The sequence below is a fragment of the Pezoporus wallicus genome, unplaced genomic scaffold, assembly GCF_028554395.1.
Source record: "Pezoporus wallicus isolate ANWC-B61680 ecotype Strahan unplaced genomic scaffold, APGP_CSIRO_Pwel_v1 contig_6464, whole genome shotgun sequence".
Taxonomy (NCBI): Eukaryota; Metazoa; Chordata; class Aves; order Psittaciformes; family Psittacidae; genus Pezoporus; species Pezoporus wallicus.
In genome coordinates, this window is record NW_026642130.1 from 2478540 (window position 1) to 2543416 (window position 64877).

Sequence of the window (64877 nt, forward strand, 5' to 3'; positions counted from 1 at the left end):
TTTATTGAAAGAATAATGGTGAATAATGGCCAGTACAATGGTTCCCTGAGTCCAGCGGTGTAAAAAGCGATCGTCTCCATATCACTGGAGATCCTCTGCAAGTAGCCACACTACAACCTACACAAAGGAAAGAATATTTCAGGGTTTTCATGCTTGCGTCAATGGGGAAAATCAATCCACATTAATATGAATTAACTGAAAATTTAGGAAGTAATCTTTGCCCCAGTTAAATCCTAAACTCACCATCTACAGCAAGAATGTCCCAAACGACATACTCCCAGGTAAATGTTGCCCCGAGGGCATATCCCGGGGTAGCAGAAAGTCCCACGATATCCACATCGCATAAAAGGTCCTGTAGGTTTTGCAAAGCCTGTAAAAAGCAGGACACAGTTGTTTCTGTTGGGGTTTTGCATTTTTCTAATTCCCATGAGCTGACACCATGGCAAAATGGTGCCCAAAGTCATGGCAGTCCTAATGCAACCCTCGGAGGAGGAGGGTTGAAAACCACACAAATGCCATAATTCCTTCTTGAGATATAAGAACTGTGTTTCCAAGCCTAGGAACCCTTAGGAAGTCATATTTTAGGGACAGACACCAGAAACCTGATAGAAAACAGTAAGTAGACACTTAACCAGCTCTTAAAGTCTTACAAGTCACAGTTAAGGAGAGATGCACAAGCTCAGCTGAGAGACTGCCACTTCTAGGGCAAAAAGATGAGGATTTCTGTGCATCTGGATTTCCATAGATTTGTCCTATTTTCCTCCTTACAAATTTCACCCATGTCTCAAAACAGGTCCTGGTGTCTGGCAGTCTATATAGATGGCGCCAGTACATGGATAAGTTCAACAATGCATGTAGAATAACCACTTCCATGCCACTAAAGACAACATGACAGGTGTTGTCCTCTTGGTCTGAGGCTGAGCAGCATGGCATTGCTCTGTTCTACATGGCTAAATTTTCACCCTCTTTTAATTCCCCATTAAAATAGGATATCCACATTCAAAGCGCCTTTTAGGAATGGCCACGAGCCTGTGCTATTCCCAGAACAGGTTTTATCCATGAAAGTGCTAGTTGTCAGCAGTGAAAATTACCCGAGGGAGCTGCCTTCTAATTAGGCAGCATGTTGCCTGTTTGGTTGATTCATAAAGATGCAGCCTGGCTTGCTGATGCGTTCTGGATGCACCTGATTGACTGCACATGAACCAGTTAATTCCAGTTTCACAGCTCATGCATCCAACCCCAGTCCAGCACATCCAGGAAGTGCAGAGCTTGTTCCAGCAAAGAGACCCTGAATATTATGTATGTACATATGCATCCCTGGTGTGTTAGATTCACAGCACGTGAGTGGTGTGGTGCATACACACACAGCAGTACCCAGAAAATTCCAGGCAGGAATAAAGGAGTGCAGGGAAGGGTGAATAAAACTCTTCTGGTCCCAAACTGTCTGTCTGTGGGGCATTGAAGAGCACTCTCAGCTCTCAGAAACACTTTCTAACAGATACATTTCTTGCTGTAGTATACTCAGAAGGTAGGTCCTTCTGAAACAGCCCAAATGTTCCCTGTGTGTGTCTGTAGGTGAAATAAGGACATAAAACAGGCCAAGGGAACACTTTGCCCAGTGTCCTGCCTATGAGAACTTCAATAAGCAGAAGCCCAGGTAACAATAAGACCAGGCAAGCATATATGACATTTCTCCCACATTCTGGTCTGCAGTTCATCACAGTATCTTCCCATCCTTAATCCCCCAGAGGGCACTTTCCATCCTCTTCCCATAGACATCAACACCAAGCCTCCACTTGGCTGTGCATGCAGTGCCCTGCACTGTAGATATCCCATTTTAGGGATGGTGTTTAAACGCAGGCCCTTTTTCTGGACAATAAGGAGGGTTTTGTGTTCCAGACTTCTTAGCACCTCCCGAACAGGCACAGCCTCACACCACCAGTTACTGTTGCACAGGTTTCTCCTCCAAGAGAAAGCCACAAGTAGCATTTCAACCGTAACTCATGATCTTCTGCTTGCTCACCCCAAGTACAAGGTTCTGAAGCAAAGGCTGTTTGGAGAGCATGGGACCTACTCTTTTTCTGTGTGGCTTAAGAACAGCTGACTATAAGTGTTTGTTGTAAGGTGACCCAGAGACCAAGTGTAAGAGTCTGCAAGCTTCAATTGGGAAAACACTGGTGCTGAATGGTAATTTTAGGGGTATCCCTAGTGCTTTCAACTCAGACTGGATTTTCAGATATGTAGCAAAGGCACTGAATTGAAGTTGGGCGAAACACTGGTTGAAGTGTTTGCCTGCTAATTTCATCCATCATCTATAATCTGCCAACAAGTTTTGATGATCTGTGTGAAGATTCTCTGCAGAAGGCAGCTTGGCCACTTGCAGAGCTTTATAAGACACCAGTGCCTCCTTCTATATAGCCCCTCCTCTTCATTTAAACCTTACCTGCAGCTCCGTAAAACACCACCAAGAGGAGAGTGAAGAGGAAGGAAAGGATTTTCATGGCAGAGGGTGGACTGGGAGCTTCTGTAACTACAGACAAAGGAGACCAAGATGTTAGTAAGAGGGTTGTCTCTGCACAATCAGAGGGTTGAGAAATGACATACAGAAATGTTCCTCAAGATCAGACGTTATCTAGAAGTGGTATTACATACTTTCTTCATAATAATGTCTATTGTTCCAAGGGTTCCATAGGAATGGCACAGGAAGAAACTTCCTTATAGAGAAATAAAATTTTATATACCTTTTGAATTAACATATTAATTAACCAGGTATTTTTCCCTGATTGCTTGATACTTGGCAATGCATTGCAATAAGTTTTATTTGCCCTATGGAAGTTAAAGCAGTTAATTGATAAAGAAAAATTAAGACAATTTTTGCTATATTTATACAAAACAACATGATGTGTGTTCTGAAGCTTTTCTACTAAAAAGGCAAGAAAAGTTCCTTCACAATTAAGTGCCATTCTTGCATAGAGGCTGTTGCTTTTCCTTCACCTCAAGAATTACATGATTTCCAGGATACACTTCCAAGTTTGTGCATTTCCTCTCAGCTCTTCTCCTGCAGCCAACAGAAACCCTTCTCCATTACCGATCTTTGAATTCTCTAGAACTGACTCTTGATAGACCAGAGTCACTGCACAGTTAAGGCTATAACAGTGAAGCATAATTATACATGAATGATATAAAGTCTCCAGCCCATTTAAGAAGGAGAGAACTTTTAAGAAAGGCTCAATAATGAGATTTCAGTTGTTACCAGGTCAGAGGAAGCTCTAGGTAGAACAGCCCTTGGATCAGTGTCAGCCACACAGATGCATTAAGATGAAAGAGCAGAACTTGGCTTTATGCTGTTTCTGGAGGATGGTGAAGGATGCTTGATGTTCAGAGCCTTCTGGTGGCCAATCAGACAATCTCCACAGCTTCAGGGAGTATCGGGGAGGTCCAATGAAACCTCTCTGTTACTGTCCTGCTGTGAGGAACCGAAGTATTTCTTTCAAAACATTGCAGCATCGCCTCGGGAAATGCGTTGGGCTGCACATAAACTGCCTTGGGCCACCTCCATTTGTGCAATGTGCTTGGCCACAGCAGCTCCCTCAAGGTTTCTCTGCCATATAGAGCATATTGAGATGATCTCCTAGGCAGAAGTTCTTCCTTTTGAGGGTGGTGAGGCCCTGGCACAGGCTGCCCAGAGAAGCTGTGGCTGCCCCATCCCTGGCAGTGTTCAAGGCCAGGTTGAATGGGGCTTGGAGCAACCTGGTCTAGTGGAAGGTGTCCCTGACCGTGGCAGGGGGTTGGAACTGGATGAGCTTTAAGGTCCTTTCTAGCCCGAACCAGTCTGTGATTCTATAACATTATACTTATAACCTTTCTAAAAAGGAAAAAGGGAAAAGGTGGTTTTTTTTGGTGTCTGTTTTTTGGGTTTTTTTTCTTTTTAACTTTTGCAACACTTTCAGTACTAACTTCCTGCACCATATATAAGACAATTTAAAAAATATCTATTTATGAAAACAATTACTCAAACCACCCCAATGATAAGGTGTTTTAAATCTTTGCATTGGGTTTGTATGGCAAGGTCTCGGACATGAGCAGGAGTTTACATTTATTCTTCTGTAGCTTCTGCTGCCGTTCATCTACCTTCTGAAGGAGACGCTGGAGCAAGAGGTGCTATCTATCTTCCCTATTTCAAGGACTAGACAATAAGGGGTGTCATGTGCTTGGATGCTCCCAATTCCATATGCCTGGAAAGGACCGCAAGGCTATGCCAGCTTGCCTCAGTTAGTTTGAGGGGTCACATAATGCTGCTTAAGCAAATTGGTGCCACCAGGCTGAGACACACAGGGACAAAAGATAGAAAAGGCAGTTTTTAGGTGCCTCATGGGACCCCAAAGAAGTGTGTCTGGCACAGTGCTGCAAATGCACCTCTTCCATGTTCTGCGATGCCGGTAGGCAGAGCCTGACAACCAGTTCAGAGGCAGATACAGATGTTGTGCAATCCTTCATTAGAGGAGATGATAGATCTGTCCCTGCTGTCTTACAGCACAGCCTTCTGGACCAATGTGATATTGCCAGAGTCAAGGAGAAAGCAGTCTGTGCTGTAGTGGATCTGTGGCATGTTTTCTAGCACGCATCTCAGGTAGAAAAGAGAAGAAAGCCTCCTTCTGCCTGACATGTCTGGTGCCCAGCAGGATTAGACCCTGGGACCTTTTGGAAATGGGCTATCAAGAAGAGGAAGGCTGGAAGATCAGCTCTGTTTCCTCTTGCTGAGTCTTTCCATGCTCAGCCATGGATGGATTCTGATCTTCACAATGTCAGAAGTTGGTGCAATGATTTCAGCAGAGTTTCTTCTGATTTACACCTCTCAGCACAGCGAGGAGCAGAACAGAGTCTTAAATTGCAGAAGACATTGCCCTGGTTACATTTGCCATTTTAGCTTGAATACATTTGGTCATGATTTCTCTCTAAATGCAGAGGTATTTATAGACCTCTAGGCTGTGATTCTAACCTAGGCATGGTTAAAGCTTTCTTCAGTGTCTGTCCTGTGCTGCTGTAATTCCTACACCTCCAAGAGCATGAAGGTCTTGTAAGTGGTGACCCTGTCAACACTCAGGTGTTGCAGCTGGCAAAACAGGGGCTTATTGGGGTAATAGTTCTGCAAAGCAGAATTAGCATGTTGCTGCTGGCCTAGCTCCAGACACTGAGAACCCTCTGTTGCCTGTCTCTGTGTCATGGTTTAAACCCAGTCAGGCAACTTGTTCACTCACTCCCAGTGAGTGGTGCCGAGCTGACAACAATCGAGGGCTGCCCCCCCCACCGGGGCTCTCCCCTTCCCCGCTCCCAGAGGAATGGGGAGGAGGATCGAAAGCGTGCAACTCCTACGGGTTGAGACAAGAACAGTCCAGCAACCAATGTACAACACAAATCACCACCGCTACTATCAACTACAACAATGATAAGGGAAAATAACAAGGGAAGAGAATACGATACCACCGGCCAAGAAAACGAGTTCCACCCGGAAGCCCGTGTCCTTCCGGGTAACTCCCAGTCACCCCCCACCCCGGCCATGACGTGCTGTGGTATGGAATACCTCCCCGGCTAGCCCGGGTCAGGCCCCCATCTCTGCTTCCTCCCGGCTTCCCCTCCTCCCTGGCAGAGCATGAGCCTCACAAAGTCCTTGGTCAGGGTAAACATCACTTAGCAACAACCGAAAACATCGACTTCACCAACACTGTTCTCAGGCTGGAAGTCAAAACACAGCACTGTACCAGCTACCACAAAGGAAAAAAAAAACATGACTGCTACTGCTGAACCCAGGACATTATCCACCCCTTATTCCATACCATTCACGTCGTGCTCAGATCCCACATTTTCAATACACCATCGCTCTCCCATATATATACATCCATATACATACAGACCAAGAGGAAAAGATCATTTTCTTAGTGCATGGACCAATCCCTATTGCCGCCGGTGTACTGTTGTGATCGCAATTGGCACATGTTGTTCTTCAACTTTCAGCAACCCCACAGCAGAGGGATCTTCTGAGAGACCAGGCAAGGTGGACAGCTGCTCAATTTCCTCAGTCTCCAAAGCAGCAATACCAAAAGCCCACCGGTACCGTTTTGGGTCTTTGAAGTACCCTCTCTTGAGGTAGTCTATGCCGAGGATGCATGGAGCCTCTGGACCAGTCACAATAGCGTGCTTTTGCCATTCCCTCCCAGTCAGGCTGATTTCAGCCTCCAGCACGTTGCCATGATTTGTCCATCTCTGGTATGGCCAGAATGACCACACACCTCATTTAAGTGTTTTACTAATTCTTCTGGATTTTGCAGTTGTTCGGTAGTGAAATTCCAAAGTACTGGAGGGGCCCACTGACCTAAATACTTGCCCATACTATCCCACACACCCTGCCACTCATGGCTGTCCAGCCTCAGTGAAAATCTCTTGGTCCTCCTACATCGTCGTTTGACCCCAGACAAGACCCAAACCTGACTCTGCTTAACTCTTGAAATCAGTAGTGGGCAAAACACACTCTGTATGCGTGTTAGCATGGTGATTCCCATCACCATCAGTAAACAAGTCTCAACAGCATTAAAAGGCCATTCAAAAAATTCAAAACTCTCAAATGTAAATGGTCTGGGGGGACGACTGGGAGGGTAAAAGGATGTCTCCTTCACAGGTTGAGCACCTGAGAAGGAGAAAAAAGATGTGTAATTGCTAAGCACCTCCATCATATACCTCCCAAAGTATAAAGGTGGTGACCACACTGGGAACATAAGCCAGATCAGTTTCATGATCAATGATTCTATTGTATTACAAGTCATTACCATAAAGTACAATGAGACAAAAACCTTAGCCCAAGCCCCACACTTTAAAAACACTAATACAGCAAATACCGGATGGACGTAAGATACGATATACTGAAACTGTGAGATCAAGAGGAACAACCTTGAGAGCCAATAAATCAGCATTGTGACAAGTGACTATCAATCCAGTCAGATCTGTTCTTATCTCAACCCCTCGTGCCCCACGTTGGGCGCCAAAAGAACTGTCGTGGTTTAAACGCAGTCAGGTAACTTGTTCACTCTCCCAGTGAGTGGTGCCGAGCTGACAACAATCGAGGTCCGTGTCTGTCTCCCCCCGCACCGGGGCTCTCCCCTTCCCCACTGCCAGAGGAATGGGGAGGAGGATCGAAAGCGTGCAACTCCTACGGGTTGAGACAAGAACAGTCCAGCAACCAATGTACAACACAAATCACCACCGCTACCACCAATGACAACAATGATAAGAGAAAATAACAAGGGAAGAGAATACAATACCACCGGCCAAGAAAACGAGTCCCACCCAGAAGCCCGTGTCCTTCCGGGTAACTCCCAGTTACCCCCCCTGGGCATGACGTGCTGTGGTATGGAATACCTCCCTGGCTAGCCCGGGTCAGGCACCCCATCTCTGCTTCCTCCCGGCTTCTCCTCCTCCCGGGCAGGTGAGGGTAAACATCACTTAGCAACAACCGAAAACATCTGCTTCACCAACACTGTTCCCAGGCTGGAAGTCAAAACACAGCACTGCACCAGCTACCACAAAGGAAAAACATGACTGCTACTGCTGAACCCATGAACTCTGGATGCTGTTTTTCCTTCTTTGCAACCCCTTTCCATGCCTTCCTCTGCTTCTCTTTGCCTTCTCTTTCCGTGCTTTCCTTGCTGTTCAGGGAGGGCTTGTGAGCCTGGCTACTATCTATGGGCCAGGTGTCCCATTTTGCCCCAGCATCCATAATTGCAAAATCAGGGATGTTGCAGGGGAGGTCCTTGCCCGTCCTTTCAATTCCCATATAACAACCTGCTGTCCGTGACTTTGTCTAACCCCTTTTGGACCTGCTGGTGCCTACCTCCACAGCCTTCTGTGCCAGCAACATCCAGAAATGCTGAGCCCATGCTCAGCAACTGGATTTTTATTATAGCCTTCACTATTTCGCCATGGACAGAAGAGTGTACAGCATACTACCCCTACGTGTCCTACTCCTTTCTTACCAAGGACTTCCCCCACGGCTTCCTGCTTTCCATGCATTTACAGACATTCCTACTGTTGGTTCAGCTGCCTGTTGCAAAGGGATCTTCCCTTTTTAGCCCTCTTTCTTACTTGAATCCAACCTGCAGCATTTTATGGGAGCTGGTTTTATGGGAGTTGCCGTTCTCCTCTTCCAGCTGCTTGTTCATCCCTGAGCTCTTCCCTGCGAGAGCCTCCCTTGACTTGCCCTCCATGCCTTGCAGGGATTTTTCTTAGGACTCTTTGTTTTCTTTTCCAGTCAAAGCAAATATTTCACTGAGATTCCCAGCGCAGCTTTTTTAACAGCTCTCAGACTGCCTCAGGCTTCTCACTCCTCTGCGCTGCTGCTTTTTGGTTCACATGTTGAATGTATTTGGTCCCACAGCACGGTTAAGCCTAATAATATGGTGGTCACTTTTACAGGGCAGCTCTCACAGACAGCTTCTGAATTAGTTCCTTTGCCCCACCAGGACCAAAGCCAGGAAGGCAGCTCTTCTTGTGGGTGCCAGGAATAGTAGTTCTGAGAATCACCTTTTTACTGCAACAAAAGATTTGATCTCTGCCATCTCCTAATGCCATCCACAATCACCCCTCAGCATTGCTCTGCTACACAACCTCGAGCAGAGCTGCAGAAGATGTGACCCACTATCTGCTATTTGAGTCCATCAGGGTGGGACTATTGTTTAAATCATTCTCTAAGTTGTGAAGTATTTACAGCTATGGTGTGTATTAAAACACAGTTGAAACAAGTGCACACAGGTTGAAACAAGTCAACACACGAGGGCCAGCAGGGTCTGTGTGATGTCATTAGTAGGCAAACTAAGACCCACTTTGCCTTTACTACCTCCTGTCCTATTCACGGGGCAGTGCTTAAGGGTGCGCTGTTGTGCAGGTTGTTTTGAGGCTCCTCATTGTTCCTATCCACTGGATGAGTGAAGCATGGGTTATTCAGCTCCCCAGTCTTGCTGGGCATCACTAAGCCTCAGATTGTGAACCCCCATCAAATGAAGAAGGCATTTCCAATATATATGTATATGTGTGTGTGTGTATACACACATATATATATCATGAATATATATCATAAATATAAATACTGTCAGTATACCCCTGACTCTTACATTGTCCATCTTTCCTATGGACTGAATGTTCCTGGGATCTGTGAAGAAGAGATTTTTCAATGCCTGCCCCATGATAGCCATGACATAGCTATTCACATTTCTGGAATGTGGTGGTCAGCAGTCATGCTCTACACCAAAGGATCAACTGTCCCCCAGTTGCTGGTCACAATTAAGAATGATTTTGGATACTATTTTGCTAATGATGCCCGCATTTATTATCAAAGGGGATAAACAATTTAGGATGTCAGAGCACAACTCCCAAGACCTTTCTCTTTCTCCTGGCTGTGGGTAACCAGGAAGCAATGATCTTGCTGACACTTCCCCATTTGGCACCCAGTTTCTTCTGGGGTGCAATGATTATACAACCACCTAATTGCAATGATTATACAACCACCAAGGAGTCTGACTTATTAATCCTGAAAGCCAGCCCCATGACAGAGTCACTGCAACTTCTTGGCATACCATCAAACAGCTTTTTGCTGTTATTATTCCTTATTCCTGAACTGAAAGTGTTAAAATTAATCTTAGATGGAAGAACGTGGCTTAATTATAACAGCAGGTACCTTCTGTCTGCTTGGCTACCTCGGAGGGTGGTGCAAGCCTCAGTTCACGAGCACAAAGGACTTTCAAATCACTAGTTGGAAGGAGTGATTAAGGTTCAAATACACCTTTGGGCTTGGGGAGCTTGATGATTATTAATGATATATTTCTTTGGCAGTGGCAATGTGCCATGCAAAGTCAGCTGCAGTGCATTTGCAGGACTAGCTGTGCCTGCGGGAGCTGCTACACCAAAAGCAGCACAGATGTCTGATGAGATTCTTAATCCATGTTGCTGGGCCAAACAAGTCTGAGCTCCCTAACTGCAGGAGAGAGAAGGATGTTGTGAGGGACTGTGTCAAAGGCTTTACAGAAGTCCAGGTAGACAGTATCTGTAGCAATGTACTGGGAACCTATAGAAAAACTGAGCTTTCATATTTCAAACTGTCTCTGCTCCAGGACTCAGCTGAATGGGTGAGAAATGTCACTTCTGTCAAGCAGTGGAGTCCAGGCTTTGCTCCAAGGTTTGCAAAGAACTTGATAAACTTCCCACAAACCAACAGTAAATGTGTGGAAGCCACCAAGCACATGTACATCCCTACAGCCCGGCTGATGGACAAAGCTTTGGGAGAGTCCTGCACGATTTTGCAAAAGCAGTGACAAAACCTCACATGATATTGGGACCTAATTCAATGCTCAAGGCCAGGATGGATGGGGCTTGGAGCAACCTGGTCTAGTGGAAGGTGTCCCCGCCTATGGCAGGGCTTGGAACTGGATGAGCTTTAAGGTCCCTTCTAACCCAAACCATTCTGCTATTCCATGGTTCTAATTAAAAACCCCTTCAGGACCTTTCCTGGAGCGAATTGCTGTGGGTTTGCTTGCTAAAAGACATGGACTCTGCAATGCCAAAGGCGGGGGAAAAAAGCAGACAGGAGACCTCTCTGCACACGCAAGGGCAACTGCAGCCGCTCAAGTCGGGATCACACGTCACGAAGGTTTCATCTCTTGGCTGAAGGGGAAAATAACCAGCGGAATGAATTCACGGCTCCCTGCGCATCCCGTCCGATGCCGCCTGGTGCTCAGCCCGGCGGCGAGCGCCCATCACTCGGGCACGGAGGCACCGGGGCGGGCTTGTGCAAGCGCCCCGCAAGGCACAGCCACCGCGGAGCCCTGGGTCTGGCCGTAAGCCCCCACCCATCGCCCAGCGGGAGGTGCAGCGGGGCCGGGCCGGGCCGGGGCGGGCGGGAGGGGAGGGACCTGTCCCGGCGACTCCTTCCTCCTCCTCTGCCGCGGAAGGGGCGCGCGGAATGCGCGGGGCCTTCTCGGGGCTCTGCTTGGCGCAGCTGGCGGCGGCGCGCGTGAGTGAGCGCGCAGGATGCGCGGGGGGGGGGGGGGGGGGGGCGAAGGGCTGCGCGAGGCTGCGCACACGCGGATGGGGGTGCGCGGTTCTCCGCTGGGGTCTCTCGGGCTGCATCGCCCCGAGCGCAGGGTGTCTGCATCCGTGCAGACCCCAGCCATTGTCTGCTTTTAACTGGAAATAATTAGTGGGTTTATTATTATTATTTTAATTAATTAATTAGTCTCATGAGCCCGTCTCCAAGCGCTTTTCGTCAGAGCCCTCCCTTGGGCCGAGCCCCTCGGGGGTGATGCCTGTGCCGTAGCTGACAAGCCATCAGGAGCCAGCCGCCCCAGATAAGCAGTGACAAGGGCTGCGAACCCCTTCGCCGGCTGGGAGATGAGTTTGGGTCGGGTTATGGTTAGCACTGTGCAGTTGTGGGGCATGCGTGGCTGTGGCATCCCTCAGTGGTGCCGGTTGGATGTTATCCAGGGCTCTGTGCCGTCATCCACTACCTTGTCAGCGGGCAGCTGGGCTGGTTCGGTCTGACGATCGCCTGCGTGGTGCCCGGCTACGTGGCTCAGCTCCTCAGCATCCTCTGGTTCAGGGCGGATGGCTGCCCGCCCGGCTGCTGCCTCCTGGTGCTCCACCTCCTGCAGCTGGGCCTCTGGAAGCGGTGAGTGATGCTCCCCTTCAAGCCTCCCCTAACCCTGGTGCAGTCCCAAACCAGGGTGGACATCTCATCACAGGGACTCTTGCAGGTACTGGGATGTTCCGTGGATGGTGACAAAGACAGGCGGCAGTGCTGGTGCTGGGGAGGTGCTGATGCAGCACGGGGATGTGTGTGTGCTGCAGCTCCTGGAAGCCCTGCTGCAGACCCTGCCTCACCTCCTGCTGCAGGCATATACGTTGTTGTGGCAGTCGACCCAGCGGGCTTCATCCCTGGTGAGTGGGGAGTTTCCAGGAGGATGCTGTGAGTTACAGAGGGGAATTGCATTTGGGTAAGGGATGTGTGTGTCCACCTGGCATAGTGCAGGGCTCCATCCAGAGGAACACTGTGAAGGGACTGAGAGCCCCCAGTGGAAAGCAAGCTGGGACAAATGTGACTTAAAGATTGCTGCAACTGAACCCGGCCAGTACAGTCAGTCACCCTCACAGGGGGTCTCCATGGCATGACAGTGCATTGGCTGGGATTGAACCCAACACATGTCCCTGTTGGTGGTCCAGCCCTAATCACAGTGCAGTGCTGAGCATGTAGGGGTTTAGGGCTGCTCTATAGACAAGCTGAACTTTCAGGTGTGCAAAGGGAGAAGTCTGGGGAGTAGAGTCACAGTGTCCACAAAGATGGCGTCAGTCTCTGGTCCTATTGCCGTGACTGGAGATGGACATGCTGTGCTGCTGCAGGGCTCTGCCCGTGGGAGAGAGCGGTCAGAGGATTTAAGCAGGCAGATGCAAAGCATGCAAAGGAGACCAGATTCAGCAGGAACTGGTTGAAATCCCCCAATGGGCAGGACAGATGTGTGTCTGGCTTGTGTCAGGGTGCTACCAGCAGCTCCATAACATTGAGATACAGTCCTACAACACAGCTGGACACCCCTCAGGGCGCCTGACTGCCCCTGTCCCCATGCAGGTGTCAGCGCAGGGCTGTCCCTGCTCCCTCTCTCCTGGGCTTTGGTCTCCTACAGCCGTTTCACCTGCCTGCTCAAACCTGGTCACCTCTGCCCACCGGCCGCAGCCATCCTCTGCCTGCTGCTCTGGAGGACAGGGATGCTGGGGACCAGGGTCCTGGCCCTGGTGCTCTTTGCCAGGCTCTATTCCTTTGGGGTTTTTGATGTGGCCAGTAAGACCTGTGACCGTCTTCCCCATGCCCCATCCCGCTGTCAGCCACAGCGGTGCCCCTGGTCCCGGAGCACCTTGCAGCATCCCCCAGGAATGGCTTTTCCCTTTCCATCCTTTCCCCTCGCAGGTGTCCACTGATTGCTGGTGTCCATCTGGCTGGTGGCCCAGCAGACAGACATCGTGGCCCAGTCCTGCCGCCGGGGGTTGTTCAATTGCCTGGTGGGAGCCGTGTACATATTCTGCTACATTAATGTCCGGCCTGGCCCCTCCAAGCACAGGGTGGGTGTGTTTTATGCAGTAAGTACCCGGGATATTTGGTATTCCACATGGACATAGTTGCTGGGGAGAAGCAATAGCTTCAGACTCTCCTTTCTCATCTCCCACATCACCACTTGATAAAACCTCAGCATTTACTGGTACTTCCACCTTGACGACCACACAGAGCATGGTGGATGTACCTTCTGCTCTGGCTTTGTTTTCTTAGCAGCCACACAGTGTCTTACTAACACCTGAGTGGCTGTGCTGCTCTGCCAGAGTTACTTTTTGTGGTAAAAAAGAAGGTCCAGACCTCGCAGGAAGTTCAGTCCAGTAACCCTTATGCTTAAAGTGACAAGTTAGGTGCAAAATAAATCAGTAAAATCTAGAAACTGGGTGTTTTCTGTGGTCAGAAGCATGTCTAAAGCTGTCAAAAGGAATGAAATAACAGCTCTCTTCCCTCTGCAGGTAATGCTGATGGAAAACACCCTCCTGCTGCTGTTGACCACTCGATTCCTGCAGGCAGAGCTGAGGAACAGCCTGTGCGTGACTGGAGCTGTCATGTCAGGGTCTGTAATAGGTAAGATCTGGTGGGGTTTAGAGCCTGATTTCATGTTTCAAGAGTAGCTTGAGTAAATGAGCATCATGGGTTATTTTAGCTGTATCAGAGTATTTATTTCTTCCAGCTTAAGTGTCTGAACATACTTGATAATAAATCTACCCTGAGTTTAGTTCTAAAAGCCCATCCCTGAAAAGGGAAACTTGCAGAAAGGATTGAAATGTCACCAAATGGCCCAGGTACCACTTTCAAATACAGTATGTGCAATCTTGAAGCACATCGCTGCTTTCTGGGTTCTTGGTGCTTGGGGATCAGTGCAGGCAGTGGTACAACACTCGGGATTGCTATAGGGAAAGGTTCTCATTTGAGCATATACTGATGACTTATGAAGGTGGCTTGTGACTGACGAGCCATCAATCACTGGGTATGTTTTGGAAACACACTGATGTAGGGCCATGCAGAACAACAGCAGCTTTCTCCCACCCTCTTTCCTTTCAAAGACCGGGGCCACTTGTGTAAATGGAAATGTTTCTTGTGCTCATGGGGAGGACTTTTTGGTATGATGGAGGAGGTGCTCCATACCCTGCCCATACTCTGCCTTACTCCATGCTCTGCCCATAAAGCAGGCAGCAGCTGCGGCCAGCTGGCTCATTTAATTCCCTAGAGCTTTAATGCACAACTCAGCTGAAGGAGGGGAGAGGTTGTATGATGCTTGCAAACAACCCATCAGCACTCATGTTTTCCACTGGGATGGGAGAAGAGGGGTGCTGTAATACCTACAGGATGGGCTTTGTGCATCTCCCCAGACTGGCTATGTGCACACCAATGCTGTCCCAGAAAGGGCAACTTCAGGCTGGAAAAAGAGCAATTTCTTTGGCCTTGAGTGATTTTGGGATAGAAATAGGATAGTAATAAGAAAGTGTCTTAAAAACCTGCTGGTGTCTCATTTAATGCCTAGAGGATGGGGATGCTGTGAGATGGGAGGATTCCTGCACCACACATCTCCTCTCTGCCCTTTGCCCTGCCCACTGGTGCTCAGTGGCTACCTCACTGTGCACCCATTGGTCTGCAAATCAATCCAGATAAATTCAGTCTTGTATGAAACCGAGGAGAGACTGCAGTGAGAGCATGCTCAGCGCTCCCTTTCCGGAGAGCTGCTCCTGTGGGACACTTGCATCCCTATAAAAGCATGAAAGATGTGTGTTTGGACATCTGATGCCTGGCAGCGTCTCTGGAAAGGGATCTGGAGGTGGCACCCCAATGAAACGTTGCTGAAACTCCTCCCTTGACACCCTTCTTCTCTTTTCAGGTGCCGCAGCCCTGGTGGTGTATTACAGCCTGCTCCATCCCAAGTCCGCAGAGATCTGCCAGGGCTTCCTGGAGAAAACCTGCAGTGCTGCAGCTGCCAGTGATGAGGAGGTTGCTGGAGACAGCTCCCAGGATGGGCAGAGCTTGGGAATTTCTGGAGATGGAGAGTCCTTGGGAGAGACAAGGACCAGGGCAGATCCCCCGAATGGGAATGGCTCATCGCTCCTGCAAGTCAGAGGGTGTTTGGAGGGCAGCTGGACAAACCATCACCACTGGCTGCTGGTAAGGCTGGCCTTGAAGACAGGAGATACATCCATGATCAATACAGCTTTTGGAGATGGTGTCATGGGAGAGGTTTATCCTGGCACATGGATGATGGGGAAACCTGCCAGTGTTGAGCCTGAAGCAAACCTTTCCCTCCCCACAAGGGAAATCGGTCCTGCGGGTGTTGAATGGGATCTGAGTGATGGGAAATCACAGGCAGTGGGGAATGGAGGTGGCAGCAAACCCACCACCAGCACTGCGAGAACAGCACAGGAGGATGGAGTAGGGCAGGAGCCTGGTTTTCCCCCAGCCATATCCTTTCCCAGCAGCTTCTCCCTGCATCTGACCAAGGGCTCTTCTGTGTATTACAGTGCAAGTGCAGGAGGCATCACATCACCCAGTGAGGGGACAGTCCCAGCTACAAGCATGGCCCTGGTGCAAGGGGACAGCAAAGCCCAGCCTCCTCCAGGCTGCCTGGGAGAAGGAGGACATGGAGAGGATTTATCCCTTGAGATGGTGACCATCAGCCCAATACTGGGCACTTGTGCCCACAAGCATCTGCAGCACAGCTCTACCCTCAGCAGCACAGGTGGCTGTGGGGTGGTGGATCAGTCCCAAAGAGTGTCATTGCCTTTGGGGCACCCATTGTGGCACACGGGGGACTGTTGCGAAGAGCAAGCTGAGGCCACGCTTCACTTCCACCCCCAAGGCTGACCCTGGGTGCCCACAGTGAGGGCTGGAGGAGATGGGAGAGGGGATGAACCAGTCTGGGTTGCTGGATTTACCTTGTAAACTCCATGCATTGTCACCTTGGGTCAGCACTGGGGTGACTGCCTCCGTGATAGGGTACAGCAGGAGGCTGTGGTATGTTAATGCTGGCCATGAAGACTGTCCCCATGGTGCCCCTGGTGCTGCTGGGCAGATGGGGTGCTCCATCACTAGGACATCACCTTACCTCCTGGTGCATCTTCTACTTGCAGTTTTGGAGATTCAAAGGTCCTGAAAAACCTTAAAAGTCCAGGTTTAGGTATTTATTAAACTTACTTATGTACACTGCTAGGCAGCTAGAGCATGATGCCTTTGATATATTTGTAGCAGTGCCTTGAAGCATGTCCTTTAACAAGTGCCTATACAAGCTGCTGGCCTATCCCAGTGTGGAGATCTGGTTGCTGCCTCCAGAGCCTTCAATGCTGGCCAAAACAGGAGTCTTCTCAGGCCAAATAAGTGTCTAAAGCAGAAAAATTGACTTTTACTCTCAGATTCCATTTCTTAGGGGCAGAATAGGCCCTAAAGTAAGGCTCAGCAGTGCTTGATTTAATTTTCCCTCATCATGTTCACCTTGTGAGCTTTACCAACTCCATTTGCTGGAGCCAAATAGGATGGCAGACCCTCTTCATGCTACAGACCACAGCCTCAGGAGCCTGAACTGTAGACAAAAGCCATGTCCTGCTTTGCTCGCCTGCCACCACCCTGCTTCCTCAAGTGGCCTTTTTCTGCAGCTTCTTCCTTGCTGCAGATAATCCAGCTTTGTCTGGATGCTCCCTCTTAACTTTAGCCTCAAGCCAAATCTCAAAACACATCTATGTGCTCCTGCTCCTGTAAAATCCCCATTGCAGGCAGGGTTTATTTATATCAGGAACCAAAGTCTGATATATTCCTTATTTATATCAGGAACTAAAGACCTCAACTGGGGTCTCAGAAATAGCTCATGCTTCCAGCTGGGCTGGCTGGACAAGGGTTTGTGCCCAGGGCATGGCTTGACATGTTGTATAGGTCTGGTCAGCTGCTTCACCACCAAGCTCACGTGTACACATCTGGCTGCGTCTTCCAGCTGTTGTCCTGCTGTGGGCAGGACACTGGTGGTGCCCCAGGGCAGACGAGGCAGCAGGAAGGACAGGCATGCAAGGAATTATTAAAATGAGCTTCCATGTAACAGTCACAGCTCCAGACTGACCCAGCCTTCAAGCTCATCTGGGCACTTGCAACCCAGCTGGTGCCAGTTTCAGAGTGAAGCTGCTTTCCAACATGACAAAAGCTCCATGCCTCCACCTGGATCCCAGCACTGCCATGCTGTGGCTGTGCTTTGCTGGTCCAGAGTCCTCCTCACTATGCACATCACACACAAGGCAGCAGAGCTGCCATAGCATTATGGAGATTCTTATCTAGTTTAGTTTTTTACTTTAGATAATACATAATGATGCTTTAAAAACAAACCAGTTTTTGCTGTGTCTGTGTCTCATGTTGGGAGTGCACATAAGCATGGAGAGGTCCTCTGGACCTTGCTGTAGGGGACGTTCAACCTTGGTGTCCTGCTGCTTTGCACGCGAACCGCTGCACAGCTTCCTGGCTGGATGTGACATCCCCTCTCCTTTGCAACTCCATTTTCCTGCTTTCTTAGATTTTTTACCCATTCTAGTTCTACCCACCACAAGCTGTTTGATTGAGCAAGGGTCTTCCCTCTCTCCAGCTGAAAGTATGCAAAGAAAGAACCCAGACAGGCATGCACACAGCACTTCACATCCCTTCCTTTCTCTCTTCCCCACGCTTTTCTCCTGCAATCCCAAATTGTCAGGATTTTCAGCAGGAGGATGAAGAAGGGACCTGGGATCTCCCACATGGGAAGGCATTTCTCCCTATGGCTTCTTGCTCCTTAGCCACCAGAGGGAGATGCTGCTCAAGCCCACAAAAGCAGAAGCCTTGATCCTAGAGGCTGCTTGCCCATCCAGTGCTCAGAGGAGAGGGATGTGCAGGACTGATGCTGCTGTGGGGTATGAGCAAAATGGGGAGGGCTGGGATGCTGCCGGTATCCGAGGTGCACAGTGGGGAATGTGATGATGGCTGTGAGAGTCTCCTTTTACCACCCTAGGCACCATCAGGCTATGGGGAAAATTTGGAAACCTTAGCACTGGATGCAGCATGGGAACCTGCTGGTTTGGTAGGACTGGCTCTGGCTGTCACCACCACGGTGCTGAGTCCTGATGCTTGGCAGTGTACCCATGGAGCTCTGCACATATGCCCAAGTGGGTGACATGGTCACTGCCACGCTCTTTGTCTTCACATCAACCTGTGGGCACAGAGGTCCCACACACACTGCTCTTTGTGGAGCAAGGTGTCCTGGGCCAGTCGGAACCCAGGGTGTGAAGCTGCATAAGAAAAGGATTTGGTTCCTCCAGGTGTCCCAAATGCTTGAGCAGACACTGACAGTCCCTCTGCTCCTTCCGCAGCATTTCCCATGAAGCTCTCTTTGGATGGGGTGTGTCATCCTGAGATAGACCTTAAGATCTGCATAGCCTTTGGGGATGCAGCTCATCAGTAACATGGGGGCTTCAGCCACTCACATAAGGGAGGATATCACAGACTGGTTTGGGTTGGAAGGGACCTTAAAGCTCATCTGCTTCCAAGTCCCTGCCTCAGGCACAGACACCTTCCACTAGAGCAGGTTGCTTCAAGCCCTGTCCAACCTGCCCCCCAGGGATGGGGCAGTCACAGCTTCTCTGGGCAACCTGTGCCAGGGCCTCACAGGTTAGATCTCATCCCAATCTCCCCTCTGTCAGGTTAAAGCCATCCCCCTTGTCCTGTCCCTACAGGCCCTTGTCAAAAGCCCCTCTCCAGTTTTCTTGTCAGCCCCTTTAGGCACTGGAAGCTGCTCTAAGGTCTCCCTGGAGCCTTCCCTTCTCCAGGCTGAACAAGCCCAGCTCTCTCAGCCAGTCTCCATAGCAGAGCTACTCCAGCCCTTGGAGCAATTTCGTGACCTCCTCTGAACTCCCTCCAACAGCTCCACATCCTACTTATGCTGGGGCCCCAGAGATGGACACAGGACTGCAGGGGAGGACCTCACCAGAGCAGAGGGGGAGAATCCCCTCCCTCGACCTGCTGGTCACACTGCTGGTGATGCAGTCCAGGACACGGTTCGTTTCTGGGCTGCAGCCTCCACCCCACTGATTCTGCTGTGCTCCTGCCTGCTCTGGAATAGAAACTTTCTGCTCATTTGCCTCCTATGAACCTCTTCTGTTCACTTTGCTTTCCAAAGGAACGCTCTCCAGCACTTCAGAGAGGAGGAGCACCATGCCCCAGCCCAGGGGAGCTCAGCGCCACTGATGAGAGGACCTCTCATGGGCTGTGAAAGGGCAGCAAGGGAGCGGAGAGCAGGAATCAGTGGTGAATTCTGACAATGCAGGGAGTGACCCATGGGCTGCAGAGCAGAACTGGCTGTGCCACTCACTGGTGATCTGCAAACAGGAGCAAACAGGAAGGAACAGAGGCTACATCCCTCTTAAACAATACCCAGGCCAGCACCTGGGCTTGGGGATGTGGCTGTCCAGCCCATTGGCACTGTCCCCTATGCTTGTTGTGTTTAACGGGTCACTCTTGTCCCTCTTCCAAGATAACATAAAATAAAGTGGGTTGGAAAGGTACTTTCATGGGATCTTGCCTTCCAGCAGCGCATTCTGAGCCCTCAGGTGCCAGGTTTTGGGGTCGGTTTTGCTGACATTCTCTCTCCAAAATGATGCAACACCTCTGAACTAACCCAGGAAAGACTTACCAGGAAAAACATCTTTTCACTTCCAAAAGTACTGAAATGCAATCCTTGGATCTGACAGCAAATAGAAGTGTGTGCCCTGGGGTTGTTATTTGCTCGTTTTTTCCAAGCTGAAACTTTGGAAAGTTTTCCTCCTCATTAAGCAGTTTGGGTTTGATGCAAATCCCATTTTTGGTGTTTTTGTAATTCCTGGGCTTGGGCTACATCTCCATGCCCATCACTCTAAGGCAAAACAGTGCCAGGGAAGAGAAGGGTAAACTTGGCTGATCAGGATTTGCCTAAAACCAACCAATGCTTAATGAGAACCCAACGACTGTGGTTCCTGTGCCGGCCTTGGCTGGAGGAAAACACTTGTGCTCTCAGCACCAAGTTTGAGGTGGCTCAGCTCCCTCAAACACACTGGAGCAACATTCCTTACCTCCTGGTATCCTCCCCAAAGGCCATGGCATGGGATCCATGGGATCCAGGGATGCTGGAAGAGCCAGGCCAGATCCTGCAAGTGAAAAGATCTGGTGCTTGTTTTGCTTGAAGGGAGGTCTTTAAAAGAAAAGCCCTGTTTGTGCCTTGCTGTTTTCGAGCCAGTCCCCTTAATGTCCATCAGGCTCCCTGAGGAGATTTGGGGAGGCTTTCTTAAGGACCTGGCTTCAATGAACATGCCACTGCTCTGCCCTGTGACTTGCCTAGGTCATCAGTCTGTCCGCGCTGTGGAGTGCCTGGTGGTCACTGCAACTCAGCCCAGCTGGGATGTGGGTTTGGAAAGGGAGCGTGATGGGATGGCGAGGGTGCTCCATGCCTCTGTCCTCTCCCTGGTTAATGAGAAGGGTTTGGGGTGCTGTGGGCTTGGGGGTGTATGGAGGGTGTCACGATGGGCTCGGGGAGGTGGGTGCTGGGCCATAGCTGGTAACAAGTGCAGTTGTGGCTGGGTGTGCATGGAGAGTCAGGTACAGGTGTGGGTAGCTGTCCGGACGTGCACAGTAGGTGGGTGCAGACGTGTGGGGATACCCAGATGCGTACATTAGGTGGGTGCATATACAGATGGGCATCCAATGCATGGTAGATGGGTGTAGACACAGGTGAGCATCCAGATGTGCATGGTAGGTGGGTACAGCTGCGGGCGCATGTCTGGATGTACATGGTAGGTGGGTGCGGATGTGAGTGAGCACCCAGACATGGGTCACAGATGGGTGCAAACACGGATGGGCCTCCAGCCATGCCCAGTAGGTGGGTGTAGGCGTGGGTAGGCGCCCAGATGTGCACAATAGGTGGGTGCAGTCGCGGCTGAGCGCCGACGGGAGCCGGGGGCCGGGCCGGGCCGGGTGCGGGGCGGGCGGCGGGGAGGGCTCAGGCGGGGCGGGCGGCGCCTGCGCGGGGCCGTCGCGGCGCTCCGCGAAGTTGCGCGGGGCCCGGGGAAGTTTTACGGCGCTGCGCGGCGGCGGGCGCGGATCCCGCTGCGCTCCGCACCCCGGCTGCGCGGCCATGGCCTTCCGCCGGCGCGCCAAGAGCCACCCGCTCTTCAGCCAGGAGTTCCTCATCCACAACCACGCCGACATCGGCTTCTGCCTGGTGCTTAGCGTCCTCATCGCCCTCATGTTCGAGGTGAGACACCCCCCCCCCCCCCGGCCGCCTGCGCCTTTACCCCGCATCCCCCCCCCCCGGTTGACCCCTCGCGGGACCGGCCCTGTGTGTTCCCGCACCCATGGGTGCCCCTGGTGTGGACGGGGAGCGCGGTGTGCCCCCCGGGTGGCCCTGCACCCGTGGTGCTTTCACCCTCAGGGGGTGTCCAGGACACCTCACCCCGGCGACGTGACCCCATCCCGCTTGCGGAGGGGGCGCAGGGGTGCAGGATCCTTCCGTCTGGGGGTGCAGAGTGCCGCCCCATTCATTCCACATCTCTCTCCCACCATCAGAGAGGTGTGTGTCCCCCAAAATCTCTGCGGGGACACAACCTGGGGCTGGCTTTTGGGTGGTGGTGCATCCTTCTGCCGCCCCAGCCCAGCCTGGGGTCGCTGGCTGCAGAAGGGGATGGTGAACCCCCTTATCCCATCCTTATCCCATGAATCCACTGCTGCTGGGGATGGTCCCTGCCCTACACCTCTTCCCCTACACTGAGGGGTACATCGGCTGCCCGGCCACATGCCGGCAGAAGCCAAGCCCTCACTAGCGTTCCCAGCTATTGGAAATTGAGAGAGTATTTTCCCGCTTTTATTTCCATAACATCAGCCCTTTTCCAGGTGTTCTCCCTGCAGCCTGCTGACCCCACGCCTTGGGACAAGCACCAGGGGCTCCTGGGCCTCGGGCAGACTCCAGTGATTCCCCAGCCTTTCCCCGTCCCGGCCATGGGCCGTGAGAAGGCATCCCTGCCTCTTCTATAGGAAACCTTCTCCTGACCGGGGCGGCCGGAGCCCCCCGGGAAGGCCGTTGCCCCGCTGCCGCCTCAGCGCCGTGCGGAGCCATGCTGGGAATGCTGCTCTCCCCCTGCTAGTCTCCCTCCCTCCCAGCTAGCTTTTTCCTCTCCTCTTTCGGGGAGGAGACAGAGGAAGGCTGGAGGCCACCTCCGAGCAGCTTCGCTCTTCTCGGGGCACCCTGCGTGGAGGCACCTCGGGCGGCTGCGAGCCGCGGTCAGCAGCTCGGCCGCATCGGACCCCCCCGCTTCCCCCCGCACAAACCCTCCCCTTCAGCGCAGTGCCACGTTTCAAAGCAGATCCGGACGGGAAAGGGGTGGCCGGGGGGCCTGGCGGAGGAGGAAAGGCTCCTTCTGCAGCAAATCGCAGGAGGAGGAAATCCATTTCCTTAATACCCTCCCGGTGGCAGCCCCCTTCTTTCTGATCCCACCTCCCCCTTTTCTTTCTCTGCGAATGCATTGAATGAGCGAGTTGCTTCCAGCACACAAACGCCTTTCGATGTGCTTGTGCAGAGGGTCGGAGGGGTTTCACAACTAACGCAGAGGGCCAGCTGTATTCCAAACCCATATGCAAAGTTGGGCTGCAAGTTTCATAGTTGTACTTAAAAAAGCCCCAAAAGTCGCTGAGGTTGCATCTCTGTCAGGGTTTCTCCCTGCAGCTGGTTGTTTCGGGGTGGTGGTGCCTGTGGTTTCACACCAGGAACCCCGTCCCAGAGAGCTGGTACCCAGGCTTGCTGCTGCAAAGGCTTTGGGTTGATGTGATGCTCTGAGGATGGTGTTGAAGCACAGTGTGATGAACACTCCCATGGAGGTGTCAGCAGGGAGGATTTTGTGGTCTTTCTGGAGTTTAAAATGTCGTTTAATTAAATGTCTCCCAGTTGCTGAGAGGCAGCAGTTTCCTGCTGGTGCCTCTGCTCTCCCAGCAGACCTCGGAGACACGGGTAGCTTTTGGCATCCTCCTTCTGCACCGCCCGGCTGCATCCCTGCCCAGCAGCATCATCCCTCATCTTCCCCTTGGTGCGGGGTTTGGGACAACGCCTTTGGTCCTTGCAGGTTATTCTGTTTGATTCCTTTTACTTTTCTCCTGGAGGAGAAACTAGGCTCTGCTCTTCCCAACCCTCCAAACTATCGATGCCCATTTGTACCATCTCCTCAGTGAGTTTTGGTGGCAGCTTGGGTATTTCTGCCTTTCAGCGCCTTTTCAGTGCTCCTCTGTGATGATGGGGAGGACATGTCACTGTCCCTTCTCCTCCTCCTGTCCTGCTTCCCACCTCACAGCCAGGCTCCCGCCTTCCCTGATGCTGGTGGCCACAGCCAGGCTCAGGAGGCGGAAACAGCCAAATCCTGCTCACAATAGGCCGTTTCCTGCAGGGGAGGTTTCTCTGGGGAGGCTTTCAGTCTTTTCTCAGACAGCCACTGGGAGCTGAGGGCTTGCTTGCTCCAGCACCCTGCTCACGGTGATGCTCAAGGGCTGCTGTGGTCTCCTCCTCTCCAAGCACAGCCTGAGGTACCCCTTGAGCATCCTCCTGGGCACCCCATCCAAATGGATCAGCAGCTTCACCCGTGTAATCAAATCATAGAATCACTCCTCTGCACTGGGGAGTGGGTACCAGTTATGATGGAGATGCCTTTTGCATCTCACTTGATGTTTGGCTTCACTGCTGGCTGTGCCACTAGTGCCATCCCAGCTCCAGGGAGGTGATTTGGGGCCACAGAGTGTGGCAGGAGGCTGCTTGCTGGTGTTACAGGTGTGTTGGACTTTATCATTTGAGTATTGTGCACATTTTAGATGATCACAGCAGTGCTCATGGAGGAAGGCCCAGGGCCTGGAGGGGATCCTCCCCAAAAGAGTGGTCCTGAGCTGGGCACTGTGGAGTTTTCTGCTTTCCCAGCCAGCCCTTAGTCTCCAGGATATGAAAACATGCCTGGTGTACATTTGTATGGTGCCAGGGAGCGATTTTGTTGTACGTGTGTGACTGCTCCATCCATGAGTGAGCTGGTGCCCAGAAACTGGATATTAGGAAAAATGAGGCTTAGACTGGATATTAAGAAAAATTTCTTCACAGAGAGAATGCTCAGGCATTGGAACAGGCTGCCCAGGGCAGTGGTGGAATCACCATCCCTGAAAGTGTTTTAACAACCACGTAGATGAGGCCCTCAGTGATATGGTTTAGTGGTGGGCTTGGCAGTCCTGGGGACTGGACTTGATGATCTTTAAAGGTCTTTTCCAACCTACTTGATTCTGTGATTCTATGAACAAAAAATCTCCCCTTTATTTTTTTGGTCAAACCCCATTTTAAGTGACTGCATATAGAAACGTGGAACAGGTGCTTTTTGTCCTTGAGCAGAAATCACTTTGTGTATCTCTTTCCACCCTTCTTTGCAGAAAAATGAAGCCAAGGCCAGGCTGGGTTTAACCTGCAGGTGCCTGATGACCTGTGTGCTGTCTGGGATGGCTCCTGTGTGCGCTGTTGGGTTGATCAGCCTCCTTGCAGGTTGAATTTGGGGGAGACCTCGTTGTTCTGGGGGGTCCTGTATTAGATGGGGACTGCTGCTATAATCTCTGTAAGATAGGGAAACCGAGGCTCAGTCTTATCCCCCTTTATGCCCAGAACTGGCTGGCACACAAGCAGGAGGCAGCTCCTGATGCTTATGCACGAGGTAACGGTAATGCAGTTATAAACCATTGTATTTTAAGAGATGCCATGCCCTTGCCGGGCTTTCCCCATGAGCAGGGCCGGGTGGTGAGTCACGGTCTCCCAAACCCTGGGTTGTGACACTGTCAAACGAAGGCGGCTGACGAATGAGCTGCTATTTCCAGGCTTCCTGCTAAATATACTTTCCCCTCCCTGGTCCCCTCCATAGTGCTCTGCAAAAATTAAGGCCTTCCCGTCGTTAACAAGGGAAAACAAAACATGTTCCTGCCTCCCCTGGTCCTGGCCAGATGTGGGAACTGAGGCATGCCCGTGGCTTAAGGCTGAATAGTTGGGGGGAGAGAAGGGAGGGGAAGGGATAGAAAAGCAGCATTTCAATCTGCTTTCCAAAGAGGAATAAACAGGAGGGAGCGTGAGGCAATGATAGTTGTGTCCTGCTGGGGGATGAGCTTGTCTGTGGGAGCAGAGGGGCTGTGCCGCCCTCCAGGAGAGTTTTTTGTTGGAGGTGGCTGTTTACTTTTAAAGGCTCTGGTCCAAAGTTTGGTCTTTAGTTTGCATATAGGGCCTGTGTCAATCCATACTGTGGATCAGCAAGTTTTTGTTTCCATAAACACCCTGACTGGTGGGAGAGAAAAGAACCTCTTAAGCTGTGAGGAAAACCTTTGGATAGCATTTTATCTCTAATTAGTTTGAGTTGTTTTTCAAGCCCTGGAAATATTTTCTCTGCTCTGACTGCAGAAACTCCCCCAGCCTCCTCCGCCAGAGGTTTGGAGCCACTTCCTTCCTCCGAAGCAGTTTTAACCCAAGCAGGACTATGGGGATGGCTGCATACCAGGGGGCTTCTGGTGGGGGTGAAGGCAGCATGGGCTCTGCAGATCTTGCTGGGGTGAAGTGTTCAGGAGGGAAACTGGGTTTCATAGAGCGATCTGGTACCTCCCTGTGAAGGATGCTCAAAAGTTATCCCTCACTCATGAGAATATGAAAGTTTGAGAGTTGCAGCAGGTACTTTTTGTGAGAGGTGCTAAGATGCCTGGATGCACATTTAGCTGCCTTTATTAAAAGCTGCTTGCTCGCTTGCAAAAGCAGAAGTGAGATTTAGATGAGATCTTAGGCAGAAGTTCTTCCCTGTGAGGGTGCTGAGGTGCCGGCACAGGTTGCCCAGAGAAGCTGTGGCTGCCCCAACCCTGGCAGTGTTCAAGGCCAGGCTGGACAGGACTTGGAGCAACCTGGTCTAGTGGAAGGTGTCCCTGCTTTTCTCCTTTGTATGAGAGGCAGCAAACTCCAGGCTAGCAGGGGTGTGAATATTTCTAGTTGCTGCGTTATCAAGGAGTAGATGCACAGTGGTGGGTAGCAGATGCGTAGTAAATATGTAGTAGTGCTGGGATTGTTTGGCTTTATCCATCACCCTGCCATCAAGAGCTATGAGGTGGATGCACTCGTTTGATTCCAGCTGTGCTGCTCAGTGAGAAACAGCCTCAGCCCTGTCAGTGGCTACTCTGAGCATCACAGGAAATTGTGGTCTTGATGGGCATGTTGAGTTGTGCCTCTTCACTGCCTGGCTGCCCTTTAGTGCTCAGGTTAGTGTCATTAAGCACTTGCTTATGAAGATGCTGTTTCCTCTGTGTTGCTGTAGAGAGCCCCCAGGACAGCCTCGTCCCAAATTTAGCTGGTTCAGGCATACTCCTCATGCAAGGCAGGATGAGGTTGGGATGAGGAGCATCTCCCTCACCCTCTTGGGCAGTAGTGGGTTGTGTAGAGGTGGCCTGAATGCAGGGTAGGGAGCATATAAGGAGTATACAGTCTTTCCTATATGGTCACTGCTCAGCTCATCCCATGCAGACAAATCCCTCTCCCATCCTGTAAAAATCCTTACCTGAAATACGGTGATGCTCTGTAGGATCTGGACTTCTGGCTGCCTTTAGAAAAGGCTGGAGGTATGAAGGGAAAACCAAAGAAGCAGGTTCAGGAGGTGGCCTCACAGCATAACCAAAAAAATACATTAATACCTGGAGAGGCCCAATTCTGCCCCTGCCTCCAGCAGTTCTGTGGGAGCTCTGGCTCTGCTGCTGCCCTGCAAGGCAGGAGCATGCCTGTTGCTTTCTTTCCCATACCAGCATCTTGTTTCAGAGCACACAAACAGCGAGCATCTTGTGAGGATTATTCAGAGGCACATTTCTGTTCCCTGTACAAACTTCTGCTTTCTCTGGCTGCCTGCAGAGTGCTCAGTGTGAACATTAAAGCTTTGCCATCTGTGGTGCTCATCGCTGCTTCCTGAGCCAAGGAAACCTGGTTAGTGCCTTGCAGGAGAGCTTGAGATGGCATTGCTGGAGGTTCAAGTTTTGCTGTTTTCCAGGAGGTGTAAGCTTCATAAAGTGATGTTTCTGTCTCTGTGCACTGCATAGTGCTGGACGCACAGTGGGTGCTCCCAGCTGATGTGGAGGCGATGCTGTGGGTGCTTCAGCTACAGCGTGGAACTGATGTTCCCTTCAGGGGAACTCAGCTGTGACCTTGTTCAAGTCACCCATCCCTCCATGGCCACTGGGTGGGGTGTGCTGTGGGCAATGGCAGAAAGACACAAGTCCCACCATGGACATGCAGCATATCTTTCACCTTCAAGGATGGAAGGATGTCCTGCTCAAGGTGGTTCGTCCTACGCATTTCATCTCTACCTGCCTCTAGAAACTGTGACTCTTTGTGTGTCCAAACAGAGGACACGTCTTTGTGGTGACGGTGGGAAGGCGGAGGTGGCCCAGCCAAGGGCATAATGGGGACAGTGGTATCCTGGTGGGTGGTGAGTCTCAGAGGACAGAGCTGAGATGGATGATAAATACATCATTCTGTATAACTGCGGCGAGGAAAGCTTTGAGGTGGGAATGCTCACAAAATAAGCTGCAACCAGTCTTTGGAGCCCTTGGAAAGCCCAAGGACTCACCTTTGAAAATGGTGCCTTGGCTGTTAAGGTCCTGCTGTTGCCCACAGGGGAGCATGCACAGGATGAAGGGTGAAACTCTGCGCATATTCAGATGTTTCCATGGTCAGTGTGAACGCTTCCCAGCCAATGGCAGGAGAAAGGGAAGCCTGAGAGAAGGCCTTCCCTCCACATAAGTTTTGTGAGGTGTACTAATGTAGATGGGGAGGTTGGCTACCTGGAGGCTTGAATTTGGCCTCTGTGAGGGCTCTTAGTGGGTGGCTGTAGGTGTGTGCCTTGGTTTCCCCATCAATCAGCTGGAGAAGAGAAGCAGTTTGTCTTTGGAAATCAGCCTTCAGGAGGTTTCATTTATCTTGGGCTGTAAAACATTTTATATGGGCCTTAGAAAACAACTCAATGCCTCTCTGTAAGGAAAGGTGAAGGGATGCAGAGGTTGCCCCTGAAGCTGCTGGTGGTCTTCTGGCCCAGGGGAAGCAAGGGCTGGTGTGGAGATGGGAAAAGGTATTGCTTGATCCTTGAGTGGATGGAGGAAACTTTCCTACCAGGCCTTCTAGAAAAGACGATAAGGAGGGTCATTGCAAACTGTGTTGGGGCTGGGCACCGTGCGGGCATTGCTCCCCACAATGAGATGGTCTGGGTCATTTCTCAGACCACAGGTCTGGTTTATGGCCCCTCCAGCAGGTTAGGAGGCTTCATCTGGATATGATGTCTTATTTCCAGCTTTTTACCCCTCTGGATGTCCGCCAGGGGAACTCAGATAGATGTAAAACCGTCACTGTTTGCTGCTGTCATCAAATCCACGATACAGCTGCCCATCCCTGCAGCATCATGGCCACAGCTGGCTTCATGTGCTTGTTTCCTTCCCTGTGCCAGCTTGTGATGAGGTGTGGATGTAAAGTCCAGGTCCTGGTTGTGCTGTATCTCTCCGGGATGAAGCAACTTCATTTTCCCAGCCAGTGATGTTTGCAAGAGCCAGAATTGTCTCTGTAAGCCAGCTTGAGGCCAGGTGATGCGCTTTTTCCATTACCACCCCAAGCTCTGCCCATGGTCTCCATCTCCTTCTGCAGAGCACTTCTTACATCTCCTCCTCCACAAGCAAAGCACAACATGTGCGATATCTTTTCTTAAGTGGAAAATAATAATAATAATCCCAAAACATCATGAAAACATCCATGGAGTTTGCTGTGCCCCAGCTGGGGCTGCAGGGAGATGGGCAGCCTGTGCCAGCAGAGCAGAGCCACCGGCTGGTTGCTCCATGCTCACGATGGGAACGCTTGGCAAAGCCCCTGTGTTTCCCCCCCACAGCTATGTCCTGTAAGACATGAAGCAGTATTTCCAGCAGGGTTTTTAATAGCCTGCACCTCTGAAACAGTCTGAGTGAGATGCAGCTCATCTCTATCAACAGGCACAGGTCTTTTCTGGGCTGGTTGTGTATGAGGCGGGGTGCTTGTGAAGCATCAGACGGATGGCTGAGGAGCCACTGGAGAGATAGAAATCTCTGGTGATCTGCTGCTGGTGGTGGGTTGGATGGGATGAAGGCATGTTTGGTGTTAGAATCATAGAATGGTTTGGGTTGGAAAGGAACTTAAGATCATCCAGTTCCAAGCCCCTGCCATGGGCAGGGATGCCTCACGTTAGACCGTGTCACCCAAGGCTCATCCAGCTTAGCCTTGCGCGCTGCTGGGGATGGCGCATTTACCACTTCTTTGGGCAACCTGTTCCAGTGCCTCACCACCCTCACAGTAAAGAACTTCTTCCTTATATCTATCCTGAACTTCCCTGTTTAAGTTTAAAACCATTACCCCTTGTCCTATCACTACAGTTGCTGATGAAGAGCTGTTGGATGTCTGCACCAGATTTTGCACTGGCCCTGGCTCAAAGGTCCTTTGGTCTTGGAGATGCTGCTTGGAGGCATCCTGCAGATGCACTGGGATGGGGTGTTCTGCCCCATTCCCACAAATCCTCCTGCTTCACTGCTAGGGAGGATCATTTCCTTGACTTAAAAGCAATAATGAAGAGTGAGCAGCACAGCCCTGCTTTGCAAGGAGCTGTCTCATTTCAGGCTTTTTCTCCTCTCTGAGGGCCAGCCTGTGATGCTGGATGTGCAGCTGGGTTCCTATGTGTGGCCAGCACAAGGTTCAGCTCTTTGCCAAAACTGCTTTTCCCCTGCCCCATGGGACCCTTGTGGGCACCTGCACAGTCTCTGAAGGGTTCCAGCCTCACTGGTCCCGTGGCTGCTATTATTAGAGGAGTCTCTACAAAGATGGGGGGCTAAATCCATGGATTGCCATGAGCGTGCTTGGGTACTGCCATTTCTACATGTGCCAGGCTCCCAGTGTGGCTGTCTGGAGTGGATGAGAATGAGTTTAATTAACACAAATGGCCTGCTGGTTTGGGCTCCTGGTGTCCTCCAAGCAACAGGTCACATGGGATGATGGTCCATCCTGGAGGGCATGCAGGGAGCTTCCTCTGTCAGGCTGGCTGGTGGCTTTTCCAGGTTTTCCTCTCTTTTATACATACCCATCTTCTTCCCAAGTCCCTGTAAAACAAACCTCTTCTCTAGCACTCTTCTCACTGAAAGGCACTTCTGTGAGTGAAGCCAGTGCCTGCACATCTCCCTGGATAATTTGCCTTTCCCAGCATGGTTGGAAAGGGGAGTTAAATGCTGGTAGAGGAATTGATTCACCAACTGATTTGTTTTCCTCTTCTGTGTGTCTTTGACAGGTGACAGCCAAGACTGCCTTCCTGTTTATCTTACCTCAGTACAATGTTAGCGTGCCTACAGCAGGTAAGAGATGCTTATGCTGCAGATGCCCCAAAGGGGAGGTCAAGTTGTGGTCTGCCCCAAACTCTTGTGGCTGGCTGGCCTGGGCTCACTCTCTACTGATGCACATGGTTTGGGCCCTTGTCTGGTAGTAAAGGTATGTGAAGAAAAAGAAAAGTTTGTATGGCTCAGAGCACACTGATTGTGTGTGCCAGCACTTGTGCTGCCAGGGTTGGGAAGAAATACTTTCCAGGGGGTTTAAGGCTTCCTCTCTACCCTGTTTTTGCCATGGTCAGGCCATTCCATGCACTTTAGAGGATGAGGATCCTCCTCCAAGCCTGGTTGTACACCCAGAGTAGCTCTGTGCCATGCCGAGGAACAGGAGGGATTTAGCTCTTAGGGGTGTGCAGATAATGCTGTTATTTGTTGGGATTGCACAAGGTGAGAGTGTGATGAGCATGTGCACAGCATCCCCTCTGCAAGCAGCTTATGGTCCTGATGCACATGGGGAGTAATTGAAGGATGCTCCAAGCTTGTGCAGGTCTGAGCCCAGTGGACTGTAGGATCTGCCACAGCTCCCAGCCAGCAGTCAGCGGGAGGCTTGGTCCCTGTTTATGCTTTGGCTGCTAGTAGCTACCTGCCTAGCCAGGAGCCCTTCCGGGACTGGCAGCGATTGGGGCACTGGTGTGGAGCAGCAGGAGGTGGTTTGGGTAAAGCCCGGGGCTCACAGCCTGACTTGGTGACAGAAAGCTGCAGTTAATTAGGAGTGTTTGAGTAATCATCCAGGATTAGGAGCGGGGCTGTTGGGATTAGTGCAGGCAGACAAGCAGAAGATAAAAGGTCTGCCCTTAAAGTCTGTGAACGTTATGGTTGAAGAAATCATCCAGCTTCCAGATTAAATTGTGGTCTGTGCTGCCCTGTGGCACGGTCCAGACAACTTCCGCTGCTGTTCTATTAAGTGATTTATTCTTTCCTGATACCGTAAATCAAGAGGGGGCATATAACCAGCTCACCAGAACCAGTATTGAGGTATCAGTAAATATCAGGCATGAGCTAGCTGAGGCTGTAGGGAGAGAGACCTTGGTGCAGCAAGCTTGCACAGAGGAAGGTTACGGCACACCTGATCTTTTCTAAGGCTGCTTCACATCCTTCACAACAAGGATGCTGGTGCCCGGCAGCCAGCAGGTCTTGCTGTTGTCTCCCCTGCTCAGTGCACATACAGCTCCTGCTAGAGCAGCTGCTGAAATGCCCTGGAAAGAGGAGGCAGGGCTGTTACACATCTTTCTTTAGACTTGCAGTTCTGTCTTTTGTCTTGCACTGGGATTATGAGCTCTGTGATACAGGCAACATGTTTACCTCTGGGTTTGCACAGCACCCAGCTGTGGGGCTCCTATGGACAGGGTGTTTTCCTATCCTTACACCAGGTATTTACATAAATCCTGTTCAAATCTCATTCATGTACCTCAGATCTTAGAAATCCAGATTGAAACTTTGTTTGAGGGTAAACAGGCCAAGACAGAGAAGTGGCTTCCCACCACTGATGTGACGGGCAGGAGAATGGGCAGGGCAGCAGCCCAGGTTGGGCTGAGCTTCACAACGTGATGCTTTCTGCACCATGCCATGAGGACAGCAGCTTTCCTGGCTCTGATTCTTCCCCATATGCTGCAGGGCTGTGAATAGTTGCCTAAATGCAGATGCCTCGGGTACTTTGGGTGTTGTTGAGTCTCCTGTTGGCCCAGAAGAGCAGGCCCTCTTGTGGGTCCTATTTCTGATCTGCCAGCCCCATGCCACTGTCTCAGAGCTCTTAATACCATGTCGGTAGCTGAGTCCTGCTCCGTCAGCTTTCAGGAGTGAGTAAGAGAGACTGGGTGTTGGATGATAACCGAAGGGGTAGAAATCCCATCCCGGGCCCTCATGCTCCCAGTGGGGTGTCTCTGCCTCGTCACCTTCCTCAGCGCCGGCTCCATGTCTTCATCTCTCCAGGCTGATGAATTCCTATCTCCACAGCCCCTCATCTCTGGCAGGAGAAGCTTGAAGTGTTCTGGGTGTCTCCTCCTTTGAGGTGTTTAGCTGTTAGAGGGGAAACCATCCACCCTCTACCAATACACTAACCTCGGCTAGAGTCCTTTTTTCCATCCCTGCATCCACTGGCACAGTCATGACCTCTCTACGCTTCCACCTTTCACGTGACCCCACATAAACTTTATGTTGGCAATAGCTTCCCCATACTAACCCTTAAGCTCCTACCTGGAAATCACGTGGGTCATGGGGATTTGACCCACATTTTGGTCTCTTTGCAGATGGAGAACTCATCCAGTATCACTATGGGTTGAAGGATGCGGTTACCATCCTCTTCTACTTCTTCATTGCCATCATCCTGCATGCAGTGGTGCAGGAGTACATCCTGGACGTGAGTGCCATTTGATGTCTCATGTCACCAAAATAGCTCAAGTAACATGGGGGAGGGGGGGATGTGGTCCTGCTGCAGTTAAATGCTGTTTTGGGGGTGGTCTGGCGGTTGAGATGATGGGTGAGACTTCATCTCTAGGGGCCGCTTGGCACGGGGAGGAGGAGGAAGAGGACAGAGGGCTGTTGATCTGGTGGCTCATGTTCTCTTGTTCCTTTTCTCTGCCTCTGCTTTTTCCCAGAAAATCAACAGGCGTCTCCATCTCTCCAAGATTAAACACAGCAAGTTCAATGAATCAGGACAGATGGTTGCCTTCCACCTCACCTCTGTGATCTGGTGCTTGTATGTTGTGGTGACGGTAAGGCACAGATCTGACTGGCCTTTGGGCTCCCAGGGTGGGATATGTGGGTTCTGGAGCACAAATGGCAGCAGAGAGTCCCCAGTCAGCCCCTGGGCCAAGATGGGGACATTTCAGTAAGCTCAGCTTTCAAGCCTCTTACTTTCCTCTTTATTTGTGTTCAGCACCTTGGGGTTTTTGGATGCCTTTTGCAGGGTTGTGGGGCTAATGGGGAGATGTGGTCCCTGGCAGTGCTGGGGATGGATACTTGGCAGCAGGTCCCCTTCCCACTGCTCAGGGTGTCCTGCCAGATGCCTTTAGGGGACAGCTGCTCCCTTCCAGGCCAGCATTTTTGAGGGTCTGCTGGCACTGTGTCTGCCCCACAGGGCTGTGGGAAGTCAATGCTGCTGGTTTTGGGCTGCCTTCACCCAGTGCCAGACCCATCTCTCACCAGCTGTGGGGCTGTAGCCTCCTGTGCAAACCCTCATTGCCATGATGTGCTCCCCAAATGCTCTGTGTGTGCAGAGCAGGTCACCCTTTGCAACACCTGGCACTTCCCCTGCCCTCAACTGAATAAAGGGCTTAGGGCAGATAGGGCAGGGATGATGGTGACAGATAGGTGCTGGGCAGGATGGATATCCCATGCCAGCATCTCTTTGCAAGGGCCAGTGCAGCAACCCTGTGGCAGGAGCTGTGCAAGCATGGAACAAAAAGGGAGCCCCATCCTGTAATCTGTCCTGCAAGCATAAGGCAAGAGACTGTAGGCAAATGCTGGCAGGTGGAAAATAAAACTATGCAATGCATACTGATTTTTTTGGAGGTGTTTTCTGTTCCCCTTTCTCTGCAGAAGTACTTCTTTTTGCTTAAATGATACTCAGGTTGGAAATACCACTGGGGAAGAAGCTCCCCTGGACCATGCATGCTGTTGCTTGGAGCCATGCTACAGGCATCTACCCCCACAGCTCCAGAGCATCTCTTTTGCTCCAAAACATCCTATCCTGAACTTGGTACCCATGAATGTTCAAGAAGGCTCCAGGGAGACCTGATAGCAGCCTTCCAGTACCTAAAAGGGGCCTACAAGAAATCTGGAGAGGGCCTATATACAAGTGTCTGTAGGGATAGGACAAGGGGGAATGGCTTTGAACTGAAAGAGCGTAGATTTAGATCAGATATGAGGAAGTTCCCTGTGAGGGTGGTGAGGCCCTGGCACAGGTTGCCCAGAGAAACTGTGGCTGCCCCATCCCTGGCCGTGTTCAAGGCCAGGTTGGATGGGGCTTGGAGCAACCTGGTCTAGTGGAAGATGTCCTTGCCTGTGGCAGGGGGTTGGAACTGGATGAGCTTTAATGTCCCTTCCAAACCAAACCATTCTGTGGTTCTGTGAATGTTGCTGAGGTTTGGAGAGCTCAGCCTTGGCCTTTACAGGGGACATGACTTTTACTGCAGGCTGAAATGACCTGTGTGTCATCCCTAGTTCCTAGTTTTGCTGTAGCAGGAGCCCTCCCTGTTGTAACCATGCACTGCCTGCTTCTCCTGCTGAAGGCTTGCATCTTTCTCTTTTTCAGGAAGGATACATATCAAACCCCCGGAGCTTGTGGGAAAACTACCCGCATGTTTATCTTCCGTAAGCACTTGCGAGGGCATTTTGTTCTCAGGCTGACCACTTCCTTCCTCTGTATGGTTTTCCCCATGGCTGGGAGCGGGATGCTGACAGCACAGTGCCTTTTGCACGCACCCTGCTGCAAGGATGCTGCAGTGGGATCCCGGAAGAGAGATGGGGAATATCTTGTCTGTGGCCCTGGGGAGTGTGTTCCTAGAAGGTTTCCTCCATGAGGAAGGTGCTGTGGACTTGGTTATTTATCCCAGCTGCTTCCTGGCTGCATCACCTTGGTCCAGTCTCTTTGCTGTTCATTTTTCATGGTAGAATTGAAGTGGGGGATAATCATCTCTTTTGTTTCTGCAAAAGTGGGGTTTGCTGAGAGCATGGAGACCACAGCACAAGCATCTGGATAAACTCCAGGCATGGCTAGCTTGGCTCAGCATGAATTGTCAACCTGGAAATGATTCCTAAATCCCATGGCTTCAAAGTGGTGGAGGGGTTGTCCAGTGTCTCCCCTGGCACCCGGGTCCTTGGGATCCTGCCATGTCCCAGACTGGCTCATGCAGCTTGTCCCTGCATTTCAGGTTCCAGGTGAAGTTTTTCTACTTGTGTCAGCTGGCGTATTGGCTGCATGCCCTGCCGGAACTCTACTTCCAAAAAGTCCGCAAGGTGAGAGCCAGGCACGGATGCTTGAGGTGGTTTGCCCACTGCATTTGGGGAGAGTGAGCTTTGGGAGAGGGCTGGTGAAACAGAGGAGAGGCTAACTTGGCTTTCTGCCCTGACAGGAGGAGATCCCCCGCCAGCTGCGGTGCATCACACTCTACCTGGTGCACATCGCTGGCGCATACCTCTTCAAGTGAGTTCACTGCTTCAGCATCCTGCCCCTTGCTGTGGATGGAGCTTACCAAGGTCTTTTTGTACCCAGGAAGCCACAGTGTGGTGGGGGGGGCTTAAAGGGAGTGAATGTGTCTGCCCATGGCATGGGGGTTAGAACTAAATGATCTTCAGGTCCTTTCCAACCCTAACCATTCTATGATTCTAAGGTGAGTGTTTAAAAAGCAGATGGTATTGAAATGGCCCTCCTCACCGTTAGTTTTAAAGCCCCACAGAGCTGAATTTGAGAGAGTTCAGTGATGGTCTGTGAGTGCACAGGCAGTCTATGTGTGTTGCAAATCAAATGTTAATCAGGGACCCAAAACACAGGCTGATGGGTGCATCTCCCCTGTGTGTGGGAAGCACCCTGGGGTGCTCTCCCAGCATGGCACGGGCAGTGAGCTCTTACCCATCCTCTGAGCATGTGTGCAGAGCAGCATTGCCAATAGTCAGGGTTTCATGTTGGACCCATTTCAGCTCTGCTGCTGATTTGGGCTCCTTTGATGTTTTGGAGACAAGGATTTCCCCTTTGCACTCCTACCCCCACTGCTGCAGAAGGGTCTGGCTTTGGGCTGGCACAGCAGCTCAGGGTTGGCAGGGGAAATGGTATAGCTTGATATGAAGGACTGAGGTTGACCAGCCCGGTGATGGTCTTTTTCTCTTCCCTCCTAGCTTAACCCGCCTGGGGCTGATCCTCTTGCTGTTGCAGTATTTAGCCGAATTGTTCCTCCATGTGTCCCGGCTGATCTACTTCACGGATGAGAGCAACGAGAAGGTGTAAGCAGGAGAGCTGGCCATGGCTTCCATCCTCTGGTGCCCAGGAGAGCCATTGGTGTGACAGGAACCTCACTGTCACCTCCAGCTCAGTGCTGGAGGCTGCTCCTGCCAACACCTCTGCTTGTCCTCCTGCAGGTTTAACTACTGGGCTGTTGTTTTTGTGGTCACCAAGCTCTTCACCCTCACCTTGTACATCCTGGTCATTGGCTTTGGGCTGCCACGGGTGGAGAACCAGGCCCTCGACCCCGAGAGAGGGAATTTATTCAGCTTTCTCTTCAACAATATCCTTTTCAGGTAGGAATGTCCCCTACTGTATCTTCGTGATTGTTGTTATCCCAAGGTGGTTTTGCTGAGTTTGGACATGCCAATAGGGATCTGATCTCAGTTCCGTTTAGGGAAGGTCCTAGCAAGCTGGTAGGGCATGGAGAGAGCAAGGAGGGGTTTAAAGGCTACAGAGCCACAACGGAGGGAAAAAGCTAGCAGATAAGTTGCTCATTGAGTGAAGTAATAAAGCACAAGCCTGTGTCACAAAAAGTTGTGCAGGCTTTCCCTTCTGCACCAGTAACTTTGCTCACATGGATGTGGTTAACAAAAGGTGTTTTCCCTTTGCTGTCTGTTGATGTGGAAGAAGAAGATAGGATGGCTTCCTCATGGCTTGCATTCTGTTGCTTGTCTGTTAAGACTAGGAGGCTTTCTCACCCATGCAGCAGCTGTAGGTTTGGTTCAGAAGTTGCCAGGACAGGTGCGTGGTCATTCCTAAGGTTTTTGAAACCACAGATTGCTGGTGCACCTGAGGATTTGGGGACTTTCTTAGCTCCTAACCACATTCACCTTTTACTTGTACAGAGCAAGTGGGGACGTCTTTGACCATGCAGTGTTTTGGGCAGTGCTGGTTGAGGTGATCGTATTTATCCGTTCCTGCCCTAAAGTCTTAACCGTGAGCAGTGCCCTGAGTACCTGAGAGCTTTATGGTGGGGAGGGAAAGAGAAGTGGCTGCCCTGAGCTCAAGGGATGGTACCTGCCTCTGGTGCTTCATGCAGCCATCCAGGGGAACGTCAGCCACTAGCCCTGGTGTGCATGGTGCTGGTGGTGGCCTCGCTCCTCTCTTCTCAGCCTGCCTCTTCTCCACCCCTACCAGAATGAGTGTGCTGCTGTTGGTGTGCCTCTTCCAGGCCTCGGTGATGTGGCGCTTCATCCACTTCCAGCTGCGGCGCTGGAGGGTGTACTGGAATGAGCAGAGCAGTCGGAAGCGAGCCACTGGCACCAATAGGCAAACCAGGCCATTCAGGAGGGACTGGGGTGAGTGCTGGGACTTGTGTACCATGGACTGGCTTCATGGGAGGCATCAGTCCTGTGGTTCACTGTCCCCTCATGCAGGCAGTGCTGCACCAGTGCCTCCTGCTCTGTGCAGAGTCCAGGGTGTCCCCAGCAGTGTTGTGCCATGGTGGGGCCTTTCCCCTTGTCTATGGGCCAGCCCCAAGAGGGTTGAAGTTTTGACCTGTGCAAGGGACAGAGTTTTCTCTCTTTATCCCCAGGTTACTATGAAAATGGAGTGGTGAAAGTGGAGAACGGCATCTCACCACGAACCAGGAAGGTGAAGTTTCCTTAGAAGCAAGGGCTTGTCTCCTGGGGAGGAGGGCGAGATACTGGGACTAAGCAGCAGCACCTCCTCCCCATCCTCACAAGCGTTGTCTAGAATGGCTTGGAAACCAGTCATCTTCCAAGGTGTCTCTCACTCTCCTCCCTTCCTTTCTTGCTCTCTTGAACCATTTGCAATAAAACCAAAAAGGTCCATTTCCCTTGCTCCATTCCCCTCATAGGAACCTTTTCCAGTCCTCCTGGTTTTCCCTTTCTCTGTTTCATCGTAAATCAGCGTGCAATTGTATTCCTTTTCTATGTTAGTGTTTGGTTATTTTGGATTATTGTTACAGATGCATTGTCGATGGTTCCAAACAATCCTTTTTTCCTCTACAGCATATTCCTCCCCTCTCTTCATGGTGCTTTCCTGAGTCCCTGGGACAGGGCCACAACAGCTTGAAGGCACCACGTGTCTGTTATGGAAACAGGCTCCTGGGGGAATGTGCTGGGGCTCTGTGACCCTGAGGATCAGGGCCCCTCTCAGGTGAGGGTTGTGTCTCCTGGGGCATGTCTGGCCAGCACTTGGCAAGTGCCACAGGATGTTCATGCTGCAAATAGAGACCAGGGTCTGAGGGAGGAACCTTAACCATGTCTTGTCTTATGGTGGACCTCTGGCTAAGTGGGGTTTTCTGACCCTGGTTTTGAGCTAATTTTGGAGAGCTGGGCAGCAGAGAAGGGAAGGAATTTCCCTTTTCAAATAGGAGGCCCACCTCCCAGCCTTTGCTTGCCCCAGCTCTTCTGGTACAGCTGGGTTTCTCTTACCCTCTTTGCTGTAGGAGGTGAACTGCCCTGTTGTTCTGGACCTCCCAGCCCCGAGACCTGGGCTTGGGGCTCTGCAATTTGTAGAGTGCTTTTTCATGGGGCAGCAGCATCCTCAGGTCCACGTGAAGCCTTGAGTCCTGCCCCACTCTGAGTGCTGGGTCTGGCTCCTGTCAGCTGAGGCCTTTTGCCAGCTTGTGTGTGCCTTGTGGAACTGGTGTTCTCATGGCTCATGACCATGTCCAGATGACAGACTGGCTTCTGCAAAGGGTTTTTGCATCAGTGGGACTCTGCCTCTCATGCTGTCACCTTAGCCTTCTTCATCCCTACCATACCAGTCCAGCCATGCCATCAGCAGCCACCAGCTTCACTCTTTGTTTCCAAAGGATACAGAGCTTGTATCCACCCAAAGGTGCTACCAAATGAAGGGTTTCTTCCAAAAAAACCTAGCCCCTTCATCCATTTCTGAGCTGTGAACGAGATGACAGGGAAGGGGAAGGAAGCTGGGGCTGCAAGGAGGAGCTTGCATATTAGGAAAAGCCTGACTTGTGATGCACAGCTGTTGGCAGATGGAGTTGTCTCAGATCTACCTCAGAGGCCATCTGTTGCTGCAGACCACTTTTCCCTCTTGCTCCTGCCTGCTGCTGCACCTCTACATGCTGGCAGGAGACTTCACGGGAACCCCAGATCCCACTGGCTCAGTCCTCTGCTGCCTCTTTGCTGGGAAACAGCATCTCCTGACTGGGGTTTTGGGGGTCAGTGCCATCTCACTGAACTTCTTTGGTGTGCCATGCACCAGTCTAGATTTGGCAGGCGTGCAGCAGACAGGCACCTCTCATCCCACGGCCCTCCTCTGGGGCAGTTTGTGTAGCTGGGCTTTGCTGTTGGTGCCTCTTGTGCAGTGAAGCCAGCTGTAGCTTTAGTTTTGCTTCGCCGTGGCAGGAACAGGCAAGCAATGTGCTCCTTTGGCTGGGCAAGAAGAGGGCAGCGAGTTGCAGGGAGCAGCTGAGGTCTACCTTTCTTGCGGGTGAGGGAGGTATGTGATCCTTAGCGTGCTCCTCGCTTGGCCCTTCGGGTGGCTGAATTCTGGCTGTCTCTGAGTGCAATGCTAGCTTGAGGCTGGCACAGTTGTCCTTCACATCATTTGTGTTTTGAGGAATGTGTGACAGTTGATTTTCTGCCCCTCTTTTTGCTGAGTCAGATTTCTTTTTTAGCTCTTATGGTAGGTTTCTTTTGTTCCTTGCTCCTCTCGTTCTTGAGCCCCACTTAATGTTGGGCACTGGAGGGAGAAAACGTGCAGGGACATGAGGACAGTTGGTCAAATTCTAACACTTCCTCCATCCCTATGATCCTTGATGTCAAAAGAGAGGTGTCGGCATGAGGGGGATCTCCCCTTTTTCAGGGGAGCTGAGGAAGGAGACTTCAGAGCAGAGCCCTTGGTGATATCTTGCAATTGCTCCTCGTAGCCCTTGTTGGCTCAATAATACACATTTCTGTTCAGAGGCAGAGATAGTACGGACAGTGCAATGTGATCAGAGGAGGAAAAGAGCTTTATGTTAGGGAGGACATCAAAGATATCAGATGTGAGAGGATTTTTCTTTCTGCTGCCTCTTCCCATCCCTGGCCATCCACTGGCACATGCCCTCTGAGAGTGACTGCTGCTCAGCATCTCTCCAGAGCCTCAGCCAGTCCTTTTTGCAAAGCCAGTGCCTTGCCACAGCTGAGATATTGACTCTGTTAACAGGTAACACATACAGTCCCCCAAAAACTGGCTGCTGAATGATTCCTCCTCCTGCCTGCTTTGCTCCAGGCAGCTTTTACACTTGCACAGTCCTGTGTCTTCATACAGTAGCTAATTACGCTTCGTATCCCAAGTGCCTTATGTCGCCATGTAGTCTTTCGTAGGCTTGATCTGTGTAGTAGATCAGTAGCTGAATGCCCTTCCTCTTTACAACGTATGTACAATGTATGCTACATTTACATGAGTTTTGTTTTCTTTTTGATAGAGCTACCAGTAAAAGGGACAGTTTGTTTTGGAAGCATTTCCATATGTTCTATTTTTATTATTTTTAAACCTACAGATGATGGGGCTTTTTTGCCCTCCCCTATATTTAGTCCTTGGAAATCCCCATCCTTCTCGTGTTATACCCAAATATGGCAGGTTTGGTTATGTTTTTTTTGTGCTGACCCTTTGGTGTAAGGGAATATATGCTGTCATCCCAGCGGTTTGCAGTCTACCCTCCGCTGGAGGGGGGCTGCCATGGGCTGCTTCTGTCTTTGTGTTCTAGTGCAAGCACCATCTCTCAGCTGCAAGCTTGCAGTAATTGCTTCTGTGTCCATGTTGTTTCTCAGCAGACCGAGCCTCCTCTTCAGCCCAAAGAGATTTTTCTTTCTCAGAGCATTTTCACTGCAAGCCCTTGGTGGTCAGTCTTCCCTTGACCACTCTGCATACAAAGATGCCGTGAGCTCACTTTCCTTGAGTGGATGCTCTTCTCATGCCCCATCTTGTCAAGCCCCATGTCTTCTGCAAAAAAGATCCATTCCCAAAGAGGAGCTCTTGTCCACCACAGCGCAGAGAGCGCTAAGGGACTATACAAAACTGTATAGTGTAAGGCTATTGCTCATACCCTTCCTGAGGGCTTGAGGCTGCTTTTGTAGTCTGTGTTGATATCCAACCTAGGAATGTCAGGGATTGAGTAGTCTTGTGATCTATGGTGTGAAGCATAATGATTTCCTGCTCTAGCCTAGAAGAGTTGTGAAATACCAGCAGTAGTTCTTTTTGTCTTAGATAGTTGGGGAATGGGCTTGGGAAGAGAAGGGGGCAGATGTAGCATTTCACATGTAATTTTTGAGTGACTCATGTTATAGGGCATTACAGTTGCATTAATTTTTGTTGTTTGTTTAGGATTCTTTCTTCTTACTTATCATGTTTGGGTTAGTATAAGGACATCAAGTTCCACTTCCCCTGTAGGTCACCTTACCCTTAACTCACCATTTCAGAATGTGGTTTTGATAGGCTTTCTATTTGGAGGGAAGAACAACTACTCTAGGATGCCTCCCCCTTTCCTCTAAGTGACTCTTGAAGCCTGTAGCCAGCCTGCCTTTGCCGCGGGCATGGAGTTTACAGCAGCCTCAGCCTCTTGCCTTAGATGAAGTCTTGGTAGATGGGCCCCACTTGTGTCGACAGTAGATGGAGATTATGGGCTTTGATTTACAGCCTTCTGGTAAACTTTGTGAGTGTGTGATAGGTGGTTTGTTTAGTAGGTTTTATATTCAAACAGTGAATTAAGATACTTCACCCTGGGGCAGCGTGTGGGGTTTTGCTGGCAGCGGGGAAGACTGGCTGTTGTGAAAGTTAGGCCAAGGCATGTAGTTTTTCTTCAAATATGTTGAATTCAATGGACCAAAATTCAGCAAAGAAACTCGAGGAAAACTGATGTTCTTACATATTTATGCTTTAGTGCAAATTTCCTGATTTTGGAGGGGGTTGGGGGGGAAGTAACAGTCTCTGATACCCCGTTTGTTTCATTCTTCCTGCCACTTCAGTTTTTTGTACGAATTTTGTTGTTTGATGTTTGTTGTTAAATGACTTTTGTGATAAACTCAACAAAAGTATTTTTCTGAAATAAAGAAATAAAAGGCATAGATTCTTCCATTGCTGCTGTCTGCTGATGCTTTATTACTCTGCCAAGCCATATATGCTGCAAAGCAGGCTGCAAGGAGTTGTACTTTGTCTCGCTCCTGCTGTACCAGACTTGTCTATTCTCTTTGGTGCAGTGTCTTGTGTCCCTATATTCTCCACAGCTGGGCTTCATCAGCTTGCATTCCCCATGTCTACAGCATGGGCAGCTGCTTCTGAGTTAGTTTTCCATGGCTGCCTTCATCATTGGGAGTGGAGGATTAGGGCATTTGTAGGATATGATTTATCTGATGTGGTTTAGGTGCATACTTTATGGTCAGCTAAACTGTATACTTTCTGCAGTTGCTCCCGGGTGTACTACATGATTTGGCTGAGTATTAAGTTATAGTTTCATAGCAGAAAGCAGTTTCTGACTTTCTTTTCTACATTCCTAATTTCATCTGTAAGTTCTTGGCCACTGGAAAAGCTTATTTGGGTGGCCTTTAGAAAGTAGCCTTTGTCAGCTGCTGGTTAGAAGGCACTTCATGCAACACCAAGCCATGCTTTGAAATCTGAGGTGGACCAGAGAGAGCTGTAGTGATTCTCAGCTGGAGTGAGCAGCAGCACAGAACAGGCCCAGGAGGTAAGAGTGGTGACCTTTCTGAACAAGGGTGACAGGAGGGAGCTGTCATGTGAAGGCTCTCAGCTGCCTGAGGGGAAGTGGGAATCCACCGTAAAAACAGCTGATTTAAATAAGCTGTTTCAGAGCTTTGTTCTCTGCTGTGTGCATGATGGGTGCCTTTCACATGTGCTCAGTGGCAATACTTGGCAGGTGTCATTTGGGGTGAGAAGGTCCCTGACACGTTTACCTTCATGGAAAGATGAGCAATGTAACTCCAAGTGGAGCACAAGTGTCATAACTCTATTGCTATGCCAACTGCTTGTTTTCCCTTTTCATTGGACCTGTCAGGTATGGTGACAGGTTGCATACAATGGGTTTAGATAGTATCTCAATGCTAAAATCATTCTCCCAACCTTCTGTCAAAAAATGCAAAGCTGCCATCAGCAGATTTGTATACAGACCCCTGCTATCTCCACAGCTGTGTGAGAGCTAAACTCACCACTTCAAGTAAAACCAGAATCACACTTTGTGGGTTTTTTCTCCACCACACCCTCCAACTTTTAATCCTTAGCTATTCCAGCTATTGAGGTACTTCTATTTAAAGCAGATATATTAACACATTCAGACCAGCAAGTGTGAGTTTATCATGGGCCATGGCAGGGCTGTTACATTTTCTTGCAATGTAAATATCAATTTAAACTGGCAGTCTTCACTGCTGAAGGTGAAAGGCTCCTTTTGACTCTGTAAGAGAAATCTGGCGTGGTTATCACTCCAGGCTTTAGAGAGCTCTAGCAAGCCTTGCTGTACTGCATTACAAAGTTCAACCGGAGTACCTGGCTTTGGTTCTTCAAAGTTTTTTTCTCCTCTGAGTTCCATTTCAATGTCCACTAGTTGTGAGGTTGAGTTTGGTGGTGACCAAAAGGGCAGGGAGAGATTAAGAAGGAAAAAAAGTTAACAAAGTGAGGGTAAAATTAGCTGGCTCTAGTGAGGATGGAAGGAGAGTGAGTGAGGTAAAGGTGAAGACTAGAGCATCCTTTTTGAAGTACAATGTCTTCAAGTCAGTAAGAATTTTATTGCTGGTCTTGCTCTTCAGCTTCTGGGCAGAGATCACAAAGGGAAGGCTCTAAGGAAGTTATGGTAGTTTATCTGGTTTTCTCCACAAGAACACTGGTCAATCAGCTGGGGGGAAAAGAAAACAAACAACATAACACCACCATAAAGAGTTGGAAGAAGCTGCAAATCTGCTTTTTTTAGCGGAAAGTGCCCAGAGGTACTGCTTGTGCAACAGAGCAGATCTTATTTTCCTCTGTAGAAGGGCCTTGATAGTCCTGAATCACAGGTAACCTTGAATGTTTATAAATGACACTAATCTATGCAAGGAGAAGAGTTAATGTGTTTGAGTTTATTCCTGATTGCTTTCTGAGTATCATCAGAGTGACAGTAGATCCACCACCATAAAGGGTGGCCACAAACTGACATAGGCCACTGCGAATCTTTCAGAAACCCCATAGAAATCCCTACCAAAGTGAGATGGGGGGGCAGCATATTTGAACAGTTACTGTTCACTGGTGTCACTTTGGTGTGTGCACGTCATAAAGTGGAGACACAGATAATTGAGCTCAGCAACAGCCCTACTACTGAGCCAGTTCTGTTATCCATGCCTGACCCTGCATTGTGTTACAGCAGTACAGCCTTTGTGTGCTTAAGGGGAAGAAAGAGGGCTTTTGTTTCTTTAATTGCATAACTAATCTCCTTCTGACACTCAGGGAGATGGAAAAGGTCTAATATCACAGTTTCTCGAAAGGATTCTTCTTCCCCTTGTCGCCTGGAGACAGATTTACTAGGGTTGCTCTTGTGTGACTGACAGCTGTGCTCCTCTCCAATCCAGACAGTAAGCTATCTGCTCTATGTTTAATTTACACCACCACCGTGCTCCTGAGGGCTCTGGGCACACTCTTACTAAGATTTCAAGAGAGAAGAGGGATGCTTTCTGTGTATAGATCCTAGATGGGGATCCAAACAATTGTCACAGGTCCTCCATCCACATGCATGTCACTTCATCTCCCACTCTCAAGAATGGAAGCAGAAAGGACTGTCACCACGTTGTAAATTCCTCAGGGCAGGGTGGTCTCTGATGAGCTCTAGCACAGCAAAGCCCTGGGTGCTCATCAAAGGCCTCCATTCAGTGCCCATTCAGAAACATAAATGCCTGTGCACCTTTCTAACCACAGCTGTGATGCTCGTGCTTGGCTGGTTTAGAAAATTATTATTATTTGGGTTTTTAGCAAGGGAAATTCTCTGGTTTCCAGATTTCTTTAAACTCTGAATCTGCCTTTATTGGCCACTAATCTACTCGTATCCCATTAAGCTTAGAAAGCATCCTTGCCAGTTATATTCCTGGAAGAATCCTCCATCCCTGCTACATGAATTTTTGTCTTCAGTTTCCCTCACATTTTCTGCTATGCAGACTGTGATCTCCATGTGTGTATTGGTCATAGTGCCCAGCAAGTCTGTTTTAGTTGTGTTAACTGAGTGGCTATGATTTAAATTGTAGTTCTCAAATCTTCAGTTGCTATTACATCTAGAATGCATCTAATCTTTCCTAAGGCTCATTACCTAAGCACCTCAGTGTCACCCCTACTCAATCCCAGGTGTGCTTAAGTCATGACAGACACTCAGTAGCTCTGCTGTAGCTTATGCCAGGTCTCTATCATGATATACAACCTCTTCTGCTCATGTCTGAGACCTGAGCCAGCAGGCGTCACACAACAAACGCCAGGTTTCTCATTCTGGGGGCAACCTGGATATCATTTCTTCCCTTTACTTAGAGGACAGCAATTATTATCTCCTTCTTTAAGACCCTTGCTGAATCAACAGCTCAGAGGCCTTTCTGAATTGGTACTCTAGCCCTTTTCTTGAAGCTGCTCCCCTCCGTAGGGTAGAGCAGCTGGTGCTCACCTGGCTAGGGCTGGTTTGCAGAACAGCACTTTTGGAAGAGCTATAAGAGGGGAATTCAATATGCACAGCACCCCTTCCTTCTGACCTTGTTAAGAAGAGTGGTGTTGGTAGGCACAGTCAAGCTGTCACAAAGGGATAAAAATTTCGCTTTGTCCAGTACACCAGAGCCATCCTTGTCACACAGAAGAAACGCCTCCCGAATGTTCTTGTTGTTCAAGTGCTTATAGGGTTTCAGCTCTTCCTGAACATGCACAATTAATTCATCCAGTTCCTGCTTGCTGGTCCCAACCTTGGGGATGTCACTGTAGAAGCAAGGAAGAACAGGACATGTGAAAGCTACTTCTGGCAACCTTACTGTGACACTTTTGTGTGCTGGCTGCCCATCACACCTGGCCAGGCTGTATTTCTGAATACACAGCAGGCTTCTGGGATGCTTGTTTTTCAATGCAAGCTCACTTCAGCCTGGACTTGGAGATGAAACTCAGTCTTGATCCTGGAGCATTAAGTAAACAATTTTCCCTTTGCAGGACATTTTCTCCATGCACCTCTTGTCTGCAAGTGCTCTGGGAGCACAAGCATTTTCTTGTGGTGCTTCATACAGTCCCAGGAATCACATGCAATTCCAGTTTCAACCAGAGTCCCTGAACTACCATGATACTAATTGACCCCAAAGTGTGTTGTGAGGTAAAAGGGTTGTTACCGCATCACTGCAAATGGGTCCAGTCAGCTAAAAAAGAGGCTCTCCTGGGGTGATAAGCACAGCCAGAGCAAATGAAAACGACTTCACCAACTCTCCACTGATCTTAACAAGCATCTAGTGAGTCATGCAGATACTGTCAACAGCATCTGTTACAGTTAACTACTGCCTTTCGGAAAAAGAGACTCTGCTCATTTAGCTAAATCTCTGCTGCTGAGCCAGAGCTGTTCCACAAGGGTTTTGAGTCAGCAGCAGCCATGACATTATATCATACACACTTGACCCTCCCTGTTTGCGTCCAGACATAGGCTCTTGGAGCTGAATAATCAGCTAAGCAGCCATTAGACAGTAGGCTGGAGCCTGTACAGTCTGCTGGAAATGCCGTTAGCTGTCAACCCTAAGTCTTATTTAGCTCCACAACACCATCCTTTGAAGCTTACCTGTTGTCAGGCTCCTTTACCACCTGCTTTGGGTGAAAATGATCCCTCAGGGATTGCAGTGTTGCCTCAGGGAAACTCCCTGCATTGCTCTCCATATAATTAAGCACATATTCATCAGCGTCAGTGATAACAAACCTGTGGCCAAACACTGGGGAAGGGGAATTAAAAAAAACAGTGTTACTTGCCTTTCAGCATGGGTAAGTCGTTCCATTATCCAGGAGAGAGCATGGATTCTCTCTTGGGGCTGGGCTCAGGATTGAGCAAGCACTGCTATTTGTTTCAGTCCTTGAAGTGAGAATAGTTTCACTGACTCAGAGTTCTGCTGCAAGAAGAGCAGCTGCTGAGAGCAAAGGCCCTGTGCCTGTGCCTACAATGACTCCCCCATTAACACCAGTGTGTTTCTAAATGTTTCAATATTACATTTATTTTCCTTACAGGATAGAATTATGGCCTTTGCTGCTGGTAGTCATCTGGCATAGCTTTAACCCTGTGAATCCTGGCAGGTCCCAAATTGTAAATGGAATACATACCATGGAGAATAAAGCTCTTTTCCTAATTATGTCAAAGGTCCAAACACTGGCAGTAACAAAGTTATACCAATGTACACCAGCTGGTGACCTGGAAACTCAAATGTGATGAGATGCAGAAAGAACAGATCTTCCAAGTGAAGGAAGGTATATGCACTATCCATGCAATTTAGTGACATAACAGAGCAGGCACTGAAAAACAATGCTCAGAGAATATCAAACCAGGCTGGATCTTACCTTCAATTGTAGAACCAATTGTGAGATCAGAGGGCCCATAATATGTGGCATTTTCTGTAGTTGAGCCTGGTTTGGCAACTCTGGTCTTTCTTAAGTATTTGCCTCCAATGATGCCAGAGTTACGGACTGGAGGTTCATAGATGCTGATCATGTCATTGGAGAGGAAATAAGAGAGGATGAAACGACGCTTTCTGTCCTCAGGGTTTGGTGATTCCTAGAGAAAAGATGGTGGCTTTGAAAAGAACATTGGAACCAGGTTTTTATTTCCTGGGGTGCTTAGGAGTACCTGGTAACCCACTCATAAGCACCCAGAGTTCACTGTTTTTTCACATAGCTGAATAAACAAAGTGCTTGCTGTATGCCAAAAGCTACAGATATGCTGACAGAGTGTAACAAAGCCCTAGGAAGCATTAAATATCTGAATTTCAAAGGTTACTTGCTCTAGTCAGGCTCTCAGAAGCGGAATCTGGCTACAGTGACCAAGCACATTCAGTGTTTCCACAAACTGAGTAATCCAAGAGAAAGGAATATCCTATATGGAATGATTCATCACAGAGAGACTGGTTGTAAAATTCAGTATTAAAGTTATATTTTTCATTGTAATAAGTGTCTGAGAGAGGCTGGTGCTGCTTTCATCTTAGTCACAGGAAGACACTCCCCTGACACACCAGTAGGTTTACTTGCTTAGTTTAAAATTAAGTGGATCTGAACTCATGAGCTGTGACCTTTAGGATCTCCTGCACAATAGGGAAAAGAAATCAGCCCTTATTCACCCTGAATGTTTGGAGAGGGCAGGCATCAGGCAGCACAGGAAATGCCATTGCTGCTGCTGGATGTGCCAGAGGCTCCTTGCATAAACCCACTGTAAAGCTGGCACAAATGCCAGGGTCTGAATGCCATTGTTGTGGGTGGAAAGCACCATCCCCGTGGACTCTCTGACTTCTATGCTGGCACTTGGCTGCTCTGCTAGCACAGCCCTTTGCTGGCTACTGCACCTGGGACTAGCCTGGAGAAGGGCAGGTGCTGGGAGCTAGCAGTGGAGAGACCGCAAGCTCATGCTTGTGGCAGCAGTTGAAGGCAGGCAGGGGCACAGTGCCCAGTTGCAATGCTGTTTCAGTTAGGGCCATCTGTCACGTGCTGATGTCAGCGGGAGTTTTTCCATAAATGGCTGTGGTTTTGTAGCATGTCTGGTTTGTATTTTCTGGCCTGTTTTTTTCTACCTTTATGTGATACTAATTGTCATAGCAAGTACAGAATAACGCAACAGCATTCCCTGAGGGGCACTCACGTTGGCTTGGGGAATTCTCTTTTCCCACCAGCACAGAGGAGAATTTGCAAGCAACCTTTTCTGAGCAGGTTGTTCCTCCTATCCTTCTGACTCTACAACATAAACTGGCACTATACCATCAAGGAAGGCACTTACCAGGGCCACCTGGTATCGCAGCACCTTGTTGTCATTCTCTAGCATCTTAATTACATCTTTCCGGGGAGGTTTTGGAAACAGAGTAAAGCAGTTCTGAAGAGTGTCTTCAAGGATGCCAAAACCATTATAGGGAGGAATTATCTGCATCCAGAGGACATATCAAGCATAAACAGTTGAAATTAAGAACAAGGCAATGTTTGCAAGAGAACCTACCAAAAAACATCTGTTCGGAAAGAAATCTGTCACCAGATAGCAATAGATGTGACATCCTCACTAGCAGAGATGCTACTAGCCTGGACATGTGTTGGACCCCTTATTTATAGAAAATATTCAAGAGAATTAAGAAAACCTGAAATTCAGAAAGCCAGGTAATTTGTTTGAATAAAGAGACTATGGCTGTACTAGTAACTAAACCTTTCTGTGCACAGGAACTCAGTCATCTGTATGGTCACACTGTTAACCTAATCCCCATCATGTTTGTGGTTTGTAGGCCAGCTAGCACTCAAAACCATTCCTTGGCACAGTCTGGAAAGTAACAAGGACTCTAACCATCCCCAGTAGGCAGTCTGGACTTGGCAACTCCATTTTGGAGGGTGAGGGAGAGTTTAGTAGTATGATGCAGCCAGACTGTGCCACTTGGCTTCTCAAACAAAACCAAACCCTGACACTGTTTAATGTTCTAGTATACAGACATAATCAGAGTTCTTTTATCACTATTAGCAAGTGCTTTGTCCTTTACAGTACTAGAAAACATTGGTTTCAGAGGACTTTCATTTTTATATTAGTGATGACCATTCTTGCCTTGTCTTTTTGAAGTTGCTCTTGCCTTTAAGGTGTACTTGTTTACAGGTTCTTATTAAGGTGAACTTATGCTTTACCATAGAAGCTTATATCAACTGCTTCCTTCTCTTCCTTCATTTGAGAAACTGCTTGCAGTACCTGTTGAACTTCCTCAGGTGGTTTCTTCTTTATTTCCACTGGCTGGAAGTCAGTGATGCCAAATTTGTCACGATAAAAGTTTCGTGTGAACTCATCGCAATCATAGATGAAGAAATTGCGTCCAAGGAGGGTGGTAAATTTGCCAACAGCAAAATCTTTAGCTGTGTACCACTCAAGTACCTCCTGATCAGAGATCTCCATCACACAGGTTGGGAAAGTCTCTAAGAACAAGAGAGCAATAGGAAAAATAAGGTAAGCAGGGAGATATTAACATTTCCTAGTGAAAAGGGATACAAAAGCAAACTGTATAAATAGCTCCAGGGAGCTGTTGGTACTGCTGTCCTGCCACTGCTTCCCAGAAGATAAAGAATTTAGTGATCATTTTAAGAACTTTTCTTTGGACAAAACTGATGACACTTGGAATGTTTTCAGCAAAAAATCTCCAGACTCAGTGTACCTCTGACACAGCCACCACACATACGTCTACCCAGCAAGGCCCTTTAGCACAGAGAGATGTGCTGAACAATCTAAACTTACTTTGCTTATCCACAAAGGTTTTGGGTAAGTGCTGGCGTCTTATCAGTACTGGGAATGGGTCTCTACCATCATTTTGCTTGTGGACTTCCCGAACCTCCACTGTGTCATCTGCCAAGTAGTAATGGATGATGTAAGGCCTATTCTCACCAAAGATGCTGTTACTGTCATCCCACACGGCGTAGAAGCGAAGGACCTTGGATGGAGGAAAAAGAGGCAGAGAAGACAAACAAGGACTAGAATTACTAATGCTTTGTCCAAATGAAGTGGTTAAAATTAGATATTAGGAAAAAATAATTTACTATGAGGGTGGTGAGGCACTGGCACAGGTTGCCCAGAGAAGCTGTGGATGCCTCATCTTTGGAAGTGTTCAAGGCCAGGTTGGATGAGGCTTGGAGCAACCTGGTCTAGTGGAAGGTGTCGTTGCCCATGGTAGGGGGGTTGGAACTAGGTGATCTTTAAAGTCCACTGCAACCCAAAGCATTCTGTGATTCTACAAAATGGGTTAGGTGATTGGAGACATCTCACCAAGCTTCTCTATCATCAGGTCCAGAAGAACCAAGCCCTTGTACTATGGAGACTGGGATGATTTGGCTGCTGAGGCAGCATTGGGAAGGGTAGCAGGGGCCTGGAGAGTTGGACAGGCCTGGCTTACCTTGACAAAAGTAAGAGAGAAAGAGTTTATGCTAAGAGATTTAGTTCAGGAAGCATACGGAAAACTGGGGAAGGTGGGGAGGGGAAAGTGACTAAAAAGCAGCAGAAAATAATTGCCCAGGACTGAATGGGGAAGTAGTCTTATGGGAAGTGATTTTTATAATGAAACTTAATACAGTAAGACAGAATTTTGTTTTGATTCTTAAACGTCTTACAGGTTTCATGGCCAATTCTTTACTGCTGTTACACCAAAGAAGGCAGAGAGGAATATATTCAGCAGTCCTGAGGGGGCTGCATTCAATGCAGGCCTCATCTTATTTCTAGCTAGTGGAAATATCATCTGTTAATGCCACAGAAATCAAACTCCTCACACTGCAGTGCTCAAGATTTCCCCAAGGCACAGCTCCTAAACAGGCAGCCCAATAGCAGATAGAGTTGGCCCAGCACAGACCTGAGTCACTAAAGCTAAACTGGCAGTAAAATGGCAGGCATGGCCCAGCTTGCATCCACACAGCAAAGCAGTGGGCTCCCCTCAAAACAGGGTGACAGTATTCAAAATGGCACCTGGATATAATCCTGGCCTGTGTTAACTCCTAGCTGATGGCCAGGAACTGTTTGATTGATAGCTGGCTACAGACAACATGCAGGACTCAGGTCACACCTTGCCCCTGTTTTATTTTCTAGTATAGAAGTAGTCTATAGGGTTTCTTACATTTTTGCTAGATGAAAAGTTAAAGATCCAGAGAGCATGGAGGAGTGTTAGTCAATTGTGTGCACAGGGCAAATTCAGTCAGAACAAATGGCATGTGTATCTGAAATTTTCCATTCTGGCACCTGGCATTGATGTTTTGGAGGAAGAGAGGAGTGGATGCAGCATGGTCATTGGTCATAGAAATGCATCTGGCTGCTAACTTCCTGAGACAGGTAGCTTATCTCATCCCAACAGAAAGCAAGAGAAAAATGGAGGATTTAAAGCATGAGCTCTGCAATCCAAAGAGAAGCTGTTTACAAGGCACAAAGCTCAGCAAAAACATAAAAGAATTTGTTGCTCACTAAAGCCAAAAGAGGAGCAAATCTGGAATCTGTTCAGGGGAGTGAAATTTTTTTAGAATGAGTAAGGTTGCAGACATTCACAGACTCAGGTTTCAATAACGTGCAGTCTGTAATGTGGGTAATTGCTATCAGCTCTCTCACCTGCTTGTCGTAAGTCAGAAACTGTTTGAGTTGGTCAAAATCTGATGGTGTGATGTACTTGCGCGCAGGCATCTGACGCAGTTCTGTGTAAGGATCAAAAGCCATTTTCTCTGGCGGGTTCACTTCAATTCCTTGGCTCTCCAGGAACTCCTAGAAAGGTCAACTGAGGTATTAATGGTGCTGAGAGTTCTGAAGGTAAGAAGTAACTACAGATTACGGGTGGGCTGAGATGAGTTTTGTCAAAATACTGCAAGTTCATTCCTCACAGACCACCAGCCTGCAGAAGTATTAGTTCTGCTGCAATAGCAAATACAATAAAAGATGACCAAGATGTTTCTGTTTAAGCTGCTTCTTAGCTTTGCTTGTCTTTTAATTAATCAGGGCAGTCCTGTCCTCAACATCCTAACTCAGATTTTACTTGAGGACAGTTTTCCTTGACTTTAGGGCTTTAAATGGAGGATAACTGTCAGTTGGTAAATGAAAAAAGATTAAATTAGTGCATAACTGCAGATGTAGTTAGTCAGAATTTGCAAGAGATCTAGGGCTCCCCAGTGTGCAGACAGTGAAATCTAGTGTTACCCACACTAGACCCACCAAGGCCCTTCAGGACATGAGGATATTTGCCAGAGTGGCAGCGTCATTCTGTCTTTCAGGAGGAGTACTTTTCCCACAGAGAGAGGGCGATCTGCTTGTTTATAAAGGGACCCTTTGCTTACATTGGATGCGTCAACAAACTCTAGGGTATTACTTGTGTACTCACATCAGTCCCCCAAAGCAACCTCTGAAGTCAATGGACTTCTTTCCTTTCTGGCCTTGGGAAATGGCCCAGGAAAACATTCAGCCCAGGAAGCCCTATGTAAACATCTCCAACAGGCACGTGAGATCACCCTGTCACAAGGCAGATTCACACTTTCAGACTATTTTCTGGTCTGGAGGATGCCAGCTTGTGATAAATGGACTAGTGGCCTTGAGATACAGACCCACATAGCTGATTTCATGTTTTTCATCAATCAACCAACATTAACATGAGGACCAGCTCTTCATCTGCTGTGAATTGACTTTAACAGTCATCCAGTTCCAGCAGAGGTGGCCCTACATGTTCTTAACAGCCACATATATACCAATATATTATGCCTGGGAACATTCCTGGGCACTGAGGCCAACTGGCAAAGAATAATCTGAATCTACACTTCTCTGAGCCTCCAGGATAGGTTGGCTGCATGTAATTCACCTATTAGGAATGGTCCTTGGAGCATTTTAAGTCCTGGACTGCTTCTGGGAATTGCTTGGAAGAATAAAATCATAGAATAGTAGTTGACCAGGACTGAGATTATACTGGGGACAATCAACAGGATACCAGTATACTGCATTTGTTACTACTTGTTACTGGATTGCTATTATCTCATTACTGGTATAGAAATAGCCAGAAATAGAAAAGCAGGCAATGAGTATGCTCTCTTAGAAAGGTCAGTTCACACCACAATTCTCAACCCACAGATCATAACCTCTTTTCTGGCTTGACTGTAGATGGGTGCAGAGTTAATTACTGCATTCCCTCCCCCTGTTTTTAACAGAGGAGATGTAAAAGAAAAGAGTTAGGATCAGTATTTTCTCTCTCACGTATGCACAATATTTCATCCGGAATGTAAGCAGTTAAACACACTGAGATGAACTTAGAATTTGTGTTGTAAAGAGAAGTCTTGAGAACAAAAGATGGACTCCCAGCAGTCCTAAGGCAAAAGTACTGAGCAATTAACTCAGCAAATATCATACCTTGAACTCCCCATTGATCTGAAGAGAGAAGTCTTCATGAAAAGCAAAATGAAAGATTGTGAGCAACCATATTATGAAAGTTACAGATGCAGACTACTGGACTCTAACAGGTCTGTCCACCTGTAACTCCTGTGATTCTTTTTGTCAGTGTTCTCTGTACAAGCAACATACCTGTGTGAATCGGTCACAGTCGACTATGCGGTACGTCCTGCCATACATGGTGATGTTCATGCCCCGATTCAGATCTTTCCAATGGTAATGCTCCCCACGGTCATTCTTGGGCACCCGGTGGCGTCTAATATGTTTGCCTTGAGGAATACCAGAGTTCTGCACAACAGGTTCTATGACATACATGCTGTCATCTTCCAAATAGTAATAGATACACACTTGGCGGATACGGTAATGCTCTACTGCAGAGAGAGGAACATCTTCCTGGAAATAGGCATCGAACTTCAAAATCTGCCAAAGGGACAATATGAAAAAAAAGCGAGAGAGAAAGAAAAATCTTTAACACCACAATTAGGTTATTAAGACCAAAAATTTATTTGTCATTTGCTTTGGTGGTGTGGAGTTACTGGATTGTAATCTATAAAATCGTCCAACCCAACTGTAGCCTAATTTGTAACTGATGGAAGAGGCATCATGAGGGCTTTTATCAAGATCTGCCTTTTACAAGGTGTAAAAAATACATCCTTTTCTCTCTTCCTCCTTGATCACCTTGCTGTTTCACCCACTGCCAGGTGTGTGGTTACTGCCAGTAATGTAGTTTACTGGCATGCATGACTTTACTATTGGCAGCTTTGCAGACCCTGATTTAAGGAAGTTATCAGGAGATTTTAGTAAAGAGTTCAACAACATCTGTGGATTTTTAAAAGCTGCATGCGTTGACTGAAGTAACATCTATTCAGCACTGACAGCAAAGGTTACTATGTGCTGGAGAAACAAGGAGACAAGCCAGTCAGTCATGGTTTCTGTGCATGGCAGAAGTATGAGGAATATTTTCCCCAAGAACATCTAATGTGCCTAAGAGAACGTAGGTGGGCAATCAGGCCTTGCTGACCCAGAGGCCTGGGTAATAAAGTGATGATAAAGCCAGCAAGTTCCTACCAGCCAGCAAAAGTACTTCAAAAGGAACCGTGACTCCCCTGAGCAGCATGGGGCCCCTGCTGCTACTGTGACTTGAATGAAGGGGCAGAGAAGTATCTGGCAGATTAAACAGCAACATCTATATTACTCTGAAGGAACAGCCTCAGTAATTAACAGAGCACATCTGTTCCCCAGATTGTCTCACAGATGGGCTGAGGGTTGGCTGTGGACTGCCTTTCCAGGCCTGCCTGCACGCGCTCAAGTCTGCTAAGCCTTGCATGCTCTGCAATGACTGCTCTCTGTGGCTGAGGGTGTGCTCGCCAGTTTGCAGTCTATGCAACTGCTGCATTTAAAATCCAAGGGTCAGCTCAGGACTGTTCTGAGCAGACACATTGCCACCTCCTAATCTGATATCATCACCAAAGTGTAATGCAGGAAGTACTAACGGAGCAGGACAGGCTGCAACACGCTGTGGTGACAAACACAAGCATAAATAGATACAACACAGTTAAACAGTCTAACAGGGTCCCCATTGCAGACTGTCATTTACAGTTTAAACTCAATTATAATCTCAATATAGTTTTGGAAACACAGAAGGCCAGGCTGTGGCTTACAGGGCAGTGGTTATAAACTGAAGCTGTTCAGAGTTACTCAAATTTCTTTTCCAGTGCCTGCTGGAAGTGCTCTAGCGTAATTTGTGGGGAATGTCTTACATGGTTTACGTATTATAATCCTCCTCCCAAGCAAAGAAAGCCTCTTTCAGTCTGGGGTTCAGCTGTCTCTGACTAAGGGCTATGGCATCTGAAAACTGCTGTACACTGTCCCATGAACCCTGGAGCTGACTGTTTATGTCTCTGAACTTGGCCAGTGATATTCCTGGAATAAGCTTCTTTATACCTTTTTGTCAAAAGCCACGTGTGCTGGAATGAAGCCTGAAGGTGGAGCCCGCTTGACTTGTCCATAGGTCAGCGTGGGTCTCTTGCTGGCTAATTTGTCTAATTCAGCCTGAGAAAGCTGATTCACATACAGCCACTCCCCACCAGACCCCACTGCTGGCAGCCGAGAAAAGGCATATCCATTTTTGTAGCCCAGTGTCTGGGATCGATGAAAACATGTTTTCTGTGGAAGGAAATCCAGCTGTTAAAATACTGCATGCACTTAGTTGAGACAGCTACTGAAAGCACTTAAAAATATCCAGAATTACCCCTTCCTCTTTCCCCCACCCACCAATTTTATTATAACCAACTTTAGAAGTCATTTACAATTAGATTTTAGATCAAGAAGGCTGAAAAAAAACAGTAAGTGGCTGGAGGAACAAAGCATCAGGTGAACTCAAATCCTAGCACTGCCACATACTCCCCAAGAACTTAAATCACTTAATTGTCCTATTGCCATCATTCTCAGTGCCTAGAATGGGGTGACAGCACTTTATCTGCCCTAGTATTTACCTCACAAACTTTGTTCCCTACTCTGTGTTACAGAAGTACAGAGCACCACGGGACCTCACTGTTGTTGCCTTATGGTGCTCCCTTGACTATTACACGTTGTGCACTCCATGTGTTTTCTACTGGTATTTATTTTTTTAACCCTCTCTTGGGGATGATACTCACAGGATTTTCTTCATTGGGCTAAATCAAGGTGTGCCATGCTCACAGAACTGCAGTTATGAAATGTACCTAAGCACATGAGCTGCTCTGCCACCGCTTTCCACAGTCCATGCAAGGAACCCATTAAATAATCACAACCATAGTGTAAGATCTTATAGCAGATTAAGGAGAAGCCTGATTAAGATGAGGAGAATTCTATGTGGGCACTGTATAATGCTGGCTATAGGAGTCACCTGTTATTTTTTGGTTTGTTGGTTTAATCTGGGTTTTGAGCTTCTTTCACCTATCTTTGCTAACTGCCTCATGCCAGCTATTGAGCCATTCTTCAGGCTAAATAATTATTCAGATAGCCCAGGAAGGTCTCTGCTTTGATTAAGGACACACAAGAAGAAAATGTCAGCTGTGAATAGGACCTGGTCTCTGTCAGCCCAGTTCTGTTCTTCACTACTGAAAATTAGGATCACACTTGAGTGACCCCAAGCAACTTGACTTGCTATACAGTCCACCACACCTGGTATCTCACCTGCAGTCTGGAAAGCATTTGAAATCATGCATGCCTAGCTGGTCCCACTGGGCTTTCAACACTTAATGCTCCAGAGAAAGCAGCAGTAATTGCAAGTCCTTCATAAAAAAATCCCTGACTTTACCTTGACTCTTGCCAAGTAAAACAGAGTTGTACACATTTCTAACGCTGAAGGAATAAGCTTCAGCTCCTTTTCCAGACACAGACTGGAACTCAAACTCAGGCATTTGAACCACTTCTTTTCCACCCCCTCTCTCACACCCCCATGGTTAAGCCTCTAATCTTATTTATACCTCCAAGGCCCCACTTGAATTTCACATAATTGCCTGCTTTCTCTTTAAACTGGTACTACAGATCTTGCAATGCTGTGGAGAGAGCAGTTAGGAAAACAGATTCAGGTGAAATCAGCTGAAGACCTGTTAGTAGAATGTCTTATAAACATTAGCCCAGAACTGCCATTTCTTTCTGTTAAACAAATATGAAAGGAAAGCTGGGGGGGGGGGGGGGGGGGGGGGGGGGGGGGGGAATCAAGGAAAACCAGGAAGTTAGTCTTTAAATTGGGCAGTGTCACTGTTTGTCAGAAGTGCATAGGCTTTTAAGGGCCCACAGTTGCTTAAAGAAAACACCTCATAAATTCATAAGACTCTGGAGTCAATAAGCTCTCCGAAGAAAGCATAGATGCCAGATAACATCTCACAGTATCAGGTGACTAATGCAAATTTAAAAGGGAAAACCCAGAATGTAAACTCCTAATCTCAGTTGCTGCCAGTCCATATCTGAAGAAATTCCACTGAATTAAGTCGTCCTTTTTGCCAAGTATGTAACACTTCATACAAACACCATTCCCCCTCCCAGTGTCTCTGTTTCTCTGTCACGTGAGCACTAAGTAATAACAATACTATCTTGTTTGAACACAGAGGTTTTCTTCAGCACTTCTCAGTATTCCCTTGGAAAACATGCATTGTGGTGCCCATTTTATAGATCGGGAAACTGAGGCAAAGTGAGTTGATAGCACGCACTGGGGCTCATCCTGAGGAACACTGCAAAGACATTTCTGGAGTTCAGATCTCTTTAAAGCATTACCAATAGTTCAATACTTCAAGTTACTCTAAAATAATGATCTGCTCTGCCAAGTCCCATGGGTGTTTCTTACATACACAGTGCTATTAAAGTCAACAGAAGCATTCACATGACTAAAGTGAGCAAGATTTTACTGATAGAGGAAATATTATTTTGCTAGGGGCAGAAATTTGCGTTGCATATTTCCAAGATGTTATAAATTATATTGAGGAACTAATATTATTGAGCTAATTCTGAGATAACCTTTACTATTGCTTTGATTGAGAGTATTCCTTATGAGTAAATGACTCCACTTACTGGTGAGGAACTCGGCCATCACTAACTTAGGAAGTAGTTTGTTGCTGGAAGCCACCATTAAGACTGGTACAGTGACGATTTATGCTTAAGTAGCCCTAATCCATGCATAAGACGAATAAAGAGGGGGTCCTATTTAGGCAAACAGAGAAAACTGGGTTCTCACAAAAGCATCCGGAATGATCTAGACTGGGTTTAGCAAAGCCCATCATGACACAGTCCTTGTCAAGAGCACATCTGTCTTCAGTAAACTCTCTTGTTTTCACCTGAATCTGTTTTCCTAACTGCTCTCTCCACAGCATTGCAAGATCTGTAGTCTATAGTAACAACAGAATCACAGAATGGTTTCGGTTGCAAGGGACCTTAAGATCATCCAGTCCCAATACACTGCCACGGGCAGGGACATCTTCCACTAGACCAGGTTGCTCCAAGACCTGAGGTTTGGACAGTGTTGCTTCTAGGTATATCAAGAAAGCTGTATATCAAGAGGGGCTACCAGGTGAGTTTATGGATCCCCATTTGGGGTGGTATCAGAATAAGTAGCAGGTTCAGAACATATCCCCTTGGGAAAACTGAGATGGTTCACAGAAACAGCAGCTTTCCTGGGGAAATCAAATTTCAAGACTGTAGAGTTGGGGGCTATGCTTTCCCTTGGGGTATGACAAGAACTGGCAGGGGAACAACTGGATGGATTTGGGGGTACTGGATTCCCAAGGGGCGGGTTTGCAGCTAGGAGTTCAGCAGTTATACAGAAAACTTTTGAAATGAGTCTCAAATGAGGGTCTCAAATAAGGTTGGTGGAATCTACCTCTCCAAAGCTATCAGAACATTTTCAGGGTTTATCAGATGGATGCGAGATGCCATGGACAAGATTAAGAGCGCCAAGTCTCCTGAACAGTGGTGTCAGGGATGTCTGGTCCCTGAGACTTAAGAGAGTAGCAGGTCTGCTGTGCCTGGGGTCAGGGCATTCCAGGTGGGTTCAGAGAGTTCAGGTCCTCTGGAAAAGAGTTCATCAGACAATTGTTGGCTTTGGGAAAAAACAGGTCCCCTGAGAGATCGGTAGGTACTGGGTTTGCTGGGGAAGCTTCAAATGAGTGTACATGGCACCAGGTCCCTTGGAGGTCACTTCACAGGGTACCAGGTACCCTGAAGGGTGTGTGACGAGTTTGTGGGGTACCAGGTTCCCAAGACATGGGTTCATAGGACACCAAGTCCCCTCAGAGATATTAGATGTATTCAGGAAGTACCAGACCTCTTGGGGGAATTAGAGGGTGGTCTGAGGGAATAGGAGGCTCCCTCATGATAGGTTCAGTGGGTAACACGAGGACTATCAGGTGAGTTTAGGGGTATCAGGTCTGTTGGGGAGTTAAATTCTGAGGGATTAAGAGATTCCCAGTGAGTGTCTTCAGGAGGTACCAGTACCCCGGGGTAGCCTGACAGGGCGCAGGTGGGGGGTGGGTATGGAAGTCCCGTTCTCAGGGGGACACCTGCTATGCCAGGCCAGACTGGGCTGGAGGTTGTCCCGGGGCACTGGGGCTCCCGGGAGGCAGGGTGCACCGTGCGCGGCGCTCACCATGGGGTCCCTGAAAGAGCAGCCGGGGAGGAAGGGCAGACCCGGACCCGGCTGCGAGCTCATGGCAGCAGCGGCGCTCCTTCCCCGGCTCCGGCGACGCTGTCTCCACGGCAACCGCGGGGCGGCGCAGTGCGCATGCGCGAGGAGGGATACGCGCATACGCACAGCGACCAGCCAGCCTTCTGCGCCTGCGCCCTGAGCGACGGGGAGGTGTTGCCGTGGTAACGGGAGGGCGCGGAGGGGGTCGAGGCCGCAAGGCCGAGCAGGGTTCCTTCGTCCCCGCAGCGTGGAAGCGGCAGTCCCGGGAGGTGTGGAAAGCGTTAATCCTGCTCTCTTACGGACCAGGGTGCCGCCATGGCTCCCCTCCCAGCCAGGCTGGGCCTTTCAGCATCTCGCAGTGTAACCGCGGTGTTGTCTCTGCCAGGCCCTCGGCACCGCTGGTCCATGGCCGTGCTGTTAAAATCACCTCCAAAACGGGTGGAGGCATTCAGTTTGGGAGTTGTCTCTACCCTGTGCAGAGGGAGAGGAGCAGCTGTGGAGGGCCAGATCCGTGCTCAAAACAGTGTAATAGGAGAAGAAATTGTGCTGGTTTATTGTGTATGTAATACGTATGTTAGCTGACAAATAGTGGCTTTTATAATATGTAGCACTGATGCAGTTCCTCTTTTAAACACAATTTTTATCTCTTTCTGAAGGAAGCAGCAAGAAGAAACAGCAGCGAGGTGGGAGGGGGAAAGCAAGGGGAAGTTGTGCAAAAATCACTCCCAAATACAAGAGATAAAGAGAGCTAAGACAATCACCACAGAGGAATGAATGTTTGGTATGTGTCTCCCTTGGTCTCTTTATCAGCAGCACGCAAGACAGGCCAGGCTACAATTCAAGGGCAGCAGGATCTGAGTTTTGTAAGCAGAAGCCAAGCAAAGAGAAGTGCAGCCAGACCGTCTGTACAAGCATGGTGTGAGAGAGAGAAGAAAGCCAGCCGGTGGGAGATAAAAAGTGAGTCTGACGGGCTTAGAAAGGAAAATAACAGATTGAAGGCCAAGCAGGGCTGAAAGATCTGAAAGACAGCGGGCTGCTGATGTGGCTTCTGACTCAGATGCAGGTGCTGGACTGAAGCATGCTCTGATTTCTCCTGCTGTGATAGCCAAGCACTGTTCAGCAGGTTTCCTGAACTTTAGCAAGGACCAGGGCCTTCCTCAGAGAAGGAAACTTGCACCCATGGGTGACAGGTCATCCTCTGGGAGAATGATGGCAACTTCTTAACAAGGCTGTGTGGGAGAGTGCCCCTGTGCACAGCTTGCAATGGGGCAGGAGTGCTGCTCTCCCACTCTGCATGAATAGAGAAATAAGACGGGGGGATTTATCCAGGGTCACGAAGTAGGATCTTAGGCTCTAAGTGTGAGCAGGGACAGGATCGGAAGACTGTGGCCCAACTACATTCTTCCTGGGTGTTTTAAGGGAGAGGGGAATGAAGAAAGGAAGATTAAGAAAAGCCATAGCAGTAGCTGGTAGTTTATTAAGGATAGTAACCATAAAGCAGGAGAAAGGAATACTGGGGAATAAGGTGTTGAAGTGCAATTCAGAAAATCTGGATTCAGCTGCATCGTTGGCATCAACTTCTGTACAGGCAAGTCTAACTTGCCAAGGTTAAGAGAAGCTTCTTTAGCCCCCTACATCCTTACTGTCTAGTCGCAAAAGGGAAGTCTTTATCCGGCTGTGCTTTCGTGGCACTGGAGGCCTCTCTGTGGCTACAGATGAAGGTATCTCGCCCTCTGGTGGGTAAAAACACAGCAGTATAGAAGCCTTGCTCTGGATGTTTTATTAAGGAATAATAATGAGAATTATTAGTGTGGTGGTAATAGAAGTAAAAAAAGTGGGGGTTTTTAGACCACTGAAATTCACACCGAGGGTGTATCCTGGAGGGAATGGTATGTACCTGGTCACACATGATCCTCCTGGTAAAGAGGGTTTAAACTAGTGACAAGTGAGAGACAGTTACCAGCAGCCCTGTTGCGGAGTGATGGACAAGGCTGATGAGCAGAGGACCCGGCATGATGTGATGGAAAGGGATCACAAAGTCAACAAAACAGGGCTTGAGAGGTGGGTCCTTGTGAACCCCACTTTCAACAAGGCCACGTGCAAGGTCCTGCACTTGGGTCAGTCCCAAGCACAAATACAGGCTAGGTGGAGAATGGATTTAGAGCAGCCCTGAGGAGAAGGACTTGGGCTTTTGGTCGATGAAAAGCTCAACTTGAGCCAGCAGTGTGTGCCTGAGCCCAGAAACCAACCGAGTCCTGGGCTGCATGACCAGCAGTGTGACCAACAGGTTGTCAGAGGTGATTCTCCCCATCTGCTTCTCTCCCCATCTGCTTCTCTCTGGTGGATGATCTTTAAAGACCCTTCCAACCCAAACCATTCTATGATTCTATGAAGGCTCAGGTGGGATCTTATCAATGTATGTAAATACCTGAAGGAACGATGCAAAGAGAAAGGGTCCAGGCTCTTTACAGTGGTGCCCAGTGCCAGGGCCAGAAGCTATGGGCATACACTGAAACACAGCAGGTTGCTCTGAACATCAGGAAACACTTTTACTGTGAGGGTGACCAAGCACTGGCACAAGGTGCTCAAAGAGGTGATGAAGTCTCCATCCTTGGATATATTCAGCAGCCAACTGGATGTGGTCCTGGGCAGCTGGCTCTGGATGTCCCTGCTTGAGTAAGGGAGGATGGACCAGATGACCTCCAGAGATCCCTTCCAAACTCAACCATGCTGTGATTAAGCACAGCTACCAGCAAGAAAAACAGAAGCACTAGCCTTATTTCACTGACTGATAGGCTGACTGACTGATACCCTTTTGTCCATCAGTGGTTGTCTCTGGCTTAATTTTAAGCATGTGCTGAAATGTTTTGCTTGAACAAGCATTGAATTCACAGCTTGGCCACTAAAGCTGCCAGGCCACCAAATCACTGGCTACTCACCTCCAAGTGACAATAAAGAAAGCTGGACACCCAGGTACTTATGTAGCTGATGAACTTAAATCCCTCAAATCAGTGTCAGGGCAGCCATTCTGTACGTGTCTTGTGAAAAGCGAATAAGATCACATAGTTACTGTGAAACCTGGAAAGTGCTTTGAGATGCACAGAAAAAACCACATCCTATTGTTCGTTATTAATTATTATCCACTCTAATATATCCACTCTATAATTACCATCTACTTTTCTTCCTAATGACTGTTGTAGTTGTGCATTTGGGAATTTCACATCACACCAATCCTTTTGCTTTTATAGATGGTTCTTTTTTTTTTCACTAAGATTTTTAAATAACAATAAGTACAGTACAAAGCTTAAAATGTTGTCAGCATTTTACACAATACAAAGTTAGCAGATGGAAGTTAGGAAGGGGATGGTTAATACGTAACACTCATACCCTTCCCTGTTTCCCAGGGAAAAAATACAAACTCTTTTGTATTTCTCTTTAGTAACAGTGTTTAAAAATATTGTCAGTAAAAGATGTAAATTACAAGGCACATGAGGAACCTGTCCTTGCCTTCTTACACAAACTGTTAGGCATAAATACAAGGTTAAGGCACATCTCTCCATCCTCCCCTTCTGCTCTGGAGGGCATCAAGCAAATCCTGTCAGTGGATATTGGCTGCTAAGAGCAACCATGGACCAGCAGACAGCAACGAGGCTTCAGAGATCCTCAGGTTTCTTCAGGATGGATCTCAAAAAGGAATAGCATAAGGCACATTGGGATGAATTGTCAGGGGTTGTCCTCCACAGATCCAGGTTGCAGGATCTGCAAAAATACTGTCTCAGTACAGAAATTCCTGGGGGAGAGGATTCGGACCTTCAGGATTTCAATGTGCTCAACTTCTGGTGGTCAGCTCATGACCAAACTCTGCCACTGGTTCATCCCTCTCAGCCATGCCTCCTTAGAGGAATGCCAGGATGGAAGGAGGCATGCTCCAAGCAGTAAGCTCCAGGAGAAGGCCCTGAGAGGCTCCTTGACAAGCAGAGCATTTATCACAGCAGCACTTCTACTCTCTCCAGACCCAGCCTTGGTCACCCCTAGATCAGTGGCAGGATTTTCAGGAGTGCATCAGCAGCCACTTTTCAGTCCTGGCCCAGCTGAGGTGCAGTAGACTCCATGGCATGTGGAATCT

General features: G+C 48.9%; 4 protein-coding genes across 4 annotated transcripts; 2 read left to right on the plus strand and 2 right to left on the minus strand.

The window, feature by feature from the left end:
* Positions 1–239: 239 nt before the first annotated feature.
* Positions 240–3422, minus strand: LOC130609074 (gallinacin-4-like). Its single transcript, XM_057427670.1, has 3 exons — positions 3254–3422; positions 2444–2530; positions 240–370 (listed from the first exon to the last, which is right to left on the minus strand). Exons 2-3 carry the CDS (start codon positions 2499–2501, stop codon positions 240–242), a joined length of 189 nt encoding a protein of 62 aa, XP_057283653.1. The 5' UTR covers positions 2502–2530; positions 3254–3422.
* A 7996-nt stretch (positions 3423–11418) lies between these two features.
* On the plus strand, positions 11419–15989 carry XKR5 (XK related 5). Its single transcript, XM_057427554.1, is given in 7 exon segments — positions 11419–11934; positions 11937–11976; positions 12662–12871; positions 12998–13167; positions 13594–13705; positions 14994–15868; positions 15870–15989. Coding segments are annotated over 7 exon segments (1650 nt in total). The 5' UTR covers positions 11419–11811.
* Positions 15990–21153: 5164 nt separating this feature from the next.
* Positions 21154–38429, plus strand: TRAM2 (translocation associated membrane protein 2). Its single transcript, XM_057427552.1, has 11 exons — positions 21154–21392; positions 30505–30568; positions 32845–32954; positions 33193–33309; positions 34851–34909; positions 35470–35554; positions 35671–35741; positions 36431–36535; positions 36671–36829; positions 37674–37834; positions 38071–38429. Exons 1-11 carry the CDS (start codon positions 21273–21275, stop codon positions 38142–38144), a joined length of 1125 nt encoding a protein of 374 aa, XP_057283535.1. The 5' UTR covers positions 21154–21272; the 3' UTR covers positions 38145–38429.
* A 5796-nt stretch (positions 38430–44225) lies between these two features.
* On the minus strand, positions 44226–60847 carry EFHC1 (EF-hand domain containing 1). Its single transcript, XM_057427553.1, has 11 exons — positions 60713–60847; positions 56533–56754; positions 54721–55008; positions 52777–52926; positions 50932–51124; positions 50395–50615; positions 49456–49596; positions 48033–48246; positions 47269–47416; positions 46217–46433; positions 44226–44352 (listed from the first exon to the last, which is right to left on the minus strand). Exons 1-11 carry the CDS (start codon positions 60773–60775, stop codon positions 44281–44283), a joined length of 1929 nt encoding a protein of 642 aa, XP_057283536.1. The 5' UTR covers positions 60776–60847; the 3' UTR covers positions 44226–44280.
* Between the last annotated feature and the right edge of the window lie 4030 nt (positions 60848–64877).

Bases quoted from the DNA above. Each gene is read 5' to 3' on its own strand.
- LOC130609074 (XM_057427670.1), bottom strand. From the start codon at position 2,501: ATGAAAATCCTTTCCTTCCTCTTCACTCTCCTCTTGGTGGTGTTTTAC. The intron at 371-2,443 runs GTAAGGTTTAAA...TGCTTTTTACAG, and splicing joins GGTGTTTTACGGAGCTGCAG to GCTTTGCAAAACCTACAGGA.
- TRAM2 (XM_057427552.1), top strand. From the start codon at position 21,273: ATGGCCTTCCGCCGGCGCGCCAAGAGCCACCCGCTCTTCAGCCAGGAG. The intron at 21,393-30,504 runs GTGAGACACCCC...TGTCTTTGACAG, and splicing joins TCATCGCCCTCATGTTCGAG to GTGACAGCCAAGACTGCCTT. The intron at 37,835-38,070 runs GTGAGTGCTGGG...CTTTATCCCCAG, and splicing joins GCCATTCAGGAGGGACTGGG to GTTACTATGAAAATGGAGTG.
- EFHC1 (XM_057427553.1), bottom strand. From the start codon at position 60,775: ATGAGCTCGCAGCCGGGTCCGGGTCTGCCCTTCCTCCCCGGCTGCTCT. The intron at 47,417-48,032 runs GTAAGATCCAGC...CCCCTTCCCCAG, and splicing joins AATTGGTTCTACAATTGAAG to TGTTTGGCCACAGGTTTGTT. The intron at 44,353-46,216 runs GTCAGAAGGAAG...TTTTCCCCCCAG, and splicing joins ACACCACTCTTCTTAACAAG to CTGATTGACCAGTGTTCTTG.